The 61100-nt window shown below is 36.1% G+C and overlaps 1 protein-coding gene across 1 annotated transcript; it reads left to right on the top strand.

The window, feature by feature from the left end:
- The first annotated feature begins 369 nt into the window (after positions 1-369).
- eIF6 (eukaryotic translation initiation factor 6) lies at positions 370-26472 on the top strand. The gene is made up of 6 exons (XM_081757901.1): positions 370-638; positions 2744-2829; positions 16283-16458; positions 19471-19647; positions 21943-22124; positions 26169-26472. The coding sequence occupies exons 1-6, from the start codon at positions 532-534 to the stop codon at positions 26176-26178; spliced, it is 738 nt and encodes a 245-aa protein (XP_081614027.1). The 5' UTR covers positions 370-531; the 3' UTR covers positions 26179-26472.
- The last annotated feature ends 34628 nt before the right edge of the window (positions 26473-61100 follow it).

The following is a 61100-nucleotide window of genomic DNA, read 5'->3' as shown; positions in this document are numbered from 1 at the left end:
ATAATTCCGTGCAATTTACCAGACTACTTTTCAGGAAGAGAAATATGTATATATTAAACATACTGCAATATTTGTTTTCTAGTACCGTACTGTATATTATTGTGATTAGTCTATATGCATTATTTAAAAGCAGCTATCTTGTCATTGCTTATTAGAATTTTACAATCAAGTAATACTAGAAATCCTATTCAAAAATTACACCAATCACATTTATTTTCTGTAAGTTGGCCACTTTTCAATGGAACCGATGGTGGTCAACATAGACTGGTTTCACTGTAGTATTATTAATAATAAATATAAGTAATTTTTAAGCTTCTATACGATTTATGCAATGTTAAGTATTTCCAACCCTGCCATTAGCACAGACTACTTACAACTGACGTCATGGGATACGGTACTCGTGTGTGTGGTGTAACTTCGAAGTGCACATTGTAAGCGTTGTGCAAATTTTTATGTATATTTATAGATTCATTGCTATAAATTGTCCGTTTGTCTTGGCTCTATCAAAGTTTTGAAAAGTAAGCGTTTGACATGGCTGTACGAGTACAGTTTGAAAACAACAATGAAGTAGGAGTATTTGCTAAATTAACTAATTCGTACTGTTTAGTAGCTATTGGTGGATCAGAAAACTTCTACAGGTAAGTTATAGTAAAGATTAGTAATTTGATAAGGTATTACAGCAGTGAATGTGTTTCCGTCAAAAGAGCTATTTCCTATGTGTCATACATGTTGAAAGATTTCAAAGACCACATTCAGGTACTTGTAAATACAATGTACAAAGACTATTTTACTGCCACTGGTGGTGGCGAGCGTACACAGATTGGTTGGTTTTTCGCATGAATAACATATTTTGCATACTCACCATCGCTTTGCGCCTGTTCCTTACTGACAAGCGATGTCACCAGCTTCGCGTAGCTTGAACTGGAATAGATATATTGGCTTTACTTGAGCAGACAGTTCTACCGAATTTTGACACCTTCCTTACATTTTCAGGTTAGGTTAGACCTTTGTATTTCTTTTAGCAGAGCATGCACTGAATGAGGAGCACCATTACTACTTGCAGATTGACTAAAGCAGGTCTCAGTGTAAATACACTGTGGATGTATGGCATAAAACACGAGCCCACAGGGGGTTCTCATGTATACTAATACCCCGACCTGTCCTAGGTATCGGCCACTAGAAAGCATGAATTCTATGTAGCCGAGTCACGGCAGGATCGCAGCGGGCGGACCCGAGCGTTAGCGAAAAGGTGCGTCTATAAAGAGCAGGCGCGTCGGCGACGGGGTGTATACGCTTAAAGGGTTAAATTCCAAAGTTGGGCGTCCGTTTCCAGCAAAATTTTTAAAGTTTACAGGAAAGATATGGATAATTTGATCGTTCGTGTGCTGAGTCTCGAAAAATCTGTTTATTTGTTATATATAAGCGGTTATAAACATGGGACTATACGGAGAGCGGAGGGAACTACTTGGCGCAAGGTAAATGAACAGTTGCATTGTGGGAAAGAAACGAGCATTTATATTATCAACATGGCGAATGTACAAGGGCAATGAACTAACAGTTTTAACATTTGTGAAGCAATACGTTGATAACGAGCAAAATCTTTTAAAAGTTTGTGAAGAGAACGGATTAATGAACCTAATAACAAATTGCAGAAAGTGTGGAAAGGAGATAACAGCGAAAAAACATGGCGAAAGCGGACGCCCAACTTCGGAATAAATGCCCGCTTAAACGACGATAGTGGAAGAACACACTGACATACAATACTTTCATCATAATTCAAAATCCATTTCAATATGCTGTACATTGACAGTGATTACTTATATTCACACTCTCATTCCTTCACGAAACATGTTCCAGATCGTATTTTACCTATAAATTTTCTATTTGTTGGAACCGTCTGCTTGAGTGAACCCGGTACAATTCTTGCTTTTATTGTCCACCCAGCGTAGGTTTTTTGAATAAACAGTTTTGCGCGTGCTCTCTAGGGACCCACTCCCTGTTCGAACTATCAGCTTCGTCCGTTCTATCTAAATACGTATGTTTACAAGTTGGGTTGTACTGGCGCACATAGTTGTAGAGAGAGGTGGAAGAGCGGAAGCTATACCGCAGCTCCCTCTATAAAATTCGTTGCGCTGATGAGCGTTCACCTCCGGTGCTTGGGGTCCCTGGTTCGATCCCAGCTCGCGCCGTGTGGACTTTGGTGTGGGCAAACACCGTGCTCGTGGTTTTTTTTCGGGGTTCTTCCGTTTCCTCCCACTTTCTTCATTTCACTCATCTCTCATCATCACCGTCTCCTTTAGCCTAACCGGCATAACCGTGGGGCGTTGCGCTGATACGTCCCAACTGTGAAACTTGGTTATTTGGTTAGATAGTGTACTAGTTCCTCTAATATTTTTATAACCGCATTTGATACATATCATAGTTTTCGAGCTAGGCAGCCTCAAAGTGACAGTTTTGTCGATGTCTCGTAACTTTGAAACAGCGCGTTGTTCGCCTTATGTTCATATGGACTTTTTTTATTGTTTAGGTGTGAGGATTTCACGAGTGGATTTTGGCTACATAATAAATGAACACCCTGTATATGTCTCTCTTGATATAAAAGATATATACGGTACGCCAGCCAGCTCTATTCTTTAATGTAAAAACATTCATGTACTTCATGAAAAAAAAATCTGTGTGATCTTGTAAATAATATCCAATACCCAAATACGATATTCATTATTATATTTTCCCTTTTATCTAGTGTGTTTGAAGCAGAATTAGGGGATACAATTCCAGTTGTTCATGCATCATTAGCTGGTTGTCGGATTATTGGAAGAATGTGTGTCGGTATGTATCCTTGTATTATTCATTCTTACTGCTTGGTATTAAAAATTCGATTTGTGTTGAATTAAACAACCTGATAAATTGGTAATGTAGAATTTGTTTAAAATATATAATTAAAAATGTTCGGTATATAAAAATAGGTTTGTATATATGAAATTCCGTTATTTAGACGAAAGATAACGATGATATCCGTTATTTAGACGTTTTAGTCATACATAAAATAAAATATTCTAATCCCATTGAGAGAAAATATGCGTCTTTTCTACCCTCACTTTTTTTAAAGGGGGTTAGAAATTAATATTTCTGAACGTTACCTAGTCTAGCCATAAATACTGTTACAAAGAAAAAAACTCAACATTAATAAGATAAAAGGGAATTTAATTTGCATATGGTATGTGAAGCATATATGGTCTGACAACAGTTTGGACCAATCATATTCAAAATGTCTGTTAGCACACCCACAGGCTCGGAGTCTAGCGGGCTACTCATCTATAGCAGCATTCTCTGTCTTCAGGGGAGTTGACGCCACTGCAACCAGTAAAGATCACGCTTCAAACTGGCTGCTATGGGATGACGCTTCTTACAGGCACTGTAATGTCCAAAGTACTGTCCCGCTTTATAATCCAGAGGGTTAGGGACAGGGCTGCTAGAGGACCAGTTCTCAGGGATATGAAGTCAGGCACATTGTGCGCCAGTGACTCCTGGATTGATTTTGCCTTGTGAGCTGGAACCAAGTCTGGCTGGAAAGTCCATGTGCGTCAGGGTTTGAAAAAACCCGGGCTTTTTTGAAAAAGCCCAACCCACCTGGGCCCATACGGGTTTTTTCGGGTTTAATCTGTTTTTTTTTTTTTTTTTTTCGAAATATTTCAATGTCTTTGGGGTAAAAGTGTTAAAATGTGATTTATATTTCAAGATTGTCATTGTCACGACTAGCAACAATTTTCTACTTACTGCTGTTTTAAAAAAAAAAATGGCCACCATTTTGAAATTTTACATTCGACCGCCGAGAAAATCTATACAGCAAATTTAGCATATCTCGTGCTTCCACTGTCAAAATTTCAACTTAAAAGAGCGCTTCGTAGCGTGGATACTCGCTGTTTTGAAAAAATTGCCGCCATTTTGATATTTTACGTTGGTATGCCACCTAAATCTATACAAAAAATTTAGTGTGTGTCGTGCTTGTATTCTGAAGATTTTAACTTAAAAGGCCAAAAGTTGTACCCTGCAGTGTGTGTGGTAAAGGCACACAAACGAATTGAGTTGATTTTGTGTTTTACGTCCCTTTCAGCAGCGAGGCTATATGAGACAGGACCTACTGATTAACGTGGAATCTGAACCACATGAGCTCCCTCCGGGAGGCAAACCCGGGTCCGATGCCGAAGACACGTACACTAACCGCATAGCCATGAAGGAGCTCGGCAGACAAACGAACAAATGTAGATCAAGTCATCCAGAAGCCTGACTGACGTTCGCCAAATATGAATACCAAAAGGGGTCTATTAATTTAAAACAAAGATACAATTCATGTTGTATGAAATAAATAAATGTTTTAAAATGTATTATATAAAATTAACATCTTCCAGCGTAAATAAACCTGCCATATTTTCTCCATGAGAATATGGGACACCTCAGACCCCCCCCTTCCTCAACTTTCCAACACAATGCAATGAACTGTAGTCTGGTTATGAACAAAAGTACAATAGGCCGCGGTGGCTCAATGGTAGAGCGGTCACCTTTAGTGCATGGAGTTCCTAGTTCGATCCTAGCTCGCGCCAAGTGAGCTTTGTGGTGGACAAACAATTTGTGCGTGGGTTTTCTCGAGATTCTCACGTTTCCTCTCACTTTCTTCATTCTGTCATTTCATTCATTTCTCATCATCACCGTCACCTTGAGCATAGCAGGCATAACCGTGAGACTAAAACTAAAAGATTTCATTTTATTTTCTTTTTCAATAATATAATAGGCGAAACTTAATGTGCTATAAAAATGTTTTACAGGAAAACAATATGCAAATTACTTAAATCAGTGGTGCAATCTGCTTTCAATATTTTTGCGCGTTTAGCAATACTTATTTACATGGCTGTATCTGCCAAAATTACGTTCGTCAGTTTAATCTGATTTTTCTCCTTGTGTCGTGTGTAATTGTCAGGACCGGATTTACATTTTTCTAAAACCTAGACCAAAGCACAATTCTGTGCCCCTAGCCTCTGAAAAGGATTATAATTCTTGTTAACTTATCTAATGTGTTGCTGAATAAAAGGTTAGTCATCTTCCCTTTTTGTAAATGTAGAAACACTCAAAGCCTTTTTTCGGAGAGTATGCGAGTTTCCATCAAGTGCAATGGTAAAAGTAGCATTGCAAATTTCGCTCGCTATCAAGTCGAACAGGGTGGTGTTATAACTTCCTCGAAACTGTTACATGCAACAGCGTACTGTTCATTCACTTACAGGATTCCCAGCCAATGTCAGATTTTTTGTTTTTTACTTTTCGAATAAGCTGATATTGATAGCAGAAATAGAACGGAGTTAAAATATTTCCTTGTCCCAACTAAATTTACGGGGACGCGGGACACTCGGGCCCCAAGACGAGACACTCCCGTTTTTTACGGGACGTATGGCAGGCTTAAGCGTGAAATAAATAGTTTTATTGTTGAAATATTCATTTCCGATCCTTCTTCGTTTAATTCGGGAATTTCCCGAGCACCTCTTTCATGGCGTGTACATCAAAACTTCCACTAGTACAGAAATTTGAACTCAGCACTTGAAATAGTAAGCGTTACATAGTCTTCGGAACCCCGAGCATTAAGCTTCTTAAATTTGACAATTTTTACGCTATTGCTGGTGTTGATTCTACAGAATGCTTATTTGAAGAGTAGCAACAAATGACTGAATTAAACTGTTATTGTTGGGAAACCAAATTTTAGTTGAAGAACCTTGTGTTTTACATCAAAGGTAAGAAATAATACTAATTTTACTAATGTATTTACATTTGTACTATTAGTACCGGCACCTATGACCTTAAACCCGTCAAACGTATGAGTGATAATGTCCTTCGGTGTCGACAAGTCGACGAGCATACTATTCATGGAAAATATTTTCTAAAGTACAAAATTGCTTATTTTACTTCAAATAGGTTATAAGCATAATCCATACATTAATTTGTTCTATAACTATCTTAAGCTAAGGTACGATTTTTTAAAATTCATTTAGTGCATTCAGAACTTTATAAAGGTCTTATGTTGAATGTTGTTGTATACCTTAACGTGAAAGTCTCTAATTCGCCCAAGAAAGTCTAAAATCTGATAAAAATCACTTACAATGCGATCACCTTAGTTGTATCAATAATATACTAACAAATAGGTCAAAAACCCAGGTGGGTTTTAAAGTGGGGTTTTTCAGGTGGGTCCAACCCGACTCACCACCACACAATGACGGACGCGGGATGATGGGCTCTCTGGATTTTCGAAACTTTGTCTGGCTTCCTGGGCTGATGACGCATACATCTTATCATTTTGGTGATTGAAACACTCTTCGATAGTGAACAGAATCTGTCTGTGCCGACTTTGCGCATACCGCTTGTTACATTATACCTTGGTATAATGTATCATGGTGCGAGATCTTTTGGACATCCTGTCTGTATATATATTTACATTTTGTTACGAATAGTAGAAATTTTGAAGTATATATATAGAAATTAATTGTTGTAGTGCAGAATATGATCACAAAATCTCAATTATTATGTCAAAAGAATAATATTTAAGTAGAGATTTCATAAAAATACATGTAATAATACTATTTCTAGAATTTTGCTTATTTAGCCTATAACATTGAATTATTGTAGGTAGTAAGAGTATATTTTGCAGTTTTCAGGGTGTTTAGTTTATTTTCAAGGGAATATTGATGCAGGAAATCATCTTAAAGAAACTTCAAAATTATATTTTGTAATTTCTTCGAAATATTTTGACTTCAGAAATTCAGCCATGTCTTCTTGGCACATCCCTTTGTTTGGGTGAAAATTGTTTGTTATTGGATCATAAAAATCTCAGCTGAGGTGGAGACTTAGCGGTTCTTTTGATCTTAAGAGATTGGAAACTTTCATCCTTTTGTTACGTCATCAGACAGACAATTAGTGACTTTCTTTTTCTTATCCTTTGTCTTTACCAGAAAATAGCATCGGGAACCAGACACAAAATTTCTTTAGTCATAAAATTTCTAAAAGTGGAGAAAATCGTGTGATTTTCAGTAAACTAAACTTTTTATTTTAAAGGGATTAATGGTTCGTCCTTTCTGTTAATGAGAAAGTTGAATCTTGCTGTGTGCTCTTCAGTGGACAAAAAAGTTGGATGCTGAAATCAGCATCTAATAGCTGTGGACTAGGTTTAGTCCGCCATCTTAGATAAAGGACGCAAGCATGTCATAACGTTGAAGGTTTTTTTGAAAGTGCTTTGTGGGAATTCCTGAATCCCGGGACATACTATCTTCTCAAATTGGCGATGAAGAGGAACTACTAAATTCCGAAGTGGATTTCAGGTTAGCGGAGGAAGCTATAAGGAAAATCAAGTAAGTCAGTTCCTTCGGATTATGGTTCGATGAGAGAGAAAGCTGAACAGAATTGCATAATTGGATAGTCTAACCTCCATATTAAATTTGATTAGTGTAATGGTTTCATTGTTGGTTTTCAGTGTAACTATGAAGTGCTAAGTTGTTTCAGCTTCCCCAGGAATTGCGTATATATACAGCTGCAATGTGAGTATTGTAAATACGTAAAGAGAGAGAGGGGGGGGGGAAGTGGGTTAGTCATTGCGATTGTCTTAATAATAATAAACGTATGCGTACATAGTTTTCCCAAAATTGAACATCGTTTTTAGGCCATGTAACCTAGTAGAAAGTATTGTTTTTGGTAAAGGTACTGCTCTATTTTCTTTGCTTAAATTCTAAAAAATCTCATTTTGAAATATAATCTGAAATAGCTTGAAAATGAAATCTAAGTGGATTCCAATTGTATCAATTTTCCTACAGCACGGCGCAAGTGAATTTTATGTGTGCTTTCCAATATACTGGTAAAATGAGATTTTAGTTGACAGTTCGTTTCTCGACTACAGTATTCTGATAACGTCAATCGTATGTTATGATAGTAGTAATTAAATAATTCTTGATTCGTGATATTAATAAAATAATTTGGATGTCAGATTAATCTTCACACAAGAACACAGTTGGTCTGATCACGGATACGTCTTTGAGAAAAGTGTGGTGGCTAAAATGTGATTTTTCTTTTAAATGGGAACTTTAATTAAAATGTCCATGTATGTGTTATTTTATTAGGTTAAGTTAGTTTAATTTAGGTAGGTTAGAATAGGTTAGGTAATTTAGGTTCGGAATATTTTTTGTCTTTTCTGGTATGTTTTAAATGCGTTCTATGTAAAGTTAGAAAGTAAATCAGTAAAGTAAAAAAAAAAAAAGTTCTAGCCTATCACAATATAAATACTTAATGTGATCTGAAGATTTTCATTATGTTGTGTAACTAGTCTTTCATTTTTTTTTTTTTTTTAATTTTTACTTTGACATCCTAAGAAAATACTGCGAATATACTGTGTATAAATAAATACAGTGAGTTAAGTAATATTTTAATTTGGAATGATGCAAATAGAATTTGTGTTAACAATGATTGTTTAAATCAAAAAATTATACTGTAGAACCTCTATATATCTGATTTCAAGTAGAATACTGTTTTACCAAAATTTTCATTTTCTTTATACGTTCTTCAGCAAAGTTTATATCAAGTTTTAAGTTATTATATGAATAAAATGTACAAGCTGTGAACTGAATATTTTCTTTAAAGTACTGTAGAGATGGAAAGTCCGTCCTGTAGCCTTATGTAGTCAAGAATACTATAAGGTTTACAAAGTGTTTGGTATACCAAAGGTACACAGAGCAGTACATCAAATGTTCTTAGTTCTATAATGACAGATTACAGCTGTGAAAGATCCAGAATTTTTTCCGAACACAACCGAAAATTGAATCAACCGAATTCTGAAGTAAAAATCATTCTTTTAGTTTTTTTCAAAATTCTCAGTTTGGATTTTTTTTTTCCATTGCACTAAAATTCTTTTTGGAAGTTATTGTTAATTTTTTTTTCCCCATTACACATAACTTCAGTCTTCAGTAGTCATCATTGCCAACTCAACTGGGAAGTTGATATCTTGTGTCGGTAGTTTGTGGTTCGCAACCTTTCTCACGACGGGTTGCGGATGACAGACTGCAGGCCTGGATGCCGAGCTGCTAGTTTTCATGGAAGATACTCTGAAAAAATCTACTTTGGGCAAAATTTGAGTTCCATTTTCCGGGGACAACTGGCCTGGTGAATGGATTAGTGATCGTTAGTGGCATACGTGCACGGGGCCCAGTAGGTGTCGCGACCACCAGTCAGTGATACATTTGCACAGTCCATAGTCCTAAGGAAAGTGAACGTCATGCACTAACACACATTGATTTGGTAAAACGCTTAAGCAGGCATTTATTTTTACGCACCCTTTGCTCCATCAGACGCGGCGTTAGGAAGTGTACCATTGACCGTCTGTAGGCTCGAATACCAAGATCGTCTCTGAATAGTCTAGACATCATTCGCTTGCAGATGTTCATCTCACGGGCCATTACTGTCTGCTTCCGTACGGGATTTCTCCTTACATGCGCCGCCACTTCTTTCACAGCTTCTGTAGTCCTTACAATTTGTGGTCGGCCAGCTCTTGGGCGATCCTGAACAGATCCAGTATTTAGGAACCGCTCGATAATGCGGTAAACAAATATGCGACTGATGTTAAGTTTTTTTTAGTGTGTTAAAAATTTCATTTACTGGTTTTCCAACTTTGTGTAGCGCTATCCCTGCTACCTTATTTTCGTACTTACCCCATTCCATCCTGCCTATACGGTTACGTGTATCCCTTTCTACAGCAGCACTCTCAATGCATGATCGCACTTTCCACCGCCAGGCTCGTTCTTTCTACTCACAGCAAACAGTATTGCAGCCTCTGGTACTTTTGTAACAGGATTTATGGCTAGACTAGGTAATATCTATGATCTTTTAAGCTCGTGACGTGTGAGAGATGATGTTCCTCGGCGATCACACCGAGGAAGTGGGGAGGAAAGAAAGTAGCTTGGATCCTTTATGTTAGATACCATCCTGGTATTTAACTGGTTATTAGCCTCGTTTCTGAGCAGACCGTTTACAACACAGCTAATTATAGGTTTCTAGGCATTCGAAAACCCAATATTTTTTATTTAATAGGATTTTCAGGCATACTTTCAGGTTCATTGTAGAACAAAAAGGAGAGAGAGAGAGAGAGAGAAAATGTGTCTTTTGGTGATAACTCATTTTCTGATTCTGTGTTGTGCATTCGAAGATTTCTCTTAATTGAATAATATTTAATTTTCAGTAGACCTTCCACTTACGCAAGGTTGACGAAACAGTTTTCCTTATAAGAAATATTCTTGGCAAAAATCTGACTCAAATCATTCAGTAGTAATTGAGTTATGACGTTTTCCCTCCAGCACTGTACTCACAAACAGACACTCGTAAACACTATTTAGGAATGATTTTCTCAAAGTTTGAAACGTGTATCCCCAAAATTATAAGAGCTAGAAAAAATTTTACATTGGTTATTAACTTGTTGATCTCGGCAACTGTAGCAAGGTTCATGGAAATCTGAACCGGTTGGTGTCATGGCCTGGGTGAATTGACATGAAATAACCCCTATGTGGTGTGTTCCAAATTCAACCGTTATTCGCAGAAAATTGTCAGTGTGAGGAGAAATAAGTTCGTCTATATTATGTAATAGGAATATCATAAGAGCTTACAAATTGATGCGTACCAGGAAGTAAATTTTACACAGTTGACATAAATGACATAATTCACACCTGTAGACAAAAGCTTATGATTTCTGCTTTTGTCTGAGAGCAGATAGGAAAAAAAATCAAGAATAAAACAAAACAATGTGACGTAAATATAAAATTTCGGTACACAGTGTCAAAGTTATAAATTATTGATTTTCATCTTTGTTATTTAAGATTATGTGACTATAATAGGAATATGTCTTTATTGAAGCTTAGAACTTGCATATGATGTTTTAACTGGTCGTCGGTATAAGGAATTATTCTCACATATTAAGTCGTCCAGAATTCGTTGGAACATCTGATATTGTCAAATGACTGGGGAAAAAGTCACAGAAAAACACAAGCCATGTTTTTATGATCTATGAATGATGCAATAATTATAAATGAATAATTAATATATATATATGTATATATAAAATATAAATTAATGACTACTATATATTCATGTTTTGCTAAATAATGTTTATTTTGATTATCAGCATTTTATTAGCAGGGTGGCCACGCGTCGGGAAAAGCGGGAATTATGCGTGAATTTTTAAAGCCTTGAAAAAACCTGGAAAAATGTGTGAATTTAACGATAGATCCTTGAATTTTTAAAAAATAAACTAAGTTACAAATTTGAGGCTTTATTAACATTTATTAATATTCTAGAATATTTTACAGACACTGCATTTCCGGTTGAGATAAATTCCCGTGTTAGATACATTAGGTTCAAGGACAAATATTTAGAATCCTCTTATTTTCGACAAAAAAAAAAAAAAAAAAAAAAGTTAATTTGTAAATTAATTTTGTAGTAGGTATCTGTAACAAGAACTTATTGTACTATTTCTAGGTTCACGATGTCAGGAAGAACATTAAAGGGTTCCCAGTGCCATGATAAGACCTTGTTTTAAGAAGGTTGGCTCCAGGACCCACTCCTCCGGGATTAGTTAGTCAAACATGAAAGAGATGTTTATAGTGCAGGTTGCCGATTTTGCCGTCAGGCTATTATTTCTGTTGCCAGTGTGGGATGCCAAGCATTAATTAGCCATATGCAGGGAAAGAAATACACAGAAAAAAAGAAACCCTGTGATTCGTCCAACCTTCACACATTTATAAGAAGACCACAAACACCAAGTTCAGCTTCTTCATCAAGAGTAAAAAGCCGAGAAACTAACACTGTTTCATGTTCAGCTTCCTCATTAGGTGTGAAAAGCCCAAAAATTAACACTGTTTCATGTTCAGCTTCCTCATTAGGTGTGAAAAGCCCAAAAACTAACACTGTTTCATGTTCAACATCATCTGATCTTCACTCAAGTGCCTTCAAGAAGTATCTGTTAAACTGTGATGTTACTAGTGCGGAAATTAAATGGTGTTTACAAATAATTAACACACACAAACTTCCGTTCTGTGGAGAAAGATGTACAACTATTTCCCTACTTATTCCGAGACAATTGAATAGCAGCAAAAATACAACTGGGCCGTACTAAGATAGCTTACATTATTTTATTTGGACTAGCATCACATTTTAACAGGGAAATTCTTAACACAATATACACAGTATGTGGTAACAGTCCATTTGTTATTCGATGAGTCATTTAACGAAATGTCTCAGAAAAATCAAATGGACGTCAATGTCAAATTTTGGGACACTACTAATGGAAAGGTTTGTACTCGTTACCTGGCTTCTGCTTTCCTTGGACGAAGTAGAGCCTCTGATCTCCTAGGAGCAAAGAGCATTCATGGACTCTGTGAAACCCCTTGATGTCAAAAATATCATACAGGTTTCTATGGACTCATGGTGAATTTAAAGTTTCTTCAGGAGTTTAATACATTTCTGAAATCAGAAGAATGTTACTCTTGTCCTTTAAAATTAGGCATTTGTGGCTTACATACATTAAATAATACCTTTAAAGTTGATATGCTTGCAGTAGCTTGGGATATTGCAAAGTGTTTGCGTTCTTTGTACAATTTATTCAAGAATGTTAATGCAAGGATATACTGATTTAACAAGTTCCGATATGTTCCCATACAAATGTTTGCCCTATCCGTTGGTTATTAAATGGAAGAGCAGCACGGCGAACTCTTGATATGCTTCCCTGCCTCAGAGAATTTATGGAATAGGTACCATCCTTGAAAGAGGGTAGGAAACCGTCTTGTAGCAGTTATGAAGTAGTAAAACACTGTCTTGAAGACTTAACGTTAGGTCCCAAACTAGCTTTCTTTAAAACTATAACTAATTACATTAAACAATTTCTCATAGATTTTCAGAGTGACCAACCTTTAGCTCCGTTTCTATACTCACGGTCAGAGCTGCACAGGAGTGTGTGTGTATGTGCAGCTATGCAAAGATTTGTGAAACCTGTTAAGATTGATGTAAGCAAGAAGAAAACTTGTTGAATTCAGCAAAATGTTGATGTAGGATTTGCTACAAATAGGAAATAAATGTCGGAAAAATATTAAGGATATAGAATTAGTCAGGTTCTACAGGGATTGAGGAATATTGCAAAAAATGGTCATAAAAATGCAGGAACGATTACCTCTGAAAGTTGACAAAAGCCATACATAACTTGCTGGAATCCAGAGGTTGCTGCATGTGATGAAGGGATGGTTCGCTTCAAGGAACTTTTAACCATATTGGTTGAAAGCAATTGGTTTGACGGCCGCACAGCTGATGTTGCTGCTCGATAGTATTGTTCTGTAATCAGTGATCCAAATACCAGAACGCGTCTTGAATCTTCTAATAAAATGTGTCACAGACTTGACAGATTGTGGTCTAATGTCATTTGTGCCCACAAAGGTAGACAGATGCCTTGATAAAAGTGCTCCATTCTACACTAATACTCTCACGGGGAAATGCAAACAGGGAAAGAGGCTTTTTTTCGTAAATAAGGACTCCATTCAGGGTTGCCAAAAACCATGGTTTTTATTGTAAAAAAAAAAAAAAAGGGTTTAAATAATTTGCTTTATATATTTATATTACGTAAGGACAGAAATAAGTTTGTTTCGCCTTGGTGTTATTATGCAGGAACGGGGTTGTGCTGGAAGGGGTCACATATGCTTGAAGCGGAATCCAAACCGAGAGAAACTGTTCTCCATTTGGATTCGAAACCGGGACTAATTGGCCACAAATGCGATGAGTCTGTCGACCCACTCACGAAGGACACCTGATAAAAATACGTTGCACTGATCTTGACATACCTGTTAATATAATTGTCAAGAGTCATTTCAGAAGGACAAAAGGATAAACAGAGCTACAAATGAAACCATTATACAGATGTATATATATATATATATATATATATATATATATATATATATATATCGGGAAACTCCCGCCTTTGCCATTGGGAAAACCCTGTTATTACTTTAAATGCAAAGCAATAACGGCAAAATCCCATTATTGCTTGGCATGTAAAATTTTATGGTCAACGTAGTATCATAATCAGTATGCTAAAACTGAGGTATTAAATTACAAATTTAGTATGTAGATATCATTCAATTAAATTAAAACTGAAAGTCCAATCCAAGCTAATGTTGGAAGCTACATAGGCAGTCGATAAATTTTGCCAATTTCTATCAATATATTTAAGCAACTTTGGTTTCTTTATAAAACAACAGACCTTCAGGCAAGCAGAAATATACAATTTCGTTTCGTGCCGTATGTTTAGGCTTAACATAACTATGTAATGCCTAGGTTAGTAAAGATAACTTTCGCTTAACCCTTTCGGAGTTGGTAACATTTGTGTACCTCATATTTTAAGATTAATATAATTACCCTGGAGTATTCAAAATGGCTGGGTTTTCATGTCTGTGTTCTTTCAACTTGTTTAAATCACTTTCCGCTATTTCTCTGGTGCTTTCATCTGTTGTCAGGAAGTAACGCGCATTTCTTGTAGAGCACTTGCAGGGGCTGTTACAATGGACAAAGCTCAGCTACGTAGGCTGTTTTATTCTTGTCGAAACAAACTATTTGCAATAAATTCTCTTTCTGTTTTAGTGATGTGTTTTGAGTTTCTAAACTATCTAGATCACAATGATGTTTACGATTAATGCCATTTTGTATTTTACAAACGTATTTCAACCCTTGTACACGCAAAATGTTTCGTCCAAAACTCTCTAAATATGACACCCGCAAACAAATTGACGGTTTTATTTCATTCAAGTCAGAAAGAATACTAAGACAAAATAAAAATAAAATCTGAGAGTAAACAAAAAATCAGGACTGAAAGGGCTAGTGACATCCGAACCGCTATTTGGTTTACACTTGAAAGGAGGGTTGTGGTTCAAACCCTTCTTTCGAGAATTGAACATGGAACACCTTGATTAAAAGGTGAAAAGGAGATAAAACTAATGCAGATTGTTTAATATGTGGAAATCTCACCATGCAGTTCATATGATTCAAAGAATTTTTGTTTCCATTTTTTTTTTTTTGGTTTAAACCAGTTTTTTTTTTTTTTTTTTTAAACAGCTGGTTTAAACCAGCCAACCCTGACTGCATTGTTGAGAACATGGCACAGAGAACTGTATATGACTATCAGATACAATGATGGAGAAGTCAACAACGTTAAAATCACAAGATCTCTTTTGAATGCTGTCCGTTCTACTAGACAGAATCATCAAGCTGCTTTAAATGAGAAAAGAATAAAAGAAGAAAGAATATGGAGATGAAAAAGACATGAACAGGAAATAAACGAAGTTGTTAATCAAGGAGCTAAAAAGTAAAAAGGCTAAGATAGAAGAAGATATAAGGAAAGCTAAAAGTGATATTGACAATGAACTTGAAAAGGCCTATTAAAAACTCATATTAACATGAGATTTGGTGTGTGGATCAGTCAAAGAAGTTTCAGTAACATTTATAATTCTCTACAGTTCTTCCCTTTATTACGAGAATAGACTTTTTTTCGAGTATGTAAGTGAACAGAAAATTCTAGTAGTTACTTGATTTGTTGAATCTGTGCATATTCATTTGATAATAAATTTAGGTATACATGGAACACTCAAAGCTGTGAATGGACATGATGATATATCGGGTGTTAAAAAAAATTATCCGACAAACTTTGGAAGGTAAATCTTCCCATGAAAAGAAGCAGAAAAATCTTAGTAAGTACTTTTTTTTAAAAAAATACCTGCTCAGACCTTATAGTAATGTGGAACTTAACGAAATAACTTTCTGTATGTATGTGTGTGTGACAGAATATTCTATGTTACTTGATTTGTTGAATCTGTGCATATTCCTTTTATGTAATAAATATAAATGATAAAATTGATGTATTATATATATATATATATATATATATATATATATATATATATATATATATATATATACCTACTTGTTCAGATCCTAGAATAATGTGGATTTATGGAAAACTTCCATACGAAAGTTTTTGAAAAATGTTATTATGATGCTGGAAAACCTAGAGATATGCGTGAATTTTATCTTGCCGTTTGAGTGGCCACCCTGATTAGGCTAGACTAATTCTTGTTAACAGATTGTCTACTTTACTAGCTCTGAAAAAAAATGATCAACTAATTAATAGTTAATGCGTATTAATTGTTCTTGTGTTAATAAGTATCTTAATTTACAGGTAACAGACATGGTATACTAGTGCCCAATACAACAACTGACCAAGAATTGCAGCACTTAAGAAATGCCTTGCCAGACTCAGTAAAAGTTCAGCGAGTTGAAGAGAGGTTATCGGCTTTAGGGAATGTGGTTGCATGTAACGACTATGTAGCATTAGTACATCCCGATCTTGACAGGGTGAGTAGCTAGAGAATGGTTATTAGTGGTTCTGGTTCGTAGACTTATATAATCAAATTGATGAATAAATTTTATTAAGGGGCCGCGGTGGCTCAGTGGTAGAGCGTTCACGTCTGGTGTTTGGGGTCCCGGGTTTGATCCCAGCCCCCGCCAAGCGAACTTTGTGGTGGACAAACACCGTATGCGTGGGTTTCCTCGAGGTTCTCCCGTTTCTTCCCACTTTCTCCATTCCACCATTTCATTCATTACTCATCATCACAGTCTCCTTTAGCCTAACCGGCATAAGCGTGGAACGTAAAACTCAAAGATTTAATTTCATTTCGTTTCAAATTTTATTAAAAATTACGTTTGAGGAATATATCCGTCTACTTTATACACTCTGTTCACGCTGTTTCGGGACTTGAATGGAATGGAAATTGGCTGTAAGTCACGTGCATAATGACGAAAAGCTGGATGAAATATGGATGATTTGTACTGGTTGTTCAATCTCAGTGTTTTTGAGAATCTTGCTTATACCTGTAGCTATCGCGATTTTGCTTACAATGTTTATAGGAAATTTCAAAATTACTTATTCAGTACTGTCGTATGTTTCGCTCGTAATGACACATCCCTGCTAATCTTCACAAACATTGTCTTCGATAGATTCATTTCGACCTTCACGAAAGCATTTACACTAGTCAAGCATTGATATATACACTACAACCTTTTACCCAAATGTACAATGATAATGAACGATGAATTTCAACGAGTTTTGTACTCTTTTACACCAAAAATTGCATCATATGCTGTCCCTCCAGTTGAGTCAACTGGTCCACGCATCTTGATTGCACTGCATGAAAAAGTTAGCTGATCTCTGCAGCTTCCACAGCCAAGTGCCAGACATATACTATTCACTATTACTAAACTCAATAATTTTCGTGTTCAGTTTATCAGGATAAATTGGAGATATTTGCTGGATGTCTCTCGTAAACAAAATAAACATAATAGACAAAGAAAATATATTAAAATTACTGTACAAACAATTTTGTTGTAATTTAATTTCTATATGTGCCTTAAATAAATTAAAGTAAGAACTTTAAACACACTTGGAAATATATATATATATATATATATATATATATATATATATATATATATATATATATATATATATATATATATATATATATATATATTGACATGTGAAATATTAGTGGTCTTACTATTTAATTTACTCAAAATAACCTTAGTTATGCAGCAGACTTCATATACGTCAGTAGTGTCAGGTTGTCTTAATTTGAAGAGCTTCATAAGTAAGGAATTTATCAGGAACTACAACTGTTGGAGTAACTACCAATATCGCTGAAGAAAATAGTTTGAGCATTAATTGTCTTTATTTGTTGAAAAATTATCTGCTAGAAGAGCTGGAAGGCATTTCCTGGAAACAACGTTTCGCACATACCTACAGCACAAACATATTCCTCCACAAGGGAAATCCAACCCGTTGATTGACCGTAGTCAATCCATTCTCTAGCCGTCACTTAGCTCCGTCTTAAATTCCTTTGGATTTCTGTTCATGGAAATGGATGATGAGGGAGATGTATAACCGCAAGATGGATACCTAAGCTTGCCTATGACCGTGTCAAGTACCTCTTTCATGTTCTACTGCGTGCAACACGTAGTAACCTGCAGTACATCGAGGTTGTGGCTTATTTGAAAATTGTTACGAAATGCAGTAGACAACATAAGCCTTGGTTCTGTTCATTACAGTTCATTCATCCATATATTTTTTGAGATGTAGTGTGCAGGGCTCATAGCGAGTCACTTTTTTTTTTTTTTTTTAAACTAAAAGTTACTTTTTTTTTCAAGTTGGTCACTAAAAGTTACTCTTTTTCAAATTTGTCACTAAAAGTTACTTTTTTTGGTGGGGAGGTAAAGTGACTTTTTCGTGTGATTTATGTTTTGCATTGGCAGTTTTCTAAGAAATATATATATATATATATATATATATATTTTAAATGGAAAAAGCCAGAAACTTATTACTCATTACTCTTCTGAAAGCTTCAGTACTTGCTGTCACATGTGAAACAGTCAGCTTTATTCTCACTTCAGCTTTTTCTTTCTAAAGCAGAGTCGATGGTTGGTGAATGATTAAGCTCTCAAGGTGGGGTTGAGAACCCTTCTATGTCTATTCTTTCTTCTATCTTAGTCTTAGTCTTCTCTCGTAATAGTTAACGCTCCGCTCAACGTTGTGTGTGTGTGTGTTTGTGTGGTTCATCATGTTCATCTTTTGTTACGCTTTTTGTGTGTTCTTCTTAAGAGTAGGTGATGAATTTGAATATTTCATGGCTTTGTGAACTCTCAATGCTAAGTTAAATATAATGTCTTGGATGAAGAAATGTTCCACTTACTCTGAAGCTTCTTACATCTGCTAAGTCTGCTTACCGTTACTACAAAGCATACTTAGAAAACCTAAGAAAGGAGGAAGCTCAAAAAGAAGAAGAAACAACAACAAACAGAGAGAGGTAAAGGAAAAATTGACAAAGGAAAAAAGGGGCATGATGAGATTTTGGTCACTTCTTGGTAACTTTTTCGTGTGCTTTTGGTCACTATTTGGTCACTTTTCAACTATTAACAAGAGACCAGACCACTATGAGCCCTAAATGTGGTATTATTTTCTAATTGTTCGCGCTTCTGGACAGGTTCGTGTGATTTTTCTCTTTATATCGATAATTGTATGTAGGTAGCAAAAACCAAAAGTAAAAATAAAAAAAATAAGTGTGCAGAATTTGCATAAAACTCAATGTACCTTCTTTCAGTGGTAGTGCTCATCTCTGGTGCAAAAGGTCTCTGGTTCATTTTCAGACCATCTGAATTTGTGGTAGTCATAATGTTCTTAAATATTCTCTAGCTTCTCATTCGACCACTTCTTCATAGTCTCATTTATCATTTGTTTGTTTTAGCCTACTGATCACAATCACATGGACGATTTAAATTTAATTCATTTTCTATGTTTTGTTTTATAAATTTCAGGAAACAGAAGAAATCCTTTCAGATACGCTAAATGTAGAAGTTTTTAGACAGACAGTTGCAGCCAATGTTCTTGTAGGGTCTTACTGTGTTCTCTCAAACCAAGGTGGACTTGTACATCCACAGACATCAATTCAAGATCTCGATGAATTATCTTCTTTACTTCAAGTTCCTCTTGTCGTAAGTACATTTTTCTTACCTATGGGGAAAAATTACAATATATTCATTTGTAAATATGAATTATGAAAGCTAATGAAGATTTTGCTTTATTCCAGTTATTTACGATGATACAGAGGGTATATATACAGGGTGTCTCAAAAATCCCCTGACATAAGGTAACTCTTAGTATTAGAGCTACAACAAAATGTAAGAGGGAAAGCCGTCTCCAAATATGTTGTTTTCAATCTAAAGTGAATGAATTTTTTTAAATCGGACCAGCCGTTTGGACTTTACACTCTTTATGCGCCCAATGTTAAATGAAAATGCAGCGTTGCTATTTACCTGAACACACAACTTAAGTGAATGAAGTTACTGTCTTTTACGCTAACGTGTCGATGGACACCCCCATTTCAAACATGCCACCATTTACTTTATGTTGTGTGTCCAGGTAAATGGTAACGTTTCATTTTCACTTCAGATTGAAAACAACATAATTGGAGACAGTTTCCCCTCTTACATTTTGTTGTAACTCTGATAATAACAGTTAACGTATGTCAGGGGACTTTTGAGGCGCCATATATATAATACGCACTCTTGGTTTTTTAATGTATTAAGCAACAGTAAGAATTGAACAAGGACATCATTTTTCTATATAGTCTCGTTGGTTTTCAATGCATTTGTTTCAGCGGTTCACAAGTTTGCTTATTCCAGGGAAGAAGAAGGCTTTTGTCTGGTCGCAAACCATGTATTTATCATTTGTTTCATTAGCATCCAGAGCAAATCGACAAGTTCGTAAAACATCTTTAAGTGGTTCAAAGATATGGTAGTCGATAGCAGCGGGATCTACACTAATGCAGTGTTCTAGCATCTCGAAACCCAATTTTCAAATGTCAAGAGTTTCGTGGTTATGTGAATATGCGTTGTCCTGTAACAACGAGATTTTGCTCGACGTTTGATGCGAGTTGCTAGTTTCGATTTGCTATCCAGCTTTTCACTATAGTTTACATTGGTGACTTGTTCCATTTTCTAGGTTAACATTCAAGTACAGTTTTTATTTATTTATGTAAAGAGGCTGAGAAAACTAGTAGCATCATTTTTCCTGCATAATGTTTCGTTCTTCACTGGCCATCGATATTACTCTTCATTCTCTGCAGTTTGGATTCCGGACCAAAATGATCAATCTACATCTTATGTAGTGTTCCAGAGTAAGCGTTAACAGATTTCACTGGTTTGCGTTTACGCTGCTCGGCATGGTGTCTTGGCACCCATCTTGTAGAAACTTCGTGGGGACCAAGATTTTCGTGAATGATTTTGTATGCAGAACTATACGTGATTTAAAGAGCACGTGAAACCTCATTGATGATAACTCTTCGGTTAGCCAGAATCATATCTAGACCTTCTTGAACCTTCCCGTCAGTAGTGTAGATTAATGGTTTTCCTTCACTCGCGTCGTTCTTCACGCTTGTACGAAAAAACATTAGAACTTTTCAGTTCACTCATACATATTTGTACGCGGTAAAATGCAGGACCTGTATTGTACAATAAGCCTACGATCAATTTTATATATCGACCACTGTTAGACCAAGAAACTGCTCCTGTTCTTCCTGATGAACGCTGCCAGTGGGACGGCCGTGATAAAACCTTATTACCAAAATTACAAGAATACAACATTATAACATACCAGGGCAGAAGGCTGTGTGGCCAAAAGTTGTGGAGAAAGTGCGGATGGTCTTTGATTTATCTTTTATGTATGTAAATTCTGATCTGAAAGCTGAGATTAACAATTCGGCATGTAAGAATGACATCAACTGGGCACACTTAAACAAAGCCTTCGTTCATCTCAACAAGATTAAGGCACAATTCAAAATAGTGCTGGCCTTTTTATGTTCCTTTGCAAGCTAATGTAGGTATCATATTTCTAATATTTTTCTCGAATACTTTTCCTCAGCAACCAAAAATGGCTAAATCATCGTAGACATTAAGTTCGTCGTATGTTTGATGTATCGAAACCACTGGAATTGTGAAATTATATAAGTCTGGTGTTACATACTTTAAACTTCTAATTATAATGGCAGCATCACACACACTATATGTCATCCCACAAAGTACCTATGGTATATAAAAGATCAAGTGTATAAGATTATCTTGTTAATTAATTCCCGTTTTATATTTTCTTTCAGGTTGAATACTAGCTTTTTGTGTAAAGTTCTTATGGTTTCAACATTGATTGACTTAATGTGATGTCAACAGCTAAGCATCCTTTACTTACTTTGTGTCAACTTACAACAAATAATGTAAGAATATTGTTCGTTGTAGGCTGGAACTGTAAACCGTGGATCAGAAGTAATAGCAGCAGGAATGGTTGTAAATGACTGGAGTGCCTTCTGTGGTATGGACACTACATCTACAGAGATATCCATGATTGAAAGTACGTTTAAGTTGAACGAAGCTCAGCCATCAGCCGTTGCTACCAGTTTGAGAGCTTCGCTTATTGAAAGGTAATTTCAAAACATGCTCGTAGTGTCGCGTACAAGCTGCAAGATAGGTTCTACCACACACAATAATGCGTATGTTAGTACCTCTTGTACAGTTTAGTTTATTATAAATCAGCTGTAAAAACAGTCAGTATTGCACTGACCGCACTTCAAAATGAGTCCTACAAATGGAACACCTGTCAATTGCATTCTCATTTCCGCCACGTTGAAATCAATCATATGGACGCCCTTGGTACGAGAGCGACAAGAGTGGCAAGTGTGGTGGGTGTATTGCGAGAGACAGTGTCCAAGATGATGATAGGCCGTAAGAAAACCTGTGTCGACATTTACAGTCCGCCGAGAGTTACATGACAAGGCCAGATTGCACAGAGAAATCGCTGATAACAGACCACAACACTGTCCCATATCGCGAATGGTACCCCAAACATTAAATATGGACAGCTGTTGACTGAAAAATGTGATATGTTTGCATGATTCATCGTTCACCTTATTTCAAATTATGGGTTGTGTTCATGGGTGGTGGACACCCAAAGAAGTGTACGATCTGCAGTGTCTTCTCCCAACCGTGAAACATGGTGACGGCTCTGGGCTGCAATATCCTATTTTTGAACGTGTCCTGTGTTGATTTACTGATCGCGTTACTGCCTGCGATTATGTTGTCGTTTTAGGAGATCATGTGGTTCAGATATTGTTTCCGATCAATGATGCCGTATTCCAGGATGGACCAGCTGTTGCACCGTGATTTGAGAAACAGCAAGATGAAGTTGAACACCTTCCGTGGTCTGTCGAATCCCTGAGCCTGTACATAACATTTATAGAGACAAGAATCTGGCGCATTTTTCCATATCAAGCATCTCTTACAGACTAAATGACGCACTGATGAATGATGATGATTTTTATACACATCAAGGATTAATATCCAGTAGGCTGAACATTCAGCATGTACGTAGTTTGTAACGAGAACTCCAAGAGGTGACAGATTTTGTTGCGAAGTAGAATGTTGACTGATCCATTTTGTGTAAGTTTTCAGACAACTTTGTGTGCGGAAAGAACACAGTGTTTCTACGTTGAGAGTACATAACTTCCTTTGAAAAAATAGAAAGAAGAAGTGCACTATGTGTACAAGAATACATACTTGTTTGCAAACTACATTTACAAGAGAGAAAAAGGAGAAAGAAAGTTGTAAAACAAATCATTCAGATATTGATTTAATTTTCGGTATTCAAAAATACCGATACCGATTTCAGTATTTTTGATGATCATAGGTGAATCCTTACATCTTGCATTCTCCGGTGCTTGGGGGTTCGATCCCAGCTCGCGCCGTGTGGGCTTTGTGGTGGACAAACACCGTGCTCGTGGGTTTTCTCGTGGTTCTCCCGTTTCCTCCCACTTTCTTCATTTCACTCATTTCTCATTATCACCGTCTCCTTTAGCCTATCCGGCATAATCGTGGAACGTAAAACTGAAAAAATTCATTTCATTTTCATTTACATCTTGCATTTTTGGATGATTGATACAAACGAGTATTTTATCTGAAAGGGCATTAATATTTCCCTTCCAGAATGGTTCACTGTTTGTTTTTTTTTAACGAAAAACTCAGACTTTTTATGATTATATATATAGGCGTGGATCAAAGGGGGGTATAGGGGCTATAGCTCCCCCCTCCCCTTCATTGATGCTCAGGTATACACTGGATAAAATGGCAGAGCTCATAGCAAGTCTTTTTTTTTTTTTTTTTTTTTTTTTTTTTAAACTAAAAGTTACTTTTTTGGGAGGTAAAGTGACTTTTTCGTGTGATTTATGTTTTGCATTAGCAGTTTTCTAAGAAAAAATTTTTTTAGAAAATGGAAAAAGCCAGAAACGTATTACTCATTACTCTTCTGAAAGCTTCAGTACTTGCTGCCACATATGAAACAGTTAGCTTTATTCTCACTGCAGCTTATTCTTTCTAAAGCAGTGGATGGTTGGTGAATGCTTAAGCTCTAAAGGTGGGGTTAAGAACCCTTCTATGTCTATTCTTTCTTCTATCATAATAGTCTTTTAGTTTTCTCTCGTAATAGTTAACTCTCTGCTCAACGTTGTGTATGTATTTGTGTGGTTCATCATGTTCGTCTTGTGTTATCAGGGTGCCTATCGGTCACGAAAAAGTCAAGAAATTTAGCATTTTTTTTTTTTTTTAATTATACAAATGTAAGTACAGATTAAAAAATTTTGTTCTATAAAACGACAAAAATTTACTACCAAAATTGTCTGTGGTAACAGCGAGCAAATTACAAGTTCAAGTTGCACGATACTTACAGTAACTATTTTTGCTCGTGGATAATATGACAGAAATCAGAACTTACTAAGGACTCTCCCCTGCTTTATCTTCATACCAAAATCTGTAGTTTCATTCGTCCATAGCTGTAGGCTTTGTTAATTTTTAAGTGAGGAAAGAAGTTGTAAACTGAAAGAAAGACGAAGTATGAAACTTTTACTGAAAAAAAAAGTTATTAACAAAGTATACGAAATCGTATGGATGAATGAATCTTGAACATATGATCTGCACTAATTGTTTTCTTGGTATAATTATACTCGTTTCGTGAATAACAAGAGTTTGGTTGCAGTGGAAACAGCCGATATCTTTATTTCTTTTTTCTTTCCTACTTGCTAGTGAAATTTAGAACCTCCATCTAGAAGAGATGGTGAAGAAATATGAGCCGTGTACGAAGTTTCCCTTATGCCCTGGTCGTCTTTTCTTCTTTTAGACAAAATTATCTGGGCTCTTTCTTTGATTGTAATTACGAGTAGTGTAAAATATGTAAAATGTAGGTAAAAATATATTTCATGTGCAGGATGATTATAAAGTCCCACTTTCAAAATGCTGGAAAAAAAAAAAAAACTGGTCAGAATGTCTTCAAATTTGAACTGAATATACTTGAAGAAGAGGGAAAAGGTATGATCTAAGAAAACAAAAATTCCAAAGTGTATCAATAGAAGGTGTTGTAAGCGACATAACGAAAGTGGATTTAGCTAGAAGTGACATTTTGAATCGAAATACGACGGCTTTGGCATGAGTTGCACTTTAAACCAACTGTATTATTCAATGAGAATGATTGTGTCTGTTATGTGGCGGAAAAAATGACTTCCAAGTCATTCAACAGTTGTTGCACTGTTAGTGGAAAGCCCATTCACCACGGCAAGGTCTTACCACATTGGATGGAAAAAATTGGTTTTTAATTATCCTGGAGATGGAAATGGGCTTCGTCTGTCCAAAAAATGTTCCATGGCGATTCATTATCCACTTTCATGCGAGCAAAAGTATGTTTTACTATGTGGCTTACAACGCCATCTATTGATACACTTTGCAACTTTTATCTTCTTATGCCATACCGTTTCCCTCTTCGTCCAGTATATTCAGTTCAAATTTGAAGTCATTCTGACCACCAGTTTTTTTTTCTTTTTTTTTTTTTTTCTTCAGCTTTTTATAAGTGGGACTTCAATTATAATCACCTTTTATTTTAAATGGGAGATTTTTCCTTCAGAAACTACTTCTTGCACCAATCCAGCTGTACATCTATAATTCATTAATTGCCGTAATTATCAATGGAAATTCCCATCATCCTCTGGAGCGTTTTCTTAAAGCATTGTTTGGAAACAGCTTACATCTTATGGTATAGAAGAATCAAACAGAAACTTTTTATACTTACTATTGCATCAGTAGTTAAATTTATTCCTGGAAGAAAGGTTTTTTGTTTGATACTTTCTATACCATAACGATTGATACTATAAGGTAAGAGTTGAAGTTTGTCATCAGTGTTTTAGTAAAGGCCGCTGAGGAAGTTCCTATTGAAAATTTTGGGCAATCATGAAGAGATAAACGTTTACTAAGATGTGTCCAATTTAATATTTGTAATCATGATTTAGTTCAGTTTCTTTAACTTTATTTACAAAGGGAGATCCCTCATAAAAGTAGTAGGGGGAAAGCTAACAAGATAAGCCCCAAAAAATTTATATTATGTAATCACATTATTGTTACTAATTTTATTTTCTCTCTTTCTTCTGCAGCATGTCGTGAGTGGTGTAAAACACATTGGGAGGATGCGTGATGAAATACTGATGCCCTTCAATTTGTGTCAGGAGGACCTTCTAGATTTTGTGAGAGAATGTGGAATGAGAGTTGCCTAATGTCTGTGTGGAGTATGTGATTTTTTCTTCATCAATATAAAGAACTTTAAATATACAGCTGATGAAAACTCAATATGAGTACAAAAACATTGTAAACTTACGTGTTCACTGTAATATATCCGTTGTCTATGGTATATTGACGAGAAACGTTTTGAGTTATTAAAATTACAATGTTGTACATAAATGGTGGTTTCATTTTTTGCCGTAGCAAACTTTCCCCCCTTTAAAACAAAAGATTATTATTTTTCTCAATGGAAAACTTGGTGCTCTCGAGAAATACAGTAAGAACTTATTTACGCAAAGGGGAAGGGGACGCCCTGGGAAGTGTTCGTAGAGGGTTTTTTTTTCCCCTCAGTTCTTCTTTTAAACGTGTTTACATTCAGTTTAGGTAACTCTACTTCATATTTTAATGAAAGTTTAAAAAGAAAAATGTTGGAAGGAATTCACTCTATATTAGAGGGCTAAATGCACAATTTATTATAACTGTTTTCAGTCGCAAGATGGGGGCTAGGGGAAAACTTAATGGAAAACATGTATAATCTATCATCTCTTTAACCTTCAGTGATTTTAGGTCAATCCAGAGGGATGATTCGGAAGCCTCAAAGAGGATATAGACGGTATTGAATTAAAATCAAACTTCTTTAAAAAAAGAAAATTATTATGGAACTTTTTTTAATTTAGAGGGGCGAGTAAATTACCCGTTTCTTCGTGGGTGCAGGGGGAGCTAACCCCATTACCAAATAGATGTGGCAATGATAGTGGAGCTAAAAAGATGGAACAAACGCGACTCGCAATCCTTTGCACAACTCAATACAAACAAAAGCGAACCAAATTGCTGAACCATGCGTACCTTTTGAGATCTAGCATGAAACATATCAAAACATTTAAATTTTTGCGGGCTACGACCATCGTCACGCGCGTGCTATCTTCGCGTTTTTACCATGTCCTCACATTTTTCTCCATGTAATATCAGTCATGAGTTTTTAGCAATAGTTTATTCACATACAGAATTACTTTGTGGTCTAAGCAGCAATTTTTAGCACTTTGCCCCCCTGAGATATTATGGCCCAAAAATGGCATCAAAATCACAAATTTCAACTTTCGGAACCCCATAAATCGACGGTGCCAGTAGTATCATAGGTGTGCATATTTCTGCAGTCTCTTTACATGTATTTCAGCACAAAACTTATAAACCCCCCCACTTTTTGCCATTCCAAAATACAGCCGCTTTAAAAGTGTAATTTTCTGTACTTTTTCTAGAGATTTCATGTATTGGTTTGCAACCCTGAATATTTATTTAGAAGCAAGAGTATATGGTCTCCGTGTAGCTTAGTCTCTCCTGTAAACATTCGTTTTTGTTTGGTGTTCGTCTGATACGTACGTTCTGACCAACTGTAGTTTTCGTAAACGCTTGCGAATGCAAAAATCGGCACTCCACCGACAACAAAGATGGCCGCCGTTCAGGAACATTTGTACATACGACAACGTGAATAGTGTTATTGACCTTCTCATACATAAGGTTCGTCACACTCAAATTTTTATAATTTTCGGAGATGGTCAAGCAACCACCTTTGGACCACTTTGTATGGATTGACCAATATGGGAACATCCATACTAAGAAACGCAGCCGTTTAACAAATGAACGTGTTGCTAAACTGACTTTTGTAAAGCATGACCTAAAGTACACATCACTATTTGAAAAGAGATCTGTTGCAGATGAAAAGCCATCTTTCCTTTCTAAGAGGAGTCGACCGAGTCCGAGTCGTGACCAAACTGAGCTTACAGCAGGAACAAGTGGATATGCAGTGAAGAAAAGGAAGAAGCAGATTCAAGGACTAATGGGCCTAATGTGTGAAGAAGAAACAGACACCTACACCTACAGAATCTGATGATGGTGACACATGTCGATGTGCCATATGTAGAAATTGGTATATCTGATATCTCTGAGAACAGTGACAGTGCTCATTCTGATGTTTCCGATGCAGAAACATATTAAAATCAGTTACACATGGGAACTGTCGAGTCTGACGTATGCTTGCATAACAAAAGCCTTACACGTCTTGCATCATATTTCTTCCTTGGTAACTTTAATAAAATAATAAAAAAAAAAAAAAAAAGAGAGAGAGAGAGAGACTGTATTCACTGTAATAGCTGCGATTTTATTTCCACAATACCAGTGTCATATCTGTATTAAACAATCATAAAAACGAAAAAAATTGTGAAATTTCAATGAAATATTTCAACGCAATATTTCAATTTTGAAAATTTATGAAATTATACATCATGAGAAAGAGATAGTACATTAATAGGAGATAGATATAATTCTTTTAGAAAATACACCATACAAGGTAGATACACGAGTTCTTACGTTGTAGGGCGCAACACCAATTTTACCACCTTCGCTTCGAAGTAAGAATTGTTTCTATTATATTTTATAGCCACGTTCAAACAAAACCGATTTGAAAGAGGAAAATACCTATGATAGAATACAAAATAATGTATTTTTGTTTGTGAGATTTAGTGCATGTAGCTTCAAAGCTCTACCAAAACCAGTCTTTTGTGTCTGAAAATTTCAATTATTTATTCTCATCAAACTCAAGAAGAACTTATAACCGCCACCAGGTTATAGAAGTAACTTTTGTGGACGCTCTATATATTTCGTAAAGACAGTGATTATTTTTTTCGATTTATACTTTATTTTGCGACGCAAATAAGTTCTTTCTTCGGTGGGAATCCTTCTTTCCCATGAAATTGAACTAAAGTCTTTCATCGTTTTATCATATATATATATTTAAAACCTTGCTTTGTGGTGAGAACGTTTTCAGTGTTTCTCCCTGACTTATTAATATGCACCGTCTATATTCTACAGTTATTTGGAACTGAATTCAGTGCTTTCTTTAATCGTTTATGAAAACATTGCAGTAGATTAGAACAGATCAGAGTAGACCAGGTGTTCACGCGTCAGATCGTCGCTAGCCCACACGCCCGAGTTACCGCAATGTCTCGTGCGTCGCGGCCAGTGGACTAAAATTAACATTAATTCTTTTCCATATTCTGTTTGCATGTATCTACAGGTGACTTAACCTAAGTGTTCTTGAGTATGAACTGCCAACATTGATTAATGGACCATTGCAGCTCGTAACTCGAACCTCTTGCTTCGGAGAGTATTACTACACGTTTCGAGGTAGCAACCACGCACGTCGCGTCTAGCTTCAAGTATAATATTATGCTAAGGCGCATAAGCTATTAGCCGGTGAAGGACGTTTCCTTACGGCTAGTCCCAATCAATAAGTCCCAGGTTCATATACCTATTGTGATAGTTATAAACGCGCCCTCCAACATTAGCATTCCACTTTGAAGGCTATTTAATTTTGCTGAAGACTCATGTCGACTCTTTAGGACTGTTTGGAGCAGCAACTAATTACTACGTGGGATTATCCCGGCGACACTTCCTCCAGTTCTAATACCCAAAGTGCGTCAATGGTGAGAAAAGTATTTATAGTGAAATCTCAATTATAATCTTATATATATATATATATATATATACACAGATGGTGATCAGAAAAATGGAAACACCTGTAGTTGGCAACACGTCAGATGTATGGGTTGGCAGTAGTGTCGTGGCGCCCGCAGCGCCGGACCGTTGGTGGTGGTGTGTTAGATCGGTCTCCATACTACGTCAGGCACAGTGGAACAGCAGTGTCCAGTGGCTGCAGCAGACGGAGGTAGTGTAAAATGGGAGACCTCTCAGAGTTTCAAAGAGGGCAAATTGTTGGTGCGTGGTTATGTGGAGTGAGTGTGACGGCAGTGGCTACTGTGTTAGGTGTGTCGCGTGGGACAGTGTCGAAGGTGATGACGGCCTACACAACACAGGGGAAAACCACATCGGGGAAGCGGAACAGTGGGCGGAAGTAAATCACGAGTGACAGGTCACGCCGGGTATTAAAACGCGTTGTCACGCAGAACCGTCGTGCCACTGCGGAGCAAGTGACAGAGGAACTCAATCAACACCTCCCCCACCCTGTTTCGACAATCACAGTCCGCTGCGAATTACATGACATGAACTTACGGGGTCGTGTTGCACGGGCGAAACCGCTCATCAGGGACTATAACGCTTTCGCACGCCGCAAATGGTGCCGCGACCATGCAACTTGGATCGTTGAGGACTGGAAACGTGTGATATGGTCGGATGAGTTATCCTTCACCCTATTCCCAACCACGGGCTGTGTTTATGTGTGGAGAACGCCCAAAGAAGCTTATGATCTGCAGTGTCTCCACCCAATTGTGAAACATGGCGGCGGCTCGGTGATGCTGTGGGCCGCCATATCATGGTTTTCATTGGGTCCTTTGGTCACACTTAGCGGACGAATCACTGCCAACGATTATGTCGCAATTTTAGGAGACCACTTGCATGCTATGGTCCGGATGTTGTTTCTGGACAATGACGCCAACTTCCAGGATGATAATGCATCCATTCACACGGCTGGCGTTGTTGCAGCGTGGTTTGAGGAACATCGGGATGAAGATCAACACCTCCCCTGACCCGCCCAATCCCCAGATCTTAACATAATTGAACAACTGTGGTCCGTCTTGGAAACACGACTCCGGCGACGATTTCCACCTCCATCCTCTCTCACAGAACTGGCCGATGCCCTGCACGAGGAATGGTGTAAAATTCCACTTGCTACTATGTACGACCTCTATGCCTCCATCCTACGTCGCATCAAGGCTGTTCTGAATGTGAAAGGTGGCCCGACACCATATTAATCTGGTAAGTTGCAATTTCGTTCAGGTGTTTCCATTTTTCTAATCACCATCTGTATATATATATCAAAGCGATAAGGGCTACAGTATAGTGAAAAGTAAAGTGTGATTTTAATAAAGCAAATAATTATACATAATCAGTGTTAAGTGTTGTGATCGTTTCTCTTTATTATTTTTCTTTTTAAGGGTATTCTAATAAATAAGTATAGTGTCATTTAACCTAGTGTGTTTTTGTTGTGTGTGTGTGAGTGATGTTTGTGTGCGTTCTGGTCTGGATGATCGTCCGGGAGGTTTTCGAGACGAGACATCCGAACCTCTTGGCGCCTAATGCTTATCTCATCATTGAGACCCACGAGTAATTTGGGAACAATTTTGTAATCCCTTCTTGGAGAGGTCCTTCAACGTCCTACCCAGGTAAGTCCAGGTCTCAGGAGAATACTCATTGGCAGGACCTCGGAGGACAACGGAGGACAGACTACGACCAGGCGATTACAAATAAATGACAGCCCGAACCGAGACCCAAGAATCGATTACAAATAAATGGTACCCGAACAGTGACCCGACACTCTGGACGAGTACAAACTCAATTTACAATTAAGACCTGGAAAACTTTTATTAACATGACTGGAAAACTCTTTATCTATCGCCCCAAATTTCTTGGCGTCCGCCCATTCAAATTTCTGTCTGTCTATTGAATTGAAACACTTCAAAGTTGCATGTTTTCACAACAATGCAAGCGAGCGGGAAAAGTACAGAGGTGTTTTCACTTGGATTCTTTCTTTCACTCGTGGTTAGATCACGAGTATGTATACATGTTTGTGTTTGTCTGGGTATAACAAACGGTTCTGCGAACTCGAAATATTTTAACAACCGGTTCTTGCAAACCGGCTGAATAGCACCAGTGCTTATATAGGATACACGCCTACGGTGCGTGCATTTTTATATATTTTGCTCTATAAATTGAATAGCGAAAATTAGAAAAAATATTTTAATAAATAATATATAAAGAAAGGATGCTGGAAAGATATCTTTTCGAAAATATGAATTTGATGCAGGACTATGATTTATGTTCTATAAGAAGTGGCGGGTCTTGAGGGAAGTTACATCGGTAAAAAATTAAATTTTATAGCTACACGCTAAGGGAAGAAAACTTCACACAGTTTCAGAAAAGTATATAAAAGAATTTAGTACATTAGGCAAGATTTCCTCGATAATATATCAGTGCGGGGATGGGGCTTGCGTGCTCTAATGATACCGAGAACTATGCTGGAGATAGCTTCGCTATCAGAGAGATTTTCATGTCGGACAGGTCTTCAGGGATAGGAGTCAGAAGAGAGAGATTGTGGTGGAGGTGGGCAGCAGCTCTACCACTATCACACTGCTAGGTGGAAGGACTTGGGACACCACCACTTTCCTCAGTCCCTAGAAAACAACATTGAAAGAAAAATAACAAAATGTAATATAAGGGAATACGGTACTACTGTTTCACAGAGGGTCGTCCTCGGCAGTGGAGGGAAAAAAGCAAGCCCTCCTCAGTCGTCATCAAACGAAACCCCTGGAGGATAGGAACCTGGAATGTGCGATCGGTGTTAAGAGTGTGGAAAACTGGAAATCCTGAAGAAAGAAATGGAACGCATGAAGATAGATATCTTGGGAATCTGTGAAGTTAGGTGGCCTGATGGTGCCGAGAGGTTCGGACTTCAGAATGATTTATTCAGTAACAGCAAATGGTACAGCAGCAGTCGGTTTTGTCTTGAATAACAAGATATGACAAAGTTATAGGCAGCTGGAGATACAACGAAAGGGCAGCAATGTTCAAAATAGCAACCGAACCGAGGGATATAACAATCCAACTATATATGCCTACATCAAACTACACAGAAGAAAATGTAGAAGAAACCTACGAGCAAATAGAAGTATTAATGAAAGTTCAAGACCAGGACAATTTAATCTTTATGGATGACTGGAACGCAGTAGTTAAAGAAGACAAAGAAGAGAATGTAACTGGGGATTTCGGTCTAGAAGAAAGGAATGCAAGAAGTGCACGACCAGTTGAGTTCTGCAAAAGCCATAATTTGATTTAACAAATACTCTCTTTGAACAACCATTAAGAAGATACACGTGGAGAAGACCAGTAGACAAAGGAAGATACCAAATAGACTATATGCTGGTCCGACGAGCATTTAGAAATCAAGTGAAGAACAGTAATAATAACCCAGATTCAGACATTGACTCAGACCATAATTTAGTTTTGATGAAGAGCGAACTCTGACTAAAGAAGAAAAGAGTGGTAGCACCAAACAAAAGATGGAACACTTTCAGGCTAAGAAGGGATGAAAACACGTAAAGGGAATTTGCAACTGCGACGGATAAAAAAACGCCTAAGCTAGCTTTAGCAGTTGATATCAACTCGAAATGAGAAGCCATGAAAACAGGGATTATAAAAGCAACTGATGAGCACACAAGAAAAGAATCGAGAACCCAATATAAAGATAACCCTGGATAACAGCAGAAATATTGGAAATGATGGAGAAGAGATGATAGTTCAAGATAAACAAAGAAGAGGTATACAGAAGGTGCAGAAATCACATCAACAGAGAAGAAAAGAAGGCCACTGGAAGGAAATTGACGAAAATATAGTCAAAGGCAATACAGAAACGGTATATAGAAAGGTTGGAAAACAGTTCGGTGAGAAGGAGAAACGCATAGACATTATCCTAAACAAGGAAGGGACAACGCAAATAGAAAAGAAGCAGATCACAAGAAGATGGAAGGAATACATTAAAGAACTCTACAAGGGAGACAGAGTGAACGAAGAAGATATAGAGAAGGAAGAAGACGTCGATGAAAATCAGGTAGGATCATCAATTTTACAGTGCGAATTTGACAATGCTTTGGAGAAAATGCAGCATGGTAAAGCCCCAGGAATAGACCAAATGTCAACAGAAGTGATTAAAAATCTCGGAATAGCAACAAAGAATAAACTATTTACTCTTATTAATGAAATGTATATCACGGGAAAGATACGAAGAAACTTCGAGAAAAGCATATTGACCCTATCCCGAAAAGAAAAGGCGCACGCAAATGTGAAGAACACAAAACGTTGTTTCCCCATACATCAAAAATACTGTGCAAAACTATTGCACACCAAATGGAAGGGAAAATCGAAGAGCGGCTATCGGAGGACCAGTTTGGATTTAGGAGAACAAGGGAAGCAGTACTGAGTCTACAGTTAATCATAGAACAGGAACAAGCTGTACAGGAACCAGACAGCTGTTATAGGAAGAGATCAGAAGGAAGCAAAAATAAGTAAACGAGTAAGACAAGGATGTTGACTTTCACCTCCTGTTCAACGTCTATGTAGAAGAGGCTATGAAAGAATTCTTTGCTAAAAACAAGAAAGACGTAAAAGTAAATGGACAGATTTTTCAGCACAATAAGATTTGTTGATGACACGGCACTGATAGCGTAGAACGAAAAGGAGTTGAAGGAAGCACTCTCAAACCTGAATGACCAACTTAAAAAAAATGAAGATAAATAAGAAGAAAACCAAAGTAATAAAGTGCACAAGAGCAGGACAGGAAAGGACAAACGTATGGCTAGACGGGTAGAAAATCGAAGACGGTACGACATTCCCCTATTTAGGAAGTTTAATATTCTCGGACGGAAGAAGTGGAAAAGACCTAAATTCAAGAATAGCGCAGGCTAAACAACCATTAGATAGGAAAAGAGGACTGTTAACATCAAGAAATGTGTCGTTGGACGTTTGAAAACGATTTATTAAGACTGGTATGAAGTGTAGATATCAGACTGATAGATCATCATGAGAAGTGAAAATAAGCAAAATTTAAGATACTATGGAGCAGAAGGATAGAAGCTAAACCGTTAAAGCAATCAAAACAAAAGTTGCAGAATATAATGAGAACAAAATGCCCTATCGAAAAGCATAAACAGTGTTGCCATAGGTGAATCAATGTTGCCAACTCAACATTAGTTTTTTGTTTGAAATAGCACCACATACAAGTGTGCACAGTTTTAAAATGCACTATTATCACTGAACACAACAGTGAAGTGTAGTGGTACAGTGTTGCACACTGTTGGAGCTACGTGTGCTGGAAATGTGCAATGGAGAACTCTGATACATATGTGGCAACATATTGTAATAAAGGAATCTGGGACTCATACTATGAATTTAGTTCAAATGCATAACACAGATAGCAAGGGCGCCGATTTCTCTGTAAATTGGGGGTGGGGGCATTCAGATGCAGAAGGTATATATGTGAGGATTTTAAGACTAATTACACTCAAATTATGCCAAATATTGTATATTCATAAATACAATAGGGGGCCCGCATGAGCTTTGGGGGTCCCGGGCTCCCCAGGATCAGTGCCCTTGACAGATGGTATAATATAGCAAAATGTCAGCAGTGTCACAAAATATTGATGCATTTGAAAAACGAAATTGAGTGATGCCATTTTTACGTCCTGTGTCAGGTCCGAAGCTAAATAGGTGTGCAAATGGGATCCGAAAATCACTATGAAAGAGAAAGATAACAATGAAATGTAAGGTGAAAAGTATAACAAAAATATGTCCGAGGCGGGATTGGAACCCGTAATGCCTAATATGTCGGTTGCCTAGCCTTCTAGACCACACCGCTATCCGGTCCGACTAAAAACGAAATGAGGTAGTAATAAAATAATTATATTTCCAATGTGAATATGGTAATATTACAGTATACAAACATAATCATATGGTATGTAGGAGAGAAAGTAAAAGAATATGTCACTTAAGAAAGACACAAACCGAGAAAGTACTCTTTCAAATATTGATAAGATAACCTGGAGAACCAGTTTACGGAATTGGAAACCACACGTTTCTTTCCTCGCGTATATCATTTTGTTTTCGCGAGTTGTGTGCTCATTCATCGGGGTTACAGAAGTATATTGCAAAATCCTCACTTTTTTCTAATGCATTCCTTTATTACCCTTTGTTCTAACATATCATACTTTTCCATTGTAGATTTTCTGTACCACTAGGCTTAATTGTTATTTTTAGTGATAATAATGCATTTTAAGTCTGTGCCCACTTCTATATGGTAATATTTATAATAAAATATTTTAATGCTGAGTTGGCAACACTGCTACACCTATGGCAACACTGTTTGTTTTTCGATAAGGCATTTTGTTCTCATTGTGCAACTTTTGTTCTGATTGCTTTAAAGGTTTTCAGGATATTTACTGTAAACGTACATAATTCCATGATATAATTTTTTGGATATTCAAATTTTGAAACCCCCTAGCTCCTATCCTTCTGGTCCATAGCACCTTAAATTTTATTTCTCATGATGCTTTATCAGATGTGCAATCAGATTTTAGCGACAACTTGTGTGACCCTTCCGTGTGAGCATATCATGAACCGAAAGGAAAATGAATAAAGATGCACTAAAGGAAGCTAATGAAGGACAAGAGATCACGAAGATAATAGGAAAAAGAAGAAACAGCATGCTTGGCCATCTTATTCGGCACTCTGATTGGATCACCGTGTTGATAGAGGAAAAAAGAAGGAAAACCAGGAAGAGGAAGACCAAGAATAAAATATCTAGATGCAGTTACGAAAAAGAGACCTTATCAAAGTATAAAACAGCTCTTCCAAGGGAGAGAAAAGTTAAAATTTCCATGTTGCCCTAGAACTTATGGTTGAGAAGAGAAAGAAAAAGAAGGTAAGGTTTCTTGTGTTAGGTAGAAGCAATAAAATGGAAATCTTCGTCTACCGATGTCCTCAAGAGTCGCCACTGGCTATAAGTGAGGGAAATGTCAATAGAATCAACACTATATTAGATATTTGTTTCATTAATGGTGTTCCAAACATCCATTAACACTTTTGTACTCGCAATAAAAGATTTTTTTTTTTTTTTTTTGGCCTAAAAGCCTTGAGCAATTTTGTTGACATTAAAGCCTTCAGTTGTGCTTTTGTGCATTTATGCGTGTCAAGCAAGTAATGATTTAAGACATTTTGTTATAGACACGCATTTGGCCAGTTGATGTTGTGCTTCCATTAAACTAATTGCTCAAATGCATTTACCGCATTGTTACCTGCATCAGGAAACCTATTTTCTCGGCTAGTTGTTTACTTTGAACACTTCCTTGCAGCGCTATTAAACAAGCATTGTATGCATGCTTTTAATATCTTTGTTTTAAAATCATGAATCATAGGCGGCAACTGTGGCCTTTAATGATGATATGAAAGAGCGAACGTGGATATGATTCCCTTGTGCACTGTCCCATCATTTGTTTTGTTATAGAATTTCACTTACATACCGTTTTCCTTGTAGGAAAGATTTTATTGCGAACTTCAGATACTCGATTAGAACCTAATATAAGACCAATTCACAAAATCAAAACCATAAACGGCCATTTTGGAAGGGAATTTCTAGTTTAACGACACACGATACGCACCAAGCCTAAGCAAGACGGTGATGATGGTAATGAATGAAATGGTGGAATGAACAGTAGCGTATCTAAAAAAATTTCAGGGGGGGCAATGAAGGGCCCAAGAAAATTTTGAGGGGGCCATCTCCAATGAATGAAAAATTTTATTCACACACACACACATACACACACACACACACACACACACATATATATATATATATATACAGGGTGTTTCAAAACATCCACAACCTTTGGGAGTGGATTCCTTACACCAAGATAAGACAAAAAGTATAGACCAACCTGAGTGCACAAATGCTTCCTTTCAGAGTTATAGGCTGTCGAAAACATGGAAAAATGAACTGTAAAGGCCCATAGCCTCAAAACCATGGTACCTACCATAGTTGGGTCAAGACTTCACTTAGAAACTAATATGAACTAGAAAACCCTATACAAAAATCCATGTTTCAGAATACTAAGGTACTCACAGGACAAGTTTTATAGAGGGAGTTTGGCTACGGGAATATAATTTGAAATAATCACCAATTACCCTTGTAAAAATTTTTGCGGAAGTACCGCAGGACTCTGAAACTTCGATATTGTATAGGGTACATACTAGTTCCTAAGTGAAGTCTTGACCCAACTACGGTAGGTCCCATGGTTTTGAGGCTATGGACCTTTACAGTTCATTTTTCCATGTTTTCGGCAGCCTATAACTCCGAAAGGAAGCATTTGTTCACCCAAGTTGGTCTATACTTTTTGTCTTATCTTGATGTCAGGAATCATCTCCCAAACGTTGTCGGTGTTGTTTTAAAACACCCTGTACACACACACACACACACACACACACACACACACACACACATATATATATATATATATATATATATATATATATATATATATATATATATATATATATATATATATATATATATATATATATATATATATATATAGATAGATAGATAGATAGATAGATATAATATGTGTGTGTGTGTTGTTCAGGGTGAATGTTTTCATCTCTGTTGTTAACGAGTTTACTATTTTACAGTGAAAATGTACGAATTTACTACCTCAAACAACTAGGATACATTAATACAATTGATTTCTAACGTAAGTAAGTAGTTATTTAATCACGGTGTTTAAGTGGCTGATTAATTTAAGTGGAAGCAGAGAAATACACTTATACAGGTAAAGAAAATAATTTATAGGTTCGGTTCATGTCTCTACTTAAGAGGATCTTCCTATCCTTACGAGCAGCAGCAAGCTTATCAACAACTTCTTCAAGATCTAACGATTTAGCAATTTTCTTCTCAATATAAAGCAATCCTAAATTTCTCAACCTATCATCAGTCATTGAATTGGATATATGCCTTTAATAATCTTTTCAAACATGAGAATGTCCTTTCACATGCAGCACTAAAAACTGGTATAGTCACAGAGATGATATCTAGCTTGTAGGTTTCTAGGAATGAGTTTTTGTAGACACAAAAAAATCAACGAAATTAATCAAGAAAAGAAACTTTGATTTTTTCTCGTCTTCATACAACTTTGTTTGGGAGGATTTTGAGTTCACTTCCAGATCACTTCCATAATGCTGGGCCATAGGCTCCACAATATTGTAATTTAGAAAGTTTTTACTTTTTGAATGCAGAGCGGTGATTGGTTTAATGATTTTGGTACATATCCAAAGCAGTTTTCCATCTCAGTGATTGCTTTATCAATAGTAGGCAGAAAAATGTCTCTTAGTAAAATTCGTTTTCTGCCTCCAATGAAGAACGAGATTCATTCAAAATGAATTTGTGATATTTCGATGGCAAATGTCGAGTTCGTTCCCACGAGGAACCCCTATAGCCTATCTGTTTCCGGCACTGGAATTTCAAAACTATTTTCTTTGCATATCTCCAAACATTCTTGATAAATTTGTTCGAATGTTGTTCGTTGAGAGTCATATTCTCCAGACCTCATTTTCGACAGCGTTTGAACTAGTGAAACTACAAGAATCAAACCTTCCGACATGTCTGCATCTACTTGCGATAAGGCGAAGCTTAAAGTTACAGCATGGCAGCAGTCATCTCAAATTTTACCAGAACGAAGATATTCCCTCTTGTACATATTACACTAATTTGCCGGATGGAATGATGGGAGTAAATAAATATCTTAAGTTCCAGGTTTGGTTTAATACCGCGTAATAATATAAATAGTTGTTTGGTAGGTAAACTGTATTATTATTATTATTATTATTATTATTATTATTATTATTATTATTAATAATAATAATAATAATAATAATAATAATAATAATAATAATAATGTAAAAATGATGAACAAGGACAAATGTTCTTAAGAGACAAACGTCACACAGAAACAGGAACTGAATTCTAACAAAACACTTATTTGCCGTCCCAGCCCACTTTAAGTTTTAAGCCTTGCTCTTGAAGCTTAAATTTCACTTTAAAGTAAATTGCCATTAATTATCATGTATTCTTAATATTTCAGAAAAATGTCCCGATTTCACGCCCTAAAAACATGGTAGCCTAATCAGTCACGAAACTAGACATTTGGTGTCCAGGGCAAATTTTGCGATTAGCACCCCCTTCATCTATACCAATAAAAACACAGATTATTTTGCTGGCGTCCGAGGCAACTACAACGATTGCAGCCTCTTGTTTTGATCTGGCCGTAGTTCAATTATTTTTGGTTACTTTACCCTTGAACTCTAAAACTGAGTAATGAATTTACCTTTACTTCATTAAAATGATGAAGTGAACACTCTTTGAAGCAAAAAAAGGAAATGTTTTTCTTTCCCTAATATCAAACAGTGTTAGAACAGACGTTTCAATCGGGAATCCTTACAGCAAAAGAAGTATACGTGGCCTTTGTCTTTCTTTCGTTTGTTTACCCACTGGTTCTTAGAATTTGACGTGAATTCAAATACACAGATACTTCACACCCACACCGAATGGCCAAAGCTCGGCGGTAGAACATCAGCTTAAGATTCGGAAGATGGTGCGATTGATCACTTGTGGATAAATATTTCAACTGAGGAGTTTACCAAGATTCTTTCTGGTGTCACTAGGGACATTTTTATGGCCCTATTGACTCATTTCCCTTATTTCTATCCTCTGAGTCTCGGATGCTTCAAAGCCTTAAAATAAATTCAAATGTAGTTGAAATATACCCTACTATCCTACAGTCGATGCTAGATTAACATTGTAAGTTTTGAGATTTAGATTTGAAGGAGGGGCATTAATTAGTATATCCTGTTGAAAATTCATGTCACCACTGATTTACTGTTCGGCATAATTTCTACAATGTAATTTTCTCAGAAATGCTTAATGCTTAATTTTCTCAGAAATACATATTTTGACGGAGAACTAATATAAATCTGTGATAAAAATGGGTATTCACTGACTGAACTTACTGAATGGAATATCTGTGGACCAGTCCCACAAACTCCTTATATACGTATTATAGACGTATTATTTTGGTCTCGTTCGTGGGGGAAAGGGGCACTCAGAGCTCCGGAGAGGCAGTGCCCCCCAAAAACATGTCTGGAAGAAACACTGTCCCTAAAAATGTAATAAATAAATAACAGCCATTTTTTAAAAGTATCCAATAGAATAGAAAATATTCTACACAAAATTTGAAATCGATCAGTGAAAACGGCATCTTTCTAGAGCTTGTGGTTTCCGAGATATCATTCTCAAAAGAATTGAAGACATAACCACAAACATATAACCAAACATATAAACTTTCTTTGACCACAAACATATAAACTTAGCAATAGATAATTGTTATTTTCTTTTTTGGGGTTAGAAAAATTTAACTACTACATATGTTTAAAACTTATCATGATATCAAAGTGAGAAAAAATGCCATGCTTCCACCTGTATTATTGTTCTTTATTTTTGTTTGCAAAGGTTTCGTAATTATTTCTGTATGCTCTTTTGTGCATAAAGAATGTTTTCCAGTAAATTCTATATCTTAAAAGCAGTAATGTAGGAAATTTTATAATCAATTTTCACATTACGTATCGTCCCGAAAATTACATGATTTTATGTTTTCATATTTTGGACTTAATGTTTTCTTATTATTTATGTATTTCTTTATTCATGACATACCTCTCTTTATTCATGACAAACGTAAGTGAGTTTGTGATGGTGTTCAGATAGTGTCTGAAGATTTTTTCGAGGTTTTCCCATTTCCTCCCTACATGACTTTTATCCAGTAGGCATGGGCGCGAGACGCGAGAACGCGAGAAGTCTTGTCTCGTCTCGTCTCGCAAACGAGACGAGAACGCGAGACGAGACTTATAATATTTTGCGAGACGAGAACGCGAGACGAGACCTGATATCTTTTGCGAGACGAGAACGCGAGACGAGACTTCAGCAAGTCTCGCGCGAGAAGTCTCGCGAGACTTCTCGCGGTCTCGCATAGTTTACATTTGTGATATTGATATGGTATTCTTTTCCAAGTACCATCATACATATTGAAGAGAAGATATTTAATAATATCAGGATCGAGTTTTGTAATAAACATGGGTGTACCGACAGTAGAGCGCCAGCAAAGAGAGTGATGATAAAAGAGCGACAACAAGGAGAGCGTTAGCCAAGAGATCGACGGGTCAAAAGGCGACGCACAAAGAAAGCGACAGCCAGGAGAGCGACGGTCCAAAAGGGCGACGCACAGAGATCGATAAACTATGGATCAAATGCTTGAAACGTGGTCATAATTCAAAATCAGTAAAAATGGACAAAAAATTGCTATAATGAGTCTTTTGATCTTGTTAATTATCAATTTGACATCAAATAAAAAAAAATGGAGGACAAAATTTGGAAAAAGTAAAATTGGCAAACTGGACTTGGTACATTGGTGCACTTGACTTTGTTGATTACAAACTTACTAATTTGACATTAAAATTTAAAAATTCAAAATTGCGGATCCATATAGCGAACTGCGTCTGAAAAAGTTTGAGATTCGAGATGGAAAGAACTTTGTCTACTTCAATAGCTAGGACTGAGTCAATCTACCAGTCATTTATTAACTAAAATATAACTTAATGAAGTCATTTTAATTTTTCAGTTAAACAATTGTTCTTCTCCCCCTTATTTTTCGAAAGCTTAGTCCTCAACCATATAGTCATTCCACCTGAAAGCGAAAAATCGAGCAAGACGGTCGATTATGTGAATGATAATAACCAGAAATATATATAAAGTTCTAAACCGTGTGGAACAAAAAGGCACAGTGGAATACTAACAATATGTTGATTCCAGTAAGAAATATGCTTCCTCCACAAGTGGTGAAAATTTCAATTTGTATTTCGACTTACTTCTGTCCCGGCATGTGTTTACGTGGCAGCACGTTCCTTGCTGCTTCACGTTTCTTAGCAGCTGAAAAAATTACACAAAAACATTCTTGTAAACAAAGTCCGGGTGTAGAAACGAATGCAATCACAAACGAGAGTCGTGTTTTTCTGTTTTCACTCCTTTTAGTAGACTCAGTTCACGATTGTTTGTAATTACTTGCAAAATTTGATTCTGTTTATAGCGGTTTCAGACCCTGGAATGCAGACAACACAACAATCTTGATGTAGCGTTGGAGCTTCAAAAAGTTGTAATGGTCACATCTGTTTTAGAGATTGATATGTATTGCTTTCTTTTCTTTCTTTCTTTCTCTCTCTCTTTCTTTCTTTCTTCTTCTTCTTCTTTTTCTGAATTTTGGAGCAACAACAACAATATAAAGTGACAACATGAAAACAGATACTTTAGTGAGGCTCAGAAACACAAATTTGAGCGTTTTAGTTATTTCCGATCAGAAGTTAGAGGGGGCATAGCTCAGCATCCGTTCTCTATGCACTATATACTTTATACCACTAGCACTAATAGGAATTAGAAACACAAAAGATGATTTTTTTCTATAGAAAGTACAGATGATACTTATTATTCTCTCAAAATTACGTTCCCCTTGACACAACAAATTTTTCAATACTTCTTCCGAAAATATAATTTTAATTTAATTCATCGACTTGGACTAAAAAGATCCAAATATTTCGTAACCCAAAATGTGTATTTGCGTCACTACTACGTGGTAAAAAAAAAGGACTGTCCACATATCTATAGTGCAATTTTGAATTTATTTATTTATTTATTTATTTATTCAATCCTCGATAGAGCTCCAAGAAAATGAACATAACTTAATATTCAACTATGGTCGTATCTTCAACATGAATGGCGTGCATTACAAACCATTCCATTTTCCTTCCTATCACATATTGATAAGTGTTCAGACAAATACTCAAATCTCGAGTGCGACCGCACGAAGATTTTGGCATAATTTGTCGTTTCCACATGGAATAACTCTATAGGTATTGTCTACATGTTCAGCCGAATCTCCATGGAAGTTATTCCCTTCATCACTTTCGTTTGAGTCGTCTAAATTTTTGTCAGCTTCCGTGTTGGAAATAATTAAAAGGTTTACAGCTTCAGATGACAAATTCTTCATTTTCTTATGAAAGGATTTGCCTAAAGAAGAAATGAAAGGATCTGTTGTTGCCAAAAGCCTTCGGAACTTATCATCCATGTTTTCAATACGAAAACAGTTTCGAGAAAAGTTCTGACAAGCTGACAAGAATTTAGACGGTTCAGACGATGAATTTGACCAGATTCGGCTGAACGTGTAGACACTTATATGGTTGAGGATGAAGCTTTCGCAAAAGAAGGAGAACAACAATAATTGTTTCGCTGAAAATATCTTCAGTAAATTGTCCACTGATTTCGCATATTTATTCTTTATATAACTCCTCTTGTACCATTACCACGCTAAATAAACACCAAAAATGAATTGAATTCAGGCCTGGTCATACCGAAAGTGAAAATGTTTACTATTTGCCTAAACAAACAGCTAAATTTCCGTATTTTGTTTTGTTTAATCTTGTTTTTGAGGCGAGAGATAGAGATTGGGCGAGACAAAATCAAATCTGTCTTGCTTCGTGACCAGGACTGGTGACATTCAAGAAACAGTTCACATTTGTTTCGAGATAATACATTAACGACATCTCAAGATAGACTAATTTTTCCTCTTGTCGCATCTCGTGAGCGCATCTATCACTAGTTAATATAAAAACTACTAATACTATAGAATTAAATTTGTTTGGTCCCGACACTACTCGAAACTTGAGCAAATATCGAGTCGAATTGGAGATTTTTTGAACCGAGTTCTCGAGTGGATATAAAATAGTTTTATTTCGAGTGAAGCCAAATGTAAAGAAAATTTGTTTGAACTTGCTCGTCCTCAACCCTCGAACAGAATGGGTCCAGAAAAGGAAAATCAATATTGTGCGTTCGTGCTGTACGTTGCAGTAAGGAACAATGCTGTCATAATTATGAACTCCCCAAAGATGTTAATGTTCTACAAAATTGATACCTTAGAAGTGCATGGTTCTCATCGAAACATCCCTTCCACACAACATCATCACCTGAAATCGTAGAGACAATCGCAGACGAAGGCAAGTCAGTAACTAATAGTTTATTTCTAAACTTTTGGGCTAGCATTTATTTGAACATTTACTATAAATTATGTCGACTAGTGGAAATAAAAAAATACAATTTTCCTTTGTATTATGAAATTTCTATTGACTTTTTTTATGTTTTACTGTCATTTTGGAAGTTTCAAAGTATCTAGTTAACGGGGTAAGTGTTGTGACTTTTCGGCAACACTGATAGTTGCTTAGTTAGCTGTTCTTGCTTCTTGAAATGGTTTGGTCAGATTGTCACAATTACTGATTTCATGATAGGTTTAAGTTAACAAGGTTAATCAAAATCTAGTTATTTTAGGAGATTTCCTCATGACAAAAGATTTAAGAAATAAAGATTGTGTTAGTTTTTTTTTTTTTTTTTTTTTGTCACTACTTTCTCAAAATGTAATAAAATAGATTCTTCCATTATCTACACTGTTTTCTTTATTTTCTCTTTGGGGTCGTGAGCCAAGATCTTCGGTCATAAAGTTCTTGAGGAGGGGGAGGAAAATTGGGGGAAAAAACAACACGTTTTGTCTTGTGTATCCACACTCCTCCTGATGATGAGACTACATCTTGACAAATCATATAAAAGCAGGATAGCAAACACCAGTGCAATGCATTTTTTTTATTTCTTTATGGAGAACATATTTGGAAGACGTCTTTTCGGAAAATTTTGTAGACGGAAACAATGAACTTAGGTAACATTGCATATTCGCGGCTGCGGTTTCCGGTCTTCTGTTATTGCACCCTCGGTAAAAATATCCTAGTTCAAAAATATACGGCTCGCTTTGATTTTTCCTTCAGTGCAGAAATTCGAGGCGTCGGTCAGAGGATACCATATCTTCTCTCTCTCTCTCTGTTTCTGTCTGTCCCTGACACTCTGACTTTCTTCTTCCTATTTTAAATGCATTATATATATATATATATATATATATATATATATATATATATATATATATATATATATATATATATATATATATATATATATATATATATATATATGAGGGAAAAAGGCAAGTGTTTAGTTCCAATGTGATGTAAAGCCTCTGGGTTTAGAACAGATTTGTTCCCCTTGTCCACCAAATTGTTTTCTTACGGTAACTTGTTTTATGAAGGCTGAAAAAGGGCCTATTGGCTTATTTAAGAAGGAAATTTTTTTAGTCAAAATAAAGCAGTTGTTTCTTTCCGTAAACATAAATTTAGGATAAATGGATTTATGGTTGCAAGACGGATCCTCTCACCAAAACCAGAAGTGATATCTGCTTAGTTTTTATTCGTCAGAAAAGGAGGGAGAGAAACAGTGACGACGCCAGAGGGGGGCAAGGAGGGCGAGCGCCCCCTAGTAGCTACTTCTGCTTTCTGACTGCTACCTAGACTGCCCCCCCCCCAAACTCCTACAATCTTTAAACATTCTACATGTAGTATTTTATATCAGTATCATAACCAATCTAATTGTCAAATTGTAGTCTACTGTACTTTCCATGGATTTACTATGTGGTAGATAAGTACTCAAGCTTTCTTCTTTGAGCGTCTAAGTATTTCTGTTTTCTAATTCAGCGCCTTTTGAGGTAAATTTTAGTTATACTTCTTATGATTTTTAATTATTGTGCCTAGCGAGCAATAGTAGATTTGGTCGACTTGTTTTCTTCTCATTGGATCAACTTCGATTGGAAACAAAAGAAAGGTAAAACCAGTTTCATAACTTGTTTGTATTTATCCAGGTTTGAAGTTTTCAGTTTCATATTTTGTTTTATTTAAAGGTTCTATACTTATTTTTTCTGAAACATTATTCACAGCTTTCAATATTCAGAGGATGTGCTTATAACAGCTTAGTTTGCAACTACCAGGGCTTAATTTTTTTGAAGGGGATAAAATGAGTTGTGTTTTCCCTTCCTGCAAATGGAATTAAATTGATTCCCAATAAAACGTATTGTCAGAGTGCTGATCTTTAGTTAGTAATTGGCTTACACTATTGCTCCCTTACCTATTTTGTTTCAAAGTACTGACGTGACGTCTACCATATTGACTAGGAGCTGCTGAAAAATTCGTAGCCCAACCCAGAAGGAGTGCACGTGGAATGGTAAAGTTTTACTTCTTCTACACTTTCCCCGAAAGTCAATATACTACCTTGTGCAGTGCTCCAGTTTTTGCAGAAAAGTTAAAAAATCTGAAGATTTCCTCGCACCACTGTTCGTAGCACTATCCCTATCAGATCTAAAATGGCGTCCTTTCAATTGTTATTTAAGTTTGGGAAATAAGTACACGTAATAGTTAGACGGAGCTAAATCTGCGGAATAAGAATGATGATCTAGACATTGAAATCCTAGGTTATGCAATGTCAGTTGTGTTCGCAGGGGCTTGATGGACAGATGTATTCTCCTGAAAAAAAAAGAGAGAGAGAGAATTCCTTTCTTTTCATTTTCCAGTGCGTTGAAATTTGAATTTTTCTTTCAGTTTTGTAAGTAATGTAGAGATTCTGGATTAATTATTTGACCGTTGCGGAGGTAGTCTATGAGTACGACTCCATACTTATCCCAGAAGAATGTTGCAAACAGTTTCTCAACCTACTTCTGTGTCTTGAACTTCTTGGGGCGTTGGAGAAATGAGCGCTACTACTCCATTGACTGTTGTTTCGATTCAGGATCATAGTGGTACAACCATATTTCATCTATGGTTACTATTCGTGAGCGAAATTGATCAGCATTACGGTCAAATTGAAAGAAGACTTCTCTTAATGCCGTCACTCTTTTATTCTCCTGACAGATATTTTGGGAACCCATTATGTCGAGAACTTGAGCATACCCAAGCCATTCTGAATTATGCAACCGACGAGTTCCAAAGAAATACCCAGAATCTCTGACACAAGTTTTGCTGAGAAGGTAAAAACTAAGAAAGCGGGGTGCAGCCAGACCTCAGACTATAATATGTATATCGTGAGTTTACTATACACTTTAGAAATTATATAAATAATAGCTTATATTTTTGTCACTCAAAAACTGGGGTAGCCTTGGCCCTCCGGCCCCGGGCTATATCCACCACTGGCTGAAATGCTGCAATTTTCAAGAATAATGTCACAAATTGCATCCGTAATTTCGGGAAGAGTCATTGCTTTTAATCATCTTGGATGTAAAGCATAATTTGTTGAGAAATCGCCACGTTTATACTAAGCCATTTACTTCTTCACCACTGTATATAACGGAGGAGAGTCCCATGGTGTTTCACTGATTTCCTAATTAATATACTTCGGTGACTTTCCTTGGTGGAACAAAAATGTTATAACAGTTAGGATCTGGATGTTCGTGAAATTATCTGTTTGGGCACACATAATCATTTCATAAGCCTGAGAAACAATAAGAATTGCATTATTAATATGCAAATTTGTATTTGTACATACAGAGATATGTTTTTCTAAACTGCGGTTTCATTTTTCTACCTAGTACCTACACTCCTTCTGGATTGGACTAGGACATTTTCAGCAACTCCTCGTAAATTCTCTCTCTCTCTCTCTCCGGATATATATATATATATATATATATATATATATATAGAGAGAGAGAGAGAGAGAGAGAGAGATGCGTAGCATATAGTACTGGACGAATGTGTTACTCGTAGCATACGCGAAAGTAATTCAATTTATGTGTAGATTTCAAAAGTGTCATTGAAAAATATTTCAAATGTAGACGTTACTTATTTGTTAGTTACAAACTTTACCTGAAATAAGTTTAAGTTATAATCATATAGGTCTAATATAAAAACAGCATCGAAATTACACAATGTAATGTAAAATAAGTCAAACGTAATAAATATGTCATATTTGGCATGGCAAATAGCCGCCCCCTGAAAATGTATCTGCCCCCCTAAGAACTTAAAGCTAGCGTCGTCACTGGGGAGAAAAATGCTGTCGGTACTCCACTACTTTTTTATGGTTTTGCTTTGATTTTGAGGAAAAAACATGTGTTTCAGATTGCAAACAGTTTGAAATATTTTTTCAGATGAGCTTGGTTCATTGCGTGAATTTCATTCCATTCCTCAGTTTGCGAAAGACGGTTTGTATTGAGTATAAGTGGTGCTAATGAAATTCTGTTTTTGTGATGGAAGGGTATTTGTCTAAGAAACATACACATGATCTGAATAAATTTTTATTTAATCTCATTGTAGTCTTTCTTGTAGTTATTAAAGTTTAATCTCTTAACTCTCAATTGTTAAAAAACGTTTAGATGAAAATGCATTTAAGTTGTGAAATATATATTACTAACGCTGCATGTTTACTATAAACACGGCTATTTGAGTTACTGTCTTACCAAGTTATTTGAAAGCTTTTATCTTGCAAGTAAGATTACTCACATGTAACGTGCCGATTTCATTCATACTTCACATAGAAAGAGACTACAGAAAACTGGCATTTTTTAATACCAAGAATGTGGGGTGTAAAATCAAGCATTGTGAATCGGAATGAGTGGATAAGCATTGTGTAACAATGCAACTATGAAACAAAACTATGTAAAATTTGAGTAAACATTATTTTAAAAGGGTCGAATGAAGACTACATTATTCCAGTATTGATTTGCGAGACCGCGAGACCAACGCGAGAAGTCTCGCGCGAGACCGCGAGACGAGACTTCCAAAATTTTGCGAGACGCGAGACGAGAACTTAGGTCTGCGAGACGAGACGAGACGCGAGACGAGAACAGCTTTTGATTTTGCGAGACGAGACGAGACTTGTTTCAGTTCTCGTCTCGTTTGCTCTCGCGCCCATGCCTATTATCCAGCTTTCGACTGTTTATCTTTTTTCTTCATGACATCAAGACCGCAGCATATGAACTAGAGACTTATGCTTCTTTTGCTATATGATTTGCGTATGGACCTTCAATTCGTGAATTTTCTTGAAGTTCTCCCATTTTTCTCATACGAGATTCGAACTCGAGACTCTTAAATCATACGGCACTACCCAGGCCCAACCACGAAACTTTACTCCTACAAGAAATCGAACACACCACCAAAGACACATACTTCCCATTTTCTTCCTGAAACAAACTTTGTTATCAATTACTTACCTTTTCCAATATGTACTTTGAAACCTCAAATTTTCAATTTGAACACAAAACGATAGAAAAAAACTTTTTCCGATAATTTTGATCAACTGGTTCTTTCAGTTTGAAAGCATATGTCATGATATGTTTTACTTAACATGATGCCATCACACATTATACCAACAAACGGAAGGACGCCATTTTTAAAAAAGAAGAACTTTGACCTTCTCAGGTTACAAACAACCACGCCGCCAACTTTTCTTGTAACCCATAAAAGTTTATCATTTTGCAATTATACTGTCTCATTTCTGGTTTAAGCCGAAGATCTATAAGTATCTACTGTCGCACTGTGTAGACCCATATGAGTTTACATTATGATATTATTTAAACAGAATAATTTTACAAATGATACTATGTAGCAGTATTTACTCGGATTTATGAAAATATGAAAATATAATGATTATACGTATATAACCTTTATATAGGCCTACGTATATAAAGGAATATTATTTAATGTAAAAACATATGTATATGTTGCGTACTGCAATGCATATCAAACACGCAAGAGCCACAAACATTTTTCATGTACGCTAGTTGAAATATTCTAGATTTATTACGTAAGCTAGCTGCGAGTTGACGAAGGTCGCGTATTGCGTAAGTCGGAGGTTACTGTATATACCAGGGTGGAAAAAAATCATGATTTTTTTTTAAAAAAATCATTTTTGTTGACTTTTTTGATTTAAATCGATTTTTTTTTATTTAAATCAAATTTTTCTCCTCATATAATACAAGTCGCGAACTGAAGAAAAAGCATTAGGAATGAGTATTAAATGCTAATTATGCCATTTAAGTGAAAGTATTGGGGTTGAATTTTGAATTATCTCCAATCGTTAACCTATATCAATCCCAAACAATGTTTCTTAACCCTTTTAAATTATGGCTCTTTTTAAAGGTAAATTATAGACTTCCAGTCAAGTAGCAACAGCATCATCCTTATTTATCCTAGGATCATAGTACATACATCAATCTCTTTGGAATAGAACAACTTTTGAAACAGTAACATTCACATTTCCCTATCATGTCCCTGAAGTAGGAAATTTTGAGAGTAATAGGCATTTTTTTTTTCATTTTTTTTTAATTGATCCCCTCTGGATTCCCCTATGTTAAAGCACAGATCTCAAAATCAACTGGGAAATACTAAGGGGTGTACTAAATGTGTGTACAAAATTTCAAGCTTCTGTCCTGAGTAGTAAGGATGAGGAAACTATTTAACAATGAGCTAAGAACATTCCCACAATACCTCATGACCCGGATGTAATATAACAATTTCCTCAGACATCCCTATTTATCCTAGGATCAGGGCTGGCAGAAACCATGATTTTTATTGAAAAAAACCGTTTTTTTGGTTTAAATAATTTGCTCTACGTACTTACAACACATATGGACAGAAACAAGTTTTTTTTTTTTTTTTTTTTTGGCCTTTTCATTATTATGCAACAACCGGGTTATGCTAGAAGGGGTCACATAAGCCCAAAGTGGAATCTAAACCGGTTCTCGGCTTACATCCGAGAGAAATTATCCTTCGTTTGAACTCGGAACCGGGACTAATTGGCCTCAAATGCGATACGCCTGCCGACTCACTCACGAAGGACTCTTGATTAAAAAAATACGTTGTTGTACTAATCTTAACATACTTGTTAATATAATTGTCAAGAGTCATTTCAGAAGGAAAAAAGATAATCAGTTGCACAAGTGAAACCATTATACAGAATTACATATGGACAATTTCAAAGTACTGCAGAGTACAGAAGAACTAATTTAGTCCAAGTTAGTTCACTACGACTTTTATTAGTCCAAATTAAAGAAATACGACTTAATTTGCATATCAGTAAGAAAAATGAATAAAGATACGAATTATTTGAGTCCACTTTGGCTCTGACCCATTTATACATAAATAGTTACAAAAGTTACTTCTGATTTCAATAAATGCCTCTCATGGGGTTTCTATACCCCCCCCCCCAAGTACGGCATTTCAATGTATTTTATCAATAGTAAACATTATTAAAACGAAACAATATTTAGATTTTTTTGATTGCAATTGCATAACAATAATAACAAACTATAAAAAATCACAAAAGAAACATTCATAAACTTCTATATTTTTTAAAAAAAAGTTGCTTTTGTAGTATAATTTCTCAGTAATGAATGGGGAATTTAGGTCTGAGTATAATACGAATAATATACGGGAGTGAAACGTGATAACCCACAAATGCGTGTTCATCTAGCTTTTACGAACACTTACACTTTTACGAACATTTTTCGTTTTTTCGTTTAAACCAGGGTTTAAACTACCTTGGTTTAAACCAGCCAACCTTGCCTAGGATCATGATTTGTACATTATTCTCTTCATAATAAATCAAATTTTCAAACGATATCATTCAAATGTCTCCGGCATGTATCTGGGGCGGGTTAATCACGAAAAAAGGAATTTTTTGTTAAAAATATATATATATTTTTTAATTTTTACTCAGTGACCCCCCCTCCTGTTTTAAGGCAGAGATCTGAAAATATTGAGGGGTACACTGAGTAAATGTGCAAAATTTCAATCCTGTAGGTGCAAAAGTAAGCCCGCAAAAAATAATATTCCCCAAATACCCCAGATTTCCGTATAAAACAGGATCTCAGGTAACAGTTTCCTGAGACATCTCTATTTATCCTAGGAGCATAGTACGTACATCATTTTCTTCAGAATAGAACGTTCCAGACGGTACCGAGGCGGGAAAATCACGAAAAAAGCTATTTCTGTTAAAATTATCCTTTTTTAAAACATTTTTGCCCCTCTGGACCCCGCTGTTCCCACGCCAAGATATGAAAACATTTGAAAATTATTAAGGGGTGCACTGAACGAGTGTGCAAAATTTTTCTTCTGAATGCAAACTGTATCCCGATAACAAAAAATACCTTTTTAAATTTATGACTTCATCACACACTATGCCTCAACGCAGAAAGGTGTGAAAGCATATGTAACGTGTTTTAAAATGCCTCCTGTCTTGAAGAAAACGATGTAAAAAGCCTTATTGGTACTTTTTTAATCGAATAATGAAGATACTACCCTATTACCTAATAATATGTCATATAATTTAAAAGGTTAAGCATTAAGGAAAAGTACAGCAATGTTTATCAAAATAACACTTTTTTTTCACAAAAGTTACTGATATTTGACAGGGGCCTAGTTTTAAAAACTTAGAACTAGCTTGCGGCATGAAATACATAAATTTCGCCTAAAATTATAAAATTAAAAAAAATGGAGAGGGGATAGGACCCCTCTAAATACACCCTATTATCTGGGAACAAACAAACAGACACGCACAAAGAGAATTTTCGTCTTAAATGTCGACGGTGATTTCCCAGTCGGAATAGTTAACAATTTTAAAACCCAAACCCAATGTTACGAAAAGAAGAAAGCAGGATTGCTCCGTTACCTGTTCAAAACGGGATTTTCCCTAATCATCCTCTGCATGACACTTGTTTTCATACTATACTGTACATTTGAGTCTCCTTGTATTATGATTATTAACTTCCATTATCGAAATAACAGAACAGAAACTGGATTTTACTTATTTTCATTTTAAATTAATTTATTTCGGAATTCGATTTAAATCAACGATTTTTATTTAAAAAATCAAGTGATTTAAATCTTGATTTAAATCGTGATTTAAATCAGACTGATTTAAATCAATCCACCCTGGATATACTATTGATAGCTCATGGGAAAATTGTTCATCCTAAATTACAACTGGGGTCCAAAGGCGTTGCGACACATAGTTTGTGATTCCTTGTGTGAGAATGTAAAAGCTCAAGTTTTTATTGTATGTGCAATTTTATTTTTAAATATATTATATTTAATAAACTTTTTTTTCCATATCCTATAATACGTATAATAAAACGAGGATGGATTATTCTCTAACTGCTATCGTTTCCGTAAAAAGAAGAAAAAAAACTAAAATAAATGATGGGAAAAAGATATTTTTGTCGATAAATGATTGCATGGCTAATTACAGCCGCTCTTTTCGTTGCAAACTCGTAGGAGAAGGGCTGTCGAGTAGTGAGCTAAAGTCACGTGGAGTTGGTGGAACGCATGCGACCGCGTTGAGTGTGACATGCAATACAAGTGACAACGTTTGTGGTTTAGTGTTGCTTTAGAAGTTGTAGTGATTTGGAGATTTTTAAAACGAACGAATCGCAATTTAACTTTAGTTCAGGATAAAGACGGTACGTATAATTTAAATTCTGAGCTATTTATTAATTATTATTATTGCTATTAATGTAACCAAGATAACTTCCTTCGATTGTTTCTAGAACTTTACACTTACGTTTTATTTTTAGGTGATAACGGAATTTAAAAAAGAAAGTTATCGTAAAGAATTCGAATTCGAAAGGATTTACACTTTTTGACAATTATGTGTTGAAATAACTGTGTTTGTATATCCTTGCATGTGCAGAAGGTTAAAGGTCGCACCATATTTATTTGTTCACCTGATTTTTTTTTTCTTTACGACCCAAAATAAAGATAATTTATTTCAGACTGAAAATTGAAAATAGCCATTTCCTCCAAAAAAAAAAAAAAAAGCCTGCATGTTTTGTTTTAAATCCAGTTTTCTCAAAATAAATATACGATTAACAACCTTATAAAATAGCACCATCTGTTCCTCATAGAAAAATTCTGAAGCAGCACTTGAATGATGAGGTGATTTTCTTCATAATGTTTTCTTTAAAAAATATCTCGAGTGGTTTTATGAATATTTCATTTGATAAAATATACCATTACCAATGGATTTGTATAGCATTTGGACAACATTTGAGTGTTGAGTACGTCAAATGCAGTTGTACTTGAACGATAAGAAATATATTCTTTTTAAAAATATATATTTATATATTAATAAAAACATGAAACACTTGTGTCGGCGGACAATCTTGCTCCACCTATCAAAATTTGGAACGATGCTACTGTGTAAGTCCGAAATATCGAAGGATAGTATGAAATTTTAATAGAGATACCGAAGCACCGGATTCAAGGTAAGTCTTTTCTATGCGATAACGCAGGTTTTATTTCTCCCATAAAAAAGTACAAAACAGAAAGTTACTTTACTGAGCACAGATAAAGCAGACGATAAAATATACTTGACGTGAAGAAGAGGGCTGCCAAACAACTGAACTAAACTCGTTTTGAGCCTGATGAAGCAATAGAAATGGGAACTCGCAGCAGAAACAGAGTTTGGGGGCTGGCCAATGGGGCAACCGCCCCAGGCCCCGCGCTTATGGATGTTTCGCGTTCTGAACACGTTTCGTCTAAGATGTCCACAGTGCACTTGTAATTAACAATGTTCTTTTGAAAAGATAATGTACTTTCTTCAAATAAATAAGGTCGAAACAGGTGTGCATTAAGAAAAAAAAAAAACATTTAATAATAAATATAGATATAGGAATTAAAGTCAAGCATCTGAGGAAGTTGCTTACTGCTTTATCGGCTTTAGAATTAGCATGTGAGCGCTCGGCGATTTTTCCCAGTACTCTGACCCCACGAAGTTATTATTGGTACTAGGTCCCGCGCACACACAACGCTGCCTCTGACTCGCAGATATTAAGTAGTTGTCCGAAGAATGAATAGTAAGTTATTGGAGGAAGAGAATAAAAAGCAATAATGATGGCATTTAATTCCTTCGCAACAAAGGGACAGGGCTGGCCGATTTGACCGATTGCTCCCAATCGGGTCCCGCATCTAAGGGGGCCCCGCGCTAGTGCCGTCTACTCTACTGTTCAGTGAAATCTACTCTCCAGTACCATTTTAACAACGTATTAGGCAGAGCAAATAAGTGTGTTGTGGTCCCTATGACTAAATTTTGCTCTTAATACATGCCATTGTGCTCGCTGGGCCCCCGGTCAACCGGTTACGGACCGTTAAGATAACTTGTTACTCTCGGTTGTCAAGTACACACAATAAAATATTGCAATACAGGTATATCCATGGACTCCACAAAGGAGGATATGGGCTCTCAGTAACAAGTAAATGAATAGTTTGTATTGAGTTTTCTGGTATAAGCAATTATATTCTGAATTTAATGGTACCATAGAATTCTGAAACACATAATTTTGGATAGAGCACGTATTAGTTCCTAAGTGAAATCTTGACCCGACAATGTTAGGTCCCATAGTTTTGGACCTATGGACCTTTAAAGTTCACTTTTTCATGTTTTTGGCAGGCTCCGAAAGGAAACATTTGTGCACCCAGGTTGGTCTATACTTTTTTTATTATCTTAATGTCTGGAATCACCTCCCCAACGTTGTCGGGGTTATTTGAAACACCCTGTATAAAAGGGTTTAGGTAAAAACAAGTTTTTAAAAAAATATAGTATAAAAAATAATTTTTTCCTTAAAGTTTACTATTTACTGCTTATTTCTTTTCTTTTTTTTTAAAAAAATAAACATTTTCTTCTTGTAGTAAACGTAACTCGAATACATAATCAATGTATTTAACAGAAATCTAGAAACAAAAGTATGAGTGGGCCGCGGTGGCTCGGTGGTAGAGCGTTCACCTCTGGTGCTTGGTGTCCCGGGTTCGATCCCAGTCCCCGCCAAGTGAACTTTGTGGTGGACAAACACCGTGTGCGTGGGTTTTCTCGGGGTTCTCCCGTTTCCTCCCACTTTCTTCATTCCACCATTTCATTCATTACTCATCATCACCGTCTCCTTTAGCCTAACCGGCATAACCGTGGGACGTAAAACTTAAAGATTTCATTTTTTTCATTTCACAAAAGTATGAAAACATAAACTGTTTGTAATTGCTGTTCACGCGTATTTTATCTTTGTTATGTGGAAATTACATGTGGCAACCCTGATGCAGGAAAAGGATTGTTATTTTCATTAAAGCCAGCAGCATGTTTTCTGGTTGTAGAAATTTCATTCAGGGAGTTTGTTTTTAACTTCTGCTATTGAACATTTGTTCGCATGTTGGGCAATATTGACTGCGCCAAGTCTATAATACTATCATTAGTAGTTTCTCTTTGAGAAATTCAGAAAGGATAGTTTCATGTAGGATGAAGTTTCTTTCGGACAGTTTTCTCAAAAAAATGTCTAGATTGATTTTGTTCATATTTCATAAATTATATTTCAGTAACAATCGCACAAAGTAATATAGAGATGAAAAAAAAACTTCCCTTTTGATAGGATGAGTTTTTTGTTGTTGTTGTTTCATTAAAAGCCGGCCTTCTGGGGAGGAAACGGACATTTTAGTTTTTTTGAATTTTTTATGACTTTCCTATTCAAATACCACTTTTGTTTTCTTCTAGGGGATTCTAAAGTGCGTTCACAACATCCAGTACTTGTGAGTTCTATATTCAGTTCGTAGTTGGCTGTCTTGATTGGGTTTCAAACCGGCATTGCAGTTGTTATCTGCAAGTGTAAGTTATGCAATCCGTATATCTCAAATTTCGTTTTGGTTGCCTAAATTCAATCGGTTAAGCAAGGAAAATGTATCATAAACCAAGAATCAGTCTCAAAACTATTGTATGTTGCTATAAAATCTAGCTTATATCATGTTTTCTGTTCAGAAAACATTTTTTCTGAGTTTCAAAAATTAAAGTCATAATTGGCTATTTGGAGTATGATATTAGTTTAGCATCATTATTTACAGAATTCTTTCTTTCTTTCCTGTTTTTATCGTGTCAGTATTTTTGAAATAAGAAATTTGTGAATACAGTTTTAAAGTTCTTCCTCTAGAATTTCAGCGGCTTCAACAAATGTTATAGGATATATATATATATATATATATATATATATATATACAGTATATATCTAAGTTAGGTACAATGAAAGTTTTGTTTATTCATTTTTAAACGATGATTTTGGTCCAGAAAATCAATTACATTCTCAGAACAATTATTATTGAATTTTTATATTATATTTATCGTAGGTTGTTAATAAGCGTGGGACTTTAAGTTAAAAAAAAGTTATTAAAATTTTTAAAAACCTATTAGCTCTATAAATAGTTTGTTTTAACTAGAAAACCCATTGCTTTCAACGATTTGCACATTTTGTTTTCCTTTGGAGCCAGCATTTTTACCATGTTCTTGAACTTTATTTATTTATTTATTTAGTTTTTTACAACTTCCTCTTCTGAATGCGATAATTAAATGTCTTTTCTTCTTGTAATGAAAAATCAAAGTTTAACGTAATATTCTCTCCACTAAAATTGAAATAGTTTAAAAAAACAAACAAGATTTCCCACGCCAAAAAAGCTGCAGAGAAACTTCGCTTTAAAAAATAAATAAGCCGGTTTTTGAGCGATTGTATCTCTAATATAAGGTAAGTAATTTCCCTTTAGAAAATCGAGAAAATATAGTTGAATAGTAGGGTGAAGTTGTTGTTTTTTTCTAGGATTTTTTCGCAAAATTACTGTATTAGCAATTTTGTTCAATTTCATCAATACGTCTGCAATATGGAGTAATTTATTTTTCTCAAAATTTTAGAACGGATATAGGGAGTGAGCTTCGTCTGGATCATTTCTCGAAACTGGAACTAGCAATGTTATTTATATTTTATAAATAAAATAATATATGTAATCTACTATACATTTGTGAGGTTTTGCTTTGGAAAATGAAGTGTATACGGCATTGAATAGTAAAAATATTACAATAAAATTTTCTATAAATAAAACTGATATTCTGTATAGAAGACACAATAATCTTTCAATAGTTCAAGTTTCTAAAATATAAATCTACTGACAAAATCAAAATAACAGAATATTAATTATTGTCCGTAACTAATTATTGTGTGATCGAGAATAAATATAATAATTATTGTATTGTCGATTCATGGTCGGAAACAAGAAATATTAAATCAGAAATAATTATGTAATTATAACGTCAAAAGAAAAACTATAGTCCCTCAGAGTAGAAACACTTCATCCAGTTCCTTGCCAGGTGGTAAAGTGCCCAGGACCGACGAGACGTTACCACGTTGGATAGAAACGATATCCGCTGTATTAAATAAGATGTGGAGCGAACTTCGCCGGAAACACAAGAAATGCGTCTTCCTACCTCCCTAATGAATTCAAGACTTCTTGCACCCCAAGCACCACTGGTTTCAATAGCGATTGGAGTGAAAACAAACTTTTCGAGAAGGTTGTTGTATTTTCTTTGCTTTTCAGCTTCTCTGCGATTAGCAACAGCTCCAGCGTTCATTACTAACAGAGGGAGGCTTGAATGAGCGTATGTATCAGCGCATGTGAAGTCCCACAATAAACATTTACCTCTCATCTATGGAACCAGTGTCATCCCATCCGGTCGCTTTCCATCCGAATGACAGCAACCAGAAGGTTCCCGTATTGAAGGAAATCCAGCTGTGTTGAGGGCTCGTAGTATTATATCATTTACAGAGGAATGCCGGGCGAATCTACCAGCGCTCTTCATGCATGAAAGGCCATGCAGGCCACGTTGGTTAACCTCATCCCCACAAGCTGGACAGCGATGAGGCTCACAAACTGCTAAGCCTAAACGTAAGGCTACAGCAATTCGAAAGCTTTCATTTGACAAATGAAGGCCTAAAGGCGGAGAAGGTATCGCCATCAACCATGCACCCGCTTCGGGAGACGAGGCAGCAAGAAGCCTGGCTTTATCTTCCGGAACAACAACAGATTGTAATAAATGATTATGTAATTCACATGCAATTGGTTTTAACAAAAGAGACACTGACCAAAGCTTAAAATTTTATTTTATTTTAAATTATAATTTGTAACTGTTTCGGATATCTAGCATATCCTTCTTCAGACACGATCGAAATTAATGAAAATACAGACCTGTTAAAATTGTTAAAACAATTAATCCAAAGCCATGAATAGTCTTACTATGCAATTGGTGTATACGAAGATGACTGATAACACTTTTTGTTAATCTCCGGAAGGCTTGTATCTGCCAAGTTTGCCCACTTATTAGAGCCTTCTTGAACTGAACCATCTGGGTCCAAACAATAACCTTGTGGAAGGAGAGCTTCGATTAAACGCAGAGATCCGTGGTATGACGCTAAAAATGTAGGAATCGCCGTATCCACAGCTCGTCGTATACCAAGACCGCCCAAACCAACAGGTAAACATGCTTGTGTCCAAGAGTTGTCATTTAAGGAGCAGTTCAGAATTGATTCAAGGCCAGTTTTCAGGACAGTATCATATTTTTCCAGCAAAGAACTCTCATGCCAAGATGGAAAGCATCGTAAAAAAATAGGTTAAGCGAGGGATTGATAAAGATGCTCGTAAAAGGAAAAATGCTGAATGGGCTGAAATTGAGGGAAGTCGAGACAAGAACAATTCTAAAGTAGATATTTTGTTCAATAGCACGTTAGTGAGTGCTTCCGGCGTGAGAGCAGCACCTAGAAGACAAGCATTCTGGATTGTTAGAGGGCGTATGCCTGGTGCAGCCTCATTAAATCTTCTAAAGATTTCGTCGAATGCGGTTTCATCTGTTCCAAGACAACCCACCTCGCATTTAGAAAAGTTGAGACGCAAGCCAAGAAGTGATGCCTTCTTATTTATTTCTATTAAAGACGAAAGAACTATTTCGGGTTCACCGTCCATCGTCTAGGTACCAAATGTTTAATTCGGTATCCAGTGATTTAACTAAAGAGTGAATGGTTATAGCGAAAAGTGCTGGGCCCAGGGGATCACCTTGTTGTACACCTCTCTGAGAAGAAATAGTGTTTCCGTTGAAAAACAGATCACTTGGTTGAGCATAACATTGATAAACATATGGATAAATTGAAGGAAAATTATTCATCACTGCGGCAAGCATAGTATCCCGGCGAAGCTCATTAAATGCGTTACGAAAATCCAATTTTACAATCGCCTTAGTAGCACTGTGAGTAGAAGAGAAATAAACTCGGGCTGCGTGAACAGCTGCCTCGGCACCATTAGGAACACAAACACCAAGCTGATGGGGGGATAAAAAGTTCTTAACTGGCTCACGTATTCTAAAGCATACAATTTTTGACGATATTCTGCGCCAAACATTCCCGACC

The sequence above is a fragment of the Thermobia domestica genome, chromosome 1 (genome assembly GCF_964235325.1).
Source record: "Thermobia domestica chromosome 1, izTheDome1.hap1.1, whole genome shotgun sequence".
NCBI lineage: Eukaryota > Metazoa > Arthropoda > Insecta > Zygentoma > Lepismatidae > Thermobia > Thermobia domestica.
The sequence above is the reverse complement of the archived record's forward strand: the minus strand, read 5'-3'. Positions and strand labels throughout refer to the sequence as shown.

Excerpts from the sequence above, each read along its gene's own strand:
- eIF6 (XM_081757901.1), top strand. The coding sequence starts at position 532 with ATGGCTGTACGAGTACAGTTTGAAAACAACAATGAAGTAGGAGTATTT. Across the intron at positions 16,459-19,470 it reads TACATCCCGATCTTGACAGG|GAAACAGAAGAAATCCTTTC; the intron begins GTGAGTAGCTAG and ends TATAAATTTCAG. Across the intron at positions 19,648-21,942 it reads TACTTCAAGTTCCTCTTGTC|GCTGGAACTGTAAACCGTGG; the intron begins GTAAGTACATTT and ends TGTTCGTTGTAG.